The sequence below is a fragment of the Aquarana catesbeiana genome, linkage group LG03 (genome assembly GCF_042186555.1).
Source record: "Aquarana catesbeiana isolate 2022-GZ linkage group LG03, ASM4218655v1, whole genome shotgun sequence".
Classification (NCBI taxonomy): Eukaryota; Metazoa; Chordata; class Amphibia; order Anura; family Ranidae; genus Aquarana; species Aquarana catesbeiana.
The window spans coordinates 161,259,536-161,331,624 of NC_133326.1; positions in this window are offsets into that span (position 1 = coordinate 161,259,536).

A 72,089-nucleotide genomic window follows, 5' to 3' on the forward strand; every position below is an offset into this window, starting at 1 on the left:
AATGTATTTTATCAGCTCCATAGTAGTGCTTTACCCCAAACACCCCCTAAAATGTTTAGAAATGTGATTTGTGCTTTAAATTCAGGCAGAGTGCCAGAGGCTTTTTTTTTGCGGTGTCCCCAAATCATTTTTATTAACCCTCCCTTCCCCCAACTGCTAAGTCAGCTGATACCAATTCTCTATCTATCCTCAATCATCTATCTGCTGACTTTGCCAAACCCATACACACTATACCCATCTCTTTTGTGCTCAGATTTATGGATGAATTACCCAAAGCATGTAGTGCAAGGGCCTGCCTGTATACTTTCAAATGGTACTGTTTAAAGTTTTTGTATCCTATTATTATCTTGACAGGTAATAGCAGAATGTCCAAATGTCCTCAAATGTGTACAGTGTGTATTTATATCTTTGTATTATGACACTTCTTACCTGTCCAGTGGGCTTCCAATAGTGTAACTAAGGAGGGGCTGTTCCAAGTAATAGCCTGTATTTAGGCATTCATCTCTCAATGAAGTGGAGAGGGTTACCTGTCCAAGATTCCCCCCCCCATAATGTTAGAAATGGCCCATGGGAGGGGGGGATATGATAGGTGTAACTTATACTTTGGTGTTGTTAAATTCCGCTATCTGGAGGTTGGCCAAGAATGTTTGTGTCTAATCTGCTTTCCATGTTTATGTGCAAAAATAGTAATTTATTTTTGTTTTCCTCAACAGTTTCCTTCCACGCCACAGGAATGGCAGACTGTGGCCTCCCACTTTGCCCAGCGGTGGGACTTTCCTAACTGCGGAGGGGCAAATGACGGGAAACACGTCCACATCGTCCCACCACCCAACTCGGGGTCGTACTATTTCAACTATCAAGGGTTCAATAGTATTGTGATGTTGGCGGTGGTGTCGGCTAATTACGAATTCTTGTATGTGGACGTTGGGAAGAATGGCCGGATGTCCGATGGTGGAGTGATCGCCCAGACGGAGTTTTACAGGCGTCTCCAGAATGGCAGCTTGGTCTTGCCACCTCCAGAGGACAATGTGGAAGGACTCCCATTCGTCTTCATTGCTGATGAAGCGTTTGCGCTGGGGGACCATCTTATGTGGCCATTCCCTATGAGGACCCTCACCCCGGAACAGAGGGTTTTTAATTACCGGCTGGCCAGAGCCAGAAGAGTGGTGGAGAACACATTTGGAATCATGGTCAGCCGGTTCCGCCTATTTCTGACACCCATCCATATGGCGGAGTATAAATTTAATCATATAATCCTGACGTGCTGTATTCTCCATAACTTTTTACGCAAACATTCGGCCAACTATGCTGGCTCAGTTGGCCTGAGGCCGGAATGATACATGAAACAACACTGACGGCGCTTGAAAGTGGCCATCCTGGCAATATGCCAGCAAATTTGTGAAGCCTTTATCAATAAAAAAAAACAAAAAAAAGAAAATCTTTGTTGACATTTACTGCTTGTGTTTGTTTTAGTTGACCCTGACAGAAATGTGTTGAGTCCAGAAAATGGTGTGATTGTGTAACCTTATACAAAGCACTGTTAGATGTTATTTACTAAAGGCAAAGACACTTTGCACTACAAGTGCACTTGAAACTGCACTGAAACTGCACTTGTAGTGCAAAGAGGATTTGCCCTTAGGAAAAAACCCTCATTTTCACAGAAAACACCAATTACATCACCACCAAAGTGTTTTAGCGTTGACACAATAATCCACACATTCTTGCTAAACAATCTTTTTAATAACTGCACAATCACATGTGCATTTAGAAAAGGTTTTTCAAACAAACCAACATGTTTGTTGTATAACAATTTTTGGGGTAGCATTATAAAAAATAGAAATGTCCATTTAAGATAAAACAGGCATGTGTAAAACCAACAAGAAAGACACAAATCTTGAACTTACAAAGTTCACATTTGGTAGAATTTGAAGGCAATATCAGACATGAGTTTTTAGGAACTGTGATTGATATTGCGTTCAGATGAGGTGAAGTCACCCCTGGAAAAGCCAAATTTGGAAGATGCACACAAATTTCCCAATGTCAACATGTGCTAGCTGCCATCACAGGGGATCAAGGGACGTGTTTAGGGGGAGAAACCCCTTCCTCTCAGCTACTTTATTATTGAGGAAGGGGTTGCACCCCCAAAACACATCCATTGATCTCCCGTGATGGCAGATAGCAATAACATGTTGATAACATGTTGGCACACTGTGTGCATCCTCCAAATTAGGCTTTTCTAAAAATCGCTAAAACATTTTTCACATTGTAGCACACAAAAAAACAAAGGGATTGGGAGGGGTTTTGAACTCGCCCCAAAACATCAATGATGTTTTTATTTTTTTGAATAACATCATTGATGTTTTCCTTGAGGTTTTCCAATTGTAAATTACACCCCATGATCTCCCCGATCAGGATCTGGGCACTTTCTGATGTGAAAGGATCTGGATCCACAACATCACGATCACCTAAAAAGAGAGAAACCCAAAAAAAAAGGTATCAAAAATCTGCCGGCATCCATCTCTTACCTGAGCCTGTGGTCGCAGACACTCACCTGTTGTGGTGACTAGTTCCACCACGTCTTCTTCCTCCTGCTCTTCTTGGGTTGGTGGGATTTCCCCTTCTTCCAGAGGTGGGGGGTCTGTGGTCTCCTCAGATGATGCTATACTTAGCACACAGAGATTTGATGGCAGAACTATAAATAGGAAACATTGCTTGGAAGTGGGGTACAATTGTCCGTTTTGGCAGAGTTCCAAAATGTAGCATTTTCTGTGTCCTTTGTCAGGCTTCAATACTTTACCTGTTTGATACAAGATTCACAGATGTAGCCCCCCCTATTGTATACACTGGAGCACCTGTGTGGCCCCCTAATAAAAATGGTGTTCTTGTGTCCCACACTAGTGCTCCAGTGTCCAGATGTGAAAACAGCTGCTGAGTGTCCTCTCCTTACACAGAATCTAGTTGGCATTTCATTCTAGTAACAAAGCCATCTACACAACCAAAATAGTTTCAGACAAGTAGGGCGTAAAAATTGTGGCCAAATGCATATGGCCTAAACAATGGTGTTTTATAGGCCGAAAGAAAAATGTTTGATATGAACGAATAATGTGCCCATGAACATGAAAGTTGCCATTTAAAAATGTACACTTGTAAGAAAAGCACATGGAGCAGCACGAACGTAAGAAACATAAAGAATAGGAACACAGGACAACTACTTACTTTTTTGCTGCACTCTCCGGATCTTTCTGTACTGCTCATGTTCTCGTAATTTCAGGTCCGACCACCGTTTCCTGAGCTGATCTTTCGATCGTCGTACCCCGAAATTCCAGTGCAGACTTTTGACCATTTTCGCCATGCTCTTGGCCTTTCTGACATTGGGGTTGGGGTAAGGTCCATACATTCCATCATCGTCGGCCTTCTTCAGGATGTCCACCATCTCCAACATCTCCCCAAAGGACATATTTGATGCCTTAAATCGTCTCCTTCTGGATCATGACGTTTCAGGCTTCGGGCTTTCCTCCCCCTCCTCCTCGTTGCTATAATTAGCACGCACCTGCTGTGTATCCGCCATGTTCTCTTCCCCCACTGCGCAGAATGAAAAGGGGCGGGGAATAGACTAGAAAGAACGTCAGGGGCGGGTGGAGTTACACGCATGCGCAGTGTGTATAAAGCGTAACACGCATGCGTATTACGTACGATGTGTGAGCGGAGGAAGGAGCATCGAATGCGCCGATCGTGATAACGAAGGTAAGATCAATACTTGGGCCTATACTGCTTCGAAATGGAAGCCTATATTGTAACCAGATTAGGGGAGTTTGGCCTGACCTTAGGGGTTGTCTTGTGTTGTGTCTTGCAGAGAAAATGGATGGCTTCAATGACCACAACTTCCTACACCTGTTCATAGACAAATACAGGGAGCTGCCCTGTCTGTGGCAGGTGAGACATCCCCATTATAATCATAAACAAAAGAGGAAGGCAGCGCTGGAGAAACTGCTGGAGTTGGTGAAGCCGGTGGTCCCCACAGCAACCATCCCCTATTTAAAAACCAAAATTGGTGGCCTGAGGAGCACTTATCTTAGGGAGCGCAAGAGAGTCACGGATTTCCAGAGGTCCGGAGCTGCAGCAGATGACGTTTATGTCCCCAGGCTGTGGTATAGGGATGAGCCGAACACCCCCCGGTTCGGTTCGCACCAGAACCTGCGAACGGACCGAAAGTTCGCACGAACGTTAGAACCCCATTGACATCTATGGGACTCGAACGTTCGAAATCAAAAGTGCTCATTTTAAAGGCTAATTTGCATGGTATTGTCCTAAAAAGGGTTTGGGGACCCGGGTCCTACCCCAGGGGACATGTATCAATGCAAAAAAAACTTTTAAAAACGGCCGTTTTTTCGGGAGCAGTGATTTTAATGATGCTTAAAGTAAAAAAAAAAAAAGTGAAATATTCCTTTAAATATCGTACCTGAGGGGTGTCTATAGTATGCCTGTAAAGTGACGCGTGTTTCCCGTGTTTAGAACAGTCCCTGCACCAAATGTCATTTTTAAAGGAAAAAATCTCATTTAAAACTGCTTGCGGGTTTAATGTAATGTCGGGTCCTGGCAATATGGATGAAAATCAGTGAGACAAACGGCATGGGTACCCCCCAGTCCATTACCAGGCCCTTTGGGTCTTGTATGGATATTAAGGGGAACCTCACACCCAAATTAAAATAAGGAAAGGTGTGGGGCCACCAGGCCCTATATACTCTGAACAGCAGTATACAGGCTGTAGGTTTGTTGTTAAGTAGAATCTCTTTGTAATTTTGAACGGGTACATTTTTAACGTGTTTAGCTCCAGCCAAAAAATCTTTTTTAAGCTTTTTGGAAAACATAGGGAAGGGTTATCACCCCTGTGACATTTGTTTTGCTGTCTTTCCTCCTCTTCAGAAGATTTCACCTCACTTTTTGTCCCAATGGATTGGAAAACATCAGTGGAAAGGAGAAATGTTTTTCCCATATTAACTCTTACAGGAGAGAATTTCCCTTCCTAGGGGTAGATTTATTCTCACTTCCTGTTGTCTCCTTCCGTTTGCAAGTAGGAGTCGTTTGTAAGTTAGTTGTTTGAAAGTAGGGTCCTGCCCTATATACTCAGCAGAAATTTGGGCCTTAGGTGTTGCTGTGGCCACAACACTGTAAGCCCTCACAGGGCTCTGCTGTGAAATATTAGATCAAGAATTGTAATTACATGCCCCTGTTGAACAGGAGCTGAAAAATTAGGCCTTAGGCACTGGTGCTGGTGCCACAACACTGCAACCCCTCACAGACACTCTAGTTGGAATGCAGGAACGAGCCCTGCTGCAAAGTATTGCATCAAGAATTGTAATTACACGCCCCTGTTAAACAAGGGCTGAAAAATTGGGCCTTAGGCACTGGTGCTGGTGCCACAACACTGCAACCCCTCACAGACACTCTAGTTGGAATGCAGGAACGAGCCCTGCTGCAAAGTATTACATCAAAAATCGTAATTACACGCCCCTGTTAAACAGGGGCTGAAAAATTGTGCCTTAGGCACTGGTGGTGGCACCCAGAACCAAAAATGTTCTTACAAGCTATCAGCGTGATGATTGAGGAGGAAGAGGATAATTACTCAGGGATAGTCACTCAGCATCAGCATAGGCAGTCTTTGAAGGGATCTGAGATTTCAAAAAAAATTATTCGGTTACATCAGCATCAGGTGCTTGGTAGCTGGTGGTGATCCAAGACTCATTCATTTTTATGAAGGTCAGTCGATCGACCGAGTCAGTGGACAGACGCACCCTGTGATCGGTTACCACGCCTCCAGCAGCACTGAATGTGCGTTCCGAAAGAACGCTGGATGCAGGACAGGCCAGTAGCTCAATTGCATACTGTGCAAGCTCTGGCCAGTGATCCATCCTCAAGACCCAGTAACCCAGAGGATTTTCGGTGGGAAAGGTGTCCAAGTCTGATCTTGCCCCTAGGTATTCCTGCACCATGTAAAACAGACGCTGGCGATGGTTGCTGGAACCGATCATACCTTGGGGCTGCGGACCAAAAAATTGTCTGAACGCATCGGTCAGACGGCCACCTTCTCCACCGCTCCTTCTTTGACTGACCGAAGCCTCAGCAACACGTTGTCCAGAAACAGGAGTTTGTAACCTCCCAGTCTCTGGGAACGCGTTGCACAGACCTTTCTGCAAGGCCTCCCGAAGATGTTTCATCCTCTGCTCCCTCTGCGATGGCAAGATAAGGTCCGCAACCTTACCCTTGTAACGTGGATCAAGGAGGGTTGCCAGCCAGTATTGGTCCTTCTCCTTGATACCACGAATACGAGGATCCTTACGCAGGCTTTGCAGGATCAGGGAGGCCATGCAGCGTAGGTTTGCTGAGGCATTCGGTCCGGAGTCCTCTGGGTCACTAAGGACGACATGGTCCGCAGCCACCTCCTCCCAGCCACGTACAAGTCCATGTGTTTCTTGGGACTGATCCCTTAAAGACTGCTGCTGATGCTGAGTGCCAGGCTCCACCTCCATACTGACACAATCTTCCTCCTCCTCCTCTTCCTCCTCGTCCTCTTCCTGTGTGATCGGCGGGCACGCAGGAACACTGTCTGGATAAAGGGGGCCTTGAGAGCTAAGGAAGTCCTCCTCTTCCTGCCTCTGTTCTGCCTCAAGTGCCCTGTCCATTATTCCACGCAGCGTGTGCTCCAACAGGTGGACAAGGGGGACAGTGTCACTGATGCATGCACTGTCACTGCTCACCATCCTCGTGGCCTCCTCAAATGGTGACAGGACAGTGCATGCATCCCTGATCATGGCCCACTGGTGTGGGGAAAAAAAACCAAGCTCCCCTGACCCTGTCCTGGTGCCATAGTCGCACAGGTACTCATTGATGGCCCTCTGCTGCGTGTGCAGCTGCTGCAGCATGGCCAACGTTGAGTTCTACCTGGTGGGCATGTCACAGATTAGGCGGTTCTTGGGCAGGTTAAACTCCTTTTGGAGGTCCGTCAGCCGAGCACTGGCATTATATGACCGGTAGGGATGAGCTTCGAGTTCGAGTCGAACTCATGTTCGACTCGAACATTGGCTGTTCGCAAGTTCACCGAACAGCGAACAATTTGGGGTGTTCGCGGCAAATTCGAATGCCGCGGAACACCCTTTAAAAGTCTATGGGAGAAATCAAAAGTGCTAATTTTAAAGGCTAATATGCAAGTTATTGTCATAAAAAGTGTTTGGGGACCTGGGTCCTGCCCCAGTGGACATGGATCAATGCAAAAAAAGTTTTAAAAACGGCCGTTTTTTCAGGAGCAGTGATTTTAATAATGCTTAAAGTCAATCAATAAAAGTGTAATATCCCTTTAAATTTCGTACCTGGGGGGTGTCTATAGTGTGCCTGTAAAGGGGCGCATGTTTCCTGTGTTTAGAACAGTCTGACAGCAAAATGACATTTTGAAGGAAAAAACTCATTTAAAACTACTCGCGGCTATTGCATTGCCGACAATACACATAGAAGTTCATTGATAAAAACGGCATGGGAATTCCCCAAAGGGGAACCCCGAACCAAAATTAAAAAAAAAAAATGACGTGGGATTCCCCCTAAATTCCATACCAGGCCCTTCAGGTCTGGTATGGATATTAAGGGGAACCCCGGCCAAAATTAAAAAAAAAAAATGACGTGGGGTTCCCCCTAAATTCCATACCAGACCCTTCAGGTCTGGTATGGATTTTAAGGGGAACCCCGCGCCAAAAAAAAAAAAAAAAAACGGCGTGGGGTCCCCCCAAAAATCCATACCAGAACCTTATCCGAGCACGCAACCTGGCAGGCCGCAGGAAAAGAGGGGGGGACGAGAGTGCGGCCCCCCCTCCCTCCTGAACCGTACCAGGCCACATGCCCTCAACATTGGGAGGGTGCTTTGGGATAGCCCCCCAAAACACCTTGTCCCCATGTTGATGAGGACAAGGGCCTCATCCCCACAACCCTGGCCGGTGGTTGTGGGGGTCTGCGGGCAGAGGGCTTATCGGAATCTGGAAGCCCCCTTTAACAAGGTGACCCCCAGATCCCGGCCCCCCCCTGTGTGAAATGGTAAGGGGGTACATAAGTACCCCTACCATTTCACGAAAAAAGTGTCAAAAATGTTAAAAATGACAAGAGACAGTTTTTGACAATTCCTTTATTTAAATGCTTCTTCTTTCTTCTATCTTCCTTCATCTTCTGGTTCTTCTGGTTCTTCTGGCTCTTCTGGTTCTTCCTCCGGCGTTCTCGTCCAGCATCTCCTCCGCGGCGTCTTCTATCTTCTTCTCCTCGGGCCGCTCCGCACCCATGGCATGGGGGGGAGGCTCCCGCTCTTCTCTTCTTCTTTTCTTCTCTTCTTCTCTTCTTCTTTTCTTCTTTTCTTCTCCGGGCCGCTCCGCAATCCATGCTGGCATGGAGGGAGGCTCCCGCTGTGTGACGGCGCTCCTCGTCTGACAGTTCTTAAATAACGGGGGGCCGGGGCCACCCGGTGACCCCGCCCCCCTCTGACGCACGGTGACTTGACGGGACTTCCCTGTGACGTCACGGGGAATGCCACAGGGAAGTCCCGTCAAGTCACCGTGCGTCAGAGGGGGGCGGGGTCACCGGGTGGCCCCGCCCCCCCCGTTATTTAAGAACTGTCAGACGAGGAGCGCCGTCACACAGCGGGAGCCTCCCTCCATGCCAGCATGGATTGCGGAGCGGCCCGGAGAAGAAAATGAAGAAGAGAAGAAGAGAAGAAAAGAAGAAGAGAAGAGCGGGAGCCTCCCCCCCATGCCATGGGTGCGGAGCGGCCCGAGGAGAAGAAGACAGAAGACGCCGCGGAGGAGATGCTGGACGAGAACGCCGGAGGAAGAACCAGAAGAGCCAGAAGAACCAGAAGAACCAGAAGATGAAGGAAGATAGAAGAAAGAAGAAGCATTTAAATAAAGGAATTGTCAAAAACTGTCTCTTGTCATTTTTAACATTTTTGACACTTTCTTCGTGAAATGGTAGGGGTACTTATGTACCCCCTTACCATTTCACACAGGGGGGGGGCCGGGATCTGGGGGTCACCTTGTTAAAGGGGGCTTCCAGATTCCGATAAGCCCCCCGCCCGCAGACCCCCACAACCACCGGCCAGGGTTGTGGGGATGAGGCCCTTGTCCTCATCAACATGGGGACAAGGTGTTTTGGAGGGCTACCCCAAAGCACCCTCCCAATGTTGAGGGCATGTGGCCTGGTACGGTTCAGGAGGGAGGGGGGGGCCGCACTCTCGTCCCCCCCTCTTTTCCTGCGGCCTGCCAGGTTGCGTGCTCGGATAAGGGTCTGGTATGGATTTTTGGGGGGACCCCACGCCGTTTTTTTTTTTTTTTTTGGCGCGGGGTTCCCCTTAAAATCCATACCAGACCTGAAGGGTCTGGTATGAAATTTAGGGGGAACCCCACGTCATTTTTTTTTTTAATTTTGGCCGGGGTTCCCCTTAATATCCATACCAGACCTGAAGGGCCTGGTATGGAATTTAGGAGGACTCCCACGTCATTTTTTTTTTTTAATTTTGGTTCGGGGTTCCCCTTTGGGGAATTCCCATGCCGTTTTTATCAATGAACTTCTATGTGTATTGTCGGCAATGCAATAGCCGCGAGTAGTTTTAAATGAGTTTTTTCCTTCAAAATGTCATTTTGCTGTCAGACTGTTCTAAACACAGGAAACATGCGCCCCTTTACAGGCATACTATAGACACCCCCCAGCTACGAAATTTAAAGGGATATTACACTTTTATTGTTTGACTTTAAGCATTATTAAAATCACTGCTCCTGAAAAAACGGCCGTTTTTAAAACTTTTTTTTGCATTGATCCATGTCCCCTGGGGCAGGACCCAGGTCCCCAAACACTTTTTATGACAATAACTTTCATATAAGCCTTTAAAATTAGCACTTTTGATTATTCATGTTCGTGTCCCATAGACTTTAACGGTGTTCGCATGTTCGAACAAACTTTTTTCCTGTTCGCATGTTCTGGTGCGAACCGAACAGGGGGGTGTTCGGCTCATCCCTAATGACCGGCGGAAATGCACACAGACTTTCCTGGCCTGCCTCAGGACATCCTGTAAGCCCGGGTACCTGCCCAAGAACCGCTGCACCACCAAGTTAAGGACGTGAGCCAAACAGGGCACATGGGTCATTTGTCCCTGTCGGAGGGCAGAGAGGAGGTTGGTGCTATTGTCGCAAACCACCATTCCTGCCTTAAGTTGGCGTGGCGTCAACCACCTCTGAACCTGCCCCTGCAGAGCTGACAGAACCTCTGCCTCAGTGTGGCTCCTGTCCCCCAAGCACACCAGCTCAAGCACCGCATGGCATCTTTTGGCCTGCGTACTTGCGTAGCCCCTTGAACGACTACGGAGCACCGTTGGTTCCGAGGAAGATGCCATGGAGGAAGAAGAAGAGGAGGGGGTGGAGGAGAGAGGTGTGTCACAATCATTAGCATTTTGGAGGCGTGGTGGCGGAACAACCTCCAACACTACTGCACCTTGTCCTGCATCCTTCCCAGCTGCCAGCAGAGTCACCCAATGCGCCGTGAAACTTAGGTAACGTCCCTGTCCATGCCTGCTGGACCATGAGTCAGCGGTAATATGCACCTTACCGCTGACCGCCCTGTCCAGCGAGGCATGGACATTGCCTTCCACATGCTGGTAGAGAGCCGGAATCGCCTTCCGTGAGAAAAAGTGGCGTTTGGGTACCTGCCACTGAGGAACCGCACATTCCACAAACTCACGGAAGGGGGCAGAGTCTACCAACTGAAAAGGCAGCAGTTGAAGTGCTAGCAATTTTGCCAAGCTAGCATTCAACCGTTGGGCATGTGGATGGCTGGGAGCAAACTTCTTTCGGCGGTGCAGCAGCTGGGGCAGGGAAATTTGCCTGGTACAATCTGACGTCGGTGTACCAAAATCAGATTGCCCACAAGTACGTGGCTGTGACACACCTAATTCTACACCTTCATTCCTCTCAGTGCAGGTCTCAGAGAGGACTGAAGGTCTAGTGGGGTTGGAAATCTCAGCTGATGAGGAGCAAGCAGAGGTCCTCTTTGTTCTTTGGTGTGGGTCTTTTAGATACGCTTGCCAACGAACTGCATGGCAGGTCAACATATGTCTGGTCAAGCATGTGGTACCCAAGCGGGAGATGTTTTGGCCACGCGAGATACGCTTGAGACATATGTTAAGGGAAAGCGCCTATGGTCAAAAGGTTAGGTTGTCAAATGTAGAGTACCATCATCCCGAAAAATCTACTACAGAGGGAGGCAGGGAGTAGGGCAGGCCGCAGTTCGCTACTTCTGTCGGCAACTGTCCCTACCCCCCACATGCAAGAAAACAACACAGGGGACTATTTCGGTACTGAGGATAATTAAATAATAGTACAAAGGAATGAAGAGAAGGTGGTAGGATAAAAGCTATATTTTTAATAGAAAACCATTTTAAAAGAAGATATATACATATATCTAAATATTAGAGTAATAATAGCATATACAGTTGTAATACAGGACAAAGTAATGTATACAACCACATAAATTGTATCTAGCAATGACAGAGGTTCCAAGAGTGACTTAGGTTCTCGACCGGTTTCGCGGTATTCACCGCTTCCTCAGGAGAATAAAGTCCGTTCAGGTATTCTCTGTAGGTATATAGGACCCCAAACAAATCTCCCTGCGACGAACACAGGGGTAACAAAACAGCCTCCCTACGACATAGATCAACGAGAAGGATGGAATGAGGTAAGGGGGGAGCATATAGTAAAAGGGATCGTGGCATTAAATGGGTTAAACGATCCGGGCGCTCAGGGGTTAATGATTAACACTCCACAGGCTGGGGTCAGTGGTATGCGCAGGGACAAAAAATCACCACAGCAGCCGAGATACTGCTCCTCATGAGGCACGCCATCAGAGGCTGTAGGCTTTGTTTTGTTACCCCTGTGTTCGTCGCAGGGAGATTTGTTTGGGGTCCTATATACCTACAGAGAATACCTGAACGGACTTTATTCTCCTGAGGAAGCGGTGAATACCGCGAAACCGGTCGAGAACCTAAGTCACTCTTGGAACCTCTGTCATTGCTAGATACAATTTATGTGGTTGTATACATTACTTTGTCCTGTATTACAACTGTATATGCTATTATTACTCTAATATTTAGATATATGTATATATCTTCTTTTAAAATGGTTTTCTATTAAAAATATAGCTTTTATCCTACCACCTTCTCTTCATTCCTTTGTACTATTATTTAATTATCCTCAGTACCGAAATAGTCCCCTGTGTTGTTTTCTTGCATGTGGGGGGTAGGGACAGTTGCCGACAGAAGTAGCGAACTGCGGCCTGCCCTACTCCCTGCCTCCCTCTGTTGAGACATATGTTGCAAATAGCAGCGGTGTGATCTGATGCACTCGTCTCAAAAAAGGCCCACACCAAAGAACTTTTTGAATAATGCGCAGAGACTGCAGCGCCCTGCACATGTGGAGCTTTGGGGTGTGATGCAGTCAATGTGCTGCCCTTAGGCTGGCCCCTGGAGGGCATCCTGCCTCGTTGGTGATGTGCCGCCTCCTTCTCCTCCTCCTCCTCCTCTCTCCTATCAGGCACCCACGTTGAGTCAGTGACCTCATCATCCCCTCCCTCCTCATCACTGGAGCAAACCTGGCAGTATGCTGCAGCAGGGGGCGCATGACTGCCAGATTGCTGTCCTTCTTGGGCACCCCCTCTGTCCGTGCTCGTGTTACTGCCTTCATCGAGCTCAGTATCATCATCAGAGCCTTCCAAACGCTGGGCATCCTCCTGGAGCATGTACCCAACACTGTGGTCAAACAGTTCGAGGGACTCCTCAGGAGGACATGGTGGGGCTAGGGAAGGAGTCACTGATGACATTGAGCCGAGGGAAGAGGCCGCTGCTTTGCCAGACAAAGTACCCTGGGCATGGGTGAGAGAGGATGAGGAGGATGAGGACGGCTTGGTCATCCACTCGACCAAGTCTTCCGCATGTTGCGGCTCAACATGGCCAGCTGCCGAAAAAAAGGCCAAGCGTGTCCCATGGCCACGTGCTGATGAGGATGCACCGTCTCCACGACCAGCACTAGACACAGAGCCTGCTTGCCCTCTCTTATTGGCTTGTGACTGTCTGCCTCTCCTTCTTGGCCTTCCAGACATACTAATGGCCTGTAGCTGCACTAAGCTGGGATATATATATATATATATATATATATATATGTGTACTGATACTGCAGCTAGCAAAATCAACTGCCTGCCTGTAGTATGAGAACACCACCAACCTTCTACAGGTAGCTTTAGCTGAACACTGTGAGGTGGACGCACCCCACTAACTTGTAGGTTTAGCAGAACACTGTGAGCAGGACGCACTGCACTAACTGTAAATAGTCTAGCTGCCTGACCGTGGTACTAACAGGATCAAAAGAACACCAGCAATTTTCTTGAGGTAGCTGTATTTACTGTAACAAGACAAGCCTGCCTGTCAGTAAGAAGATAACAGAAACGGATCTAGCTGAACACTGTGAGCAGGACGCACCACACTAGCTTGTAGGTTTAGCTGAACACTGTGAGGTGGACGCACCCCACTAACTTGTAGGTTTAGCTGAACACTGTGAGCAGGACGCACCCCACTAACTTGTAGGTTTAGCAGAACACTGTGAGCAGGACGCACTGCACTAACTGTAAATAGTCTAGCTGCCTGACTGTGGTACTAATAGGATCAAAAGAACACCAGCAATTTTCTTCAGGTAGCTGTATTTACTGTAACAAGACAAGACTGCCTGTCAGTAAGAAGATAACAGAAACGGATCTAGCTGAACACTGTGAGCAGGACGCACCCCACTAGCTTGTAGGTTTAGCTGAACACTGTGAGGTGGACGCACCCCACTAACTTGTAGGTTTAGCTGAACACTGTGAGCAGGACGCACCCCACTAACTTGTAGGTTTAGCAGAACACTGTGAGCAGGACGCACTGCACTAACTGTAAATAGTCTAGCTGCCTGACTGTGGTACTAATAGGATCAAAAGAACACCAGCAATTTTCTTCAGGTAGCTGTATTTACTGTAACAAGACAAGCCTGCCTGTCAGTAAGAAGATAACAGAAACGGATCTAGCTGAACACTGTGAGCAGGACGCACCCCACTAGCTTGTAGGTTTAGCTGAACACTGTGAGGTGGACGCACCCCACTAACTTGTAGGTTTAGCTGAACACTGTGAGCAGGACGCACCCCACTTACTTGTAGGTTTAGCAGAACACTGTGGGCAGAACGCACTGCACTAACTGTAAATAGTCTAGCTGCCTGACTGTGGTACTAATAGGATCAAAAGAACACCAGTAATTTTCTTCAAAATACTGTAACAAGACAAGCCTGCCTGTCAGTAGGAATATAACAGGAACGGATCTAGCTGAACACTGTGAGCAGGACGCACTGCACTAAATGTAAATAGTCTAGAAGATAACAGGAACGGATCTAGCTAAACTGAATACAGTGTATATATATATATATATATGCAACACCTGGGATGCATATATATACACAATACACTTTAAGTGCAGCTAACTGACTGACTGTCCTGCCTAATCTAGCTAACTCAAATGAAATGACACTGTCTCTCTCTCTCTCTAAGCACACCGGAACACACTGCACAGGGCCGCCGTGCAGGCGGCCTTATATAGTGTGGGGCGTGTACTAAATCCCCTGAGCCATAATTGGCCAAAGCCTCCTTGGCTTTGGCCAATTATGGCTCTCTGTTAAGGCGGCGCTGTGATTGGCCAAGCATGCGGGTCATAGTGCATGCTTGGCCAATCATCAGCAAGCAATGCACTGCGATGCCGCAGTGAATTATGGGCCGTGACGCGCCACACGAATTTGGCGCGAACGGCCCATATCGTTCGCAATTCGGCGAACGATCGAACAGCCGATGTTCGAGTCGAACATGGGTTCGACTCGAACACGAAGCTCATCCCTACTGTGGTACTATGAGAGACTGCGATTTCTGTCAGACCACACTGAAGTCAAGGAATCCCTCTCCACTCTTCCTTCCACTCTTCCTTCCACCCCAGCTGAGGCTTTCGATGTCCAACCTGGGTCTTCCAGCCAGGAAGAAGTGGAGGACCCCAGCTGGAGTCAGGTATAGCATTGTTCTCCAGATTTCTGGTCAATAAATAAATGATGTTTATTAGATGTTATTATTGATCACTAATTCCTGATTGAAAAAAGTGTTTTACGTATCAATAGACAGTAGTGGGCACCCAAAATTGGGACAAGAAAGAAAAATGCTGGGCTCAGAGTGATAGTCAGTTATATTTGTTAACATTCAATTTGCAACAGTCATGAGGTGAAAATTGTGTGTGATTGATGAATAATAAACTAAAATTATGTCCCTTTTTCATACACAGGAAGACCTCAGCCAGGAGGAGGTTGTGGAATGTGGCAGTCAGGAGGAGGCTGGGATTAGTGGCAGCCAGGAGGAGGCGGGGCTAAGTGTCAGCCAGGAGAAGCCTGGGACCAGTCACAGCCTGACTGAATTGCAGGTTCCTCCCCTCCGCCTTCCATATAAAAGAGCGAGGAAGGCGACTCCCATGCAGGATTCAGCGCTCAGGCAAATTCAGGAGGCTTCGGCATCCCTCCGAGCCTTACCCACTCCGAGCCATTGCCTGCATGGCTGCCACCAAACTGCAGGGCATGCAGGAGGGTCAACGCCTCCTGTGTGAGCAACTTATTTATAAAGTCCTAACTAAGGGGGTGAGTGGGAAACTAACACCGAAGACCGACGTGATTGAGTTGGACCATCCTCCTCCTCCTCCTCCTGCTGCCACAACTCCACCATCAGAGCCACTTCGTGGAAGGAAGCGTGGAAGGAAGACCAGAGAGTGATGACCCTGGGTTCAGTCTGGTCTGACAAAAGCTGCAGTCTCTCGTATGACCACAGCCTGGGGACACAGATGTCATCTGCTGCTTTCCGGATCTCTGGGACTTCTGGACCAGACTGCACTCCCTTAGATAAGGACTCCTCAGGCCACCAATTTTGCTTGAAAATAATTGATGTCTGCCCTGGGGGTCCAAGGCTTCACCTATTTCTGCAGTTTCTCCAGCATTGCCTCCCTCTTTGTTTAGTTGTGAGCCCTTAATAAAAGTTTTATTTTGGGAAATTATACTTTCCTGTGTGTTTTCATCCAAAAAGGACAGTTTGTTGGTGACGATTCAGGTACATTTCTAACATAAAATGTGAAATTAACAAGGGACAACACCAAAGAATCTCCTACAGATTAAATAGAACAACATATCAATGGTGTTGTGGTAACTTGACTCAAAAAACACACACAAAAATTTTATGGAGTACAAATAAAAATCCCCCCCAAAAAAATCAGCCTTGAAAAAATACAAACCAAAAAAAAATAATCGGCCTTAAAACCAAAAAAACAAAACAAAAAACAACACCAAAATAATGTTGTCAGATGTGACAAATCAAAATATATTGAGGGAATCTGGATAAATAGTAAAGAAATACGTTTGTGAGAAGTCTGTGTGAATATGAGCAGCAAAAATACTTAATTCTTCTCACATTATAAAGAAGAAGAGAGTGCGCTGTATTAAACCATTTTTAACATTGCACCGTGACGAAAGTGCTGTATCCATTGCGAACGCTAATTTTACCAGACCGAGCTGTTCTGTGTCGGAATTTCTTCTGAGCATGCGTGGCACTTTGTGCGTCGGAACAGGCCACACACGGTCGGAATTGACGCAATCAGATTTTGTTGTGGGAAAATTTTATAGCCTGCTCTCAAACTTTGTGTGTCGGAAAATCTGATGGAAAATGTCCAATGGAGCCCACACACGGTCGAAATGTCCGACAACACGCTCCGATCGGACATTTTCCATCGGAAAATCCAACCATGTGTACGGGGCATTAGTGTAGTGCATCCTCTGCACAGTGTGCACCTAAAGCTACATGAAGAAAATTGGTGGTGTTCTTCTGATCCTATTAGTACCGCAGGCAGCTACAGTATTTACAGTTAGTGTACTGTGTCCTCTGCACAGTGTGCACCTAAAGCTACCTGAATAAAATTGGTGGCGTTCTTCTGATCCTATTAATACTACAGGCAGGCATCTACAGTATTTACAGTTCATGTACTGTGTCCTCTGCACAGTGTGCACCTAAAGCTACCTGAATAAAATTGGTGGTGTTCTTCTGATCCTATTAATACCACAGGCAGGCAGCTACAGTATTTACAGTTTGTGTACTGTGTCCCCTGCACAGTGTGCACCTAAAGCTACCTGAATTAAATTGGTGGTGTTCTTCTGATCCTATATTAATACCACAGGCAGTCAGCTACAGTATTTACAGTTAGTGTACTGTGTCCTCTGCACAGTGTGCACCTAAAGCTACCTGAAGAAAATTGGTGGTGTTCTTCTGATCCTATTAGTACCACAGGCAGCTGTACTATTTACAAGTTAGTGTAGTGCATCCTCTGCACAGTGTGCACCTAAAGCTACCTGAAGACAATTGCTGTTGTTCTGCTCCTATTAATACCACAGGCAGGCAGCTACAGTATTTACAGTTAGTGTACTGTGTCCTCTGCACAGTGTGCACCTAAAGCTACCTGAATAAAATTGGTGGTGTTCTTCTGATCCTATTAATACCACAGGCAGGCAGCTACAGGATTTACATTTAGTGTACTGTGTCCTCTGCACAATGTGCACCTAAAGCTACCTGAATTAAATTGGTGGTGTTCTTCTGATCCTATATTAATACCACAGGCAGTCAGCTACAGTATTTACAGTTAGTGTACTGTGTCATCTGCACAGTGTGCACCTAAAGCTACCTGAAGAAAATTGGTGGTGTTCTTCTGATCCTATTAATACCATAGACAGGCAGCTACAGTATTTACAGTTAGTGTACTGTGTCCTCTGCACAGTGTGCACCTAAAGCTACCTGAACACAATTGCTGTTGTTCTGCTCCTATTAATACCACAGGCAGGCAGCTACAGTATTTACAGTTAGTGTACTGTGTCCTCTGCACAGTGTGCACCTAAAGCTACCTGAATTAAATTGGTGGTGTTCTTCTGATCCTATATTAACACCACAGGCAGTCAGCTACAGTATTTACAGTTAGTGTACTGTGTCATCTGCACAGTGTGCACCTAAAGCTACCTGAATAAAATTGGTGGTGTTCTTCTGATCCTATTAATACCACAGGCAGGCAGCTACAGTATTTACAGTTAGTGTACTGTGTCCTCTGCACAGTGTGCACCTATAGCTACCTGAAGACAATTGCTGGTGTTCTCATACTAATAATACTACAGGCAGGCAGTTGCTTCTGCTAGCTGCAGTGTCGGTATATATATATATATATATATATATATATATATATATATATATATATCCCAGCTTTGTGCAGCTACATCTCACTGCAGGCCATTAGTATGTCTGGAAGGCCAACAAGGAGAGGCAGACAGTCACAAGCCAATAAAATAGGGCAAGCAATCTCTGTGTCTAAAGGCAACAGTGCTAGTCGCGGAGGCAGTGCATCCTCATCAGCACGTGGCTGTGGGACACGCTTGTCCTTTTTTTTGGCAACTGGCCATGTTGAGCCACAACATGTGGAAGACTTGGTAGAGTGGATGACCAAGCCGTCCTCATCCTCCTCATCTTCTCTCACCCAGGCTCAGGGTACTTTGTCTGGCAAAGCAGCTGCCAACGCGACCTCTTCACTCGGCTCAATGGCATCAGTCACTCCTTCCCTAGCCCCACCATGTCCTCCTGAGGAGTCCCCCGAACTGTTTGACCACAGTGTTGGGTACCCTCTCCAGGAGGATGCCCAGAGTTTTGAAGGCTTCGATTATGGTACCCAGCTAGAGGAAGGCAGTAACGTGAGCCCAGAGAGAGGGGGTGCCCAAGAAGGACAGCAATCTTGCAGTCATGTTCCCCCAGCTCCAGCATAGTGCCAGCTTTGCTCCAGTGATGAGGAGGGAGGGGATGATGAGATCACTGACTCCATATGGGTGCCTGATAGGAGAGAGGAGGAGGAGGAGGCACATCACCAATGTGGCAGGATGCCCTCCAGGGGTCAGCTTAAGGGCAGCACACCGACTGCATCACACCACAGAGCTCTGCATGTGCAGGGCGCTGCTGTCTCTGCACATTATTCCAAAAATTCTTTGGTGTGGGCCTTTTTTGTGACAAGTGCATCAGATCCCACTGCTGCTATTTGCAACATATGTCTCAAGTGTATCTCGTGTGGCCAAAACATCTCCTGCTTAGGCACCACATGCTTGACTAGACATATGTTGACCTGCCATGCAGTTCGTTGGCAAGCGTACCTAAAAGACCCACACCAAAGAACAAAGAGGACCTCTCCTTGCTCCTCATCAGCTGGGATCTCCAACCCCACTATACCTTCAGTCCTCTATGACACCTGCACTGAGAGGAATGAAGGTGTAGAATTAGGTGTGTCACAGCCAAGTACTTGGGGGAAATCTGCTATCGGTACACCAACATCAGATTGTACCAGGCAAATTCCCCTGCCCCAGCTGCTGCACCACTGAAAGAAGTTCACTCCCAGCCATCCACATGCCCAGCGGTTGAATGCTAGCTTGGCTAAATTTCTAGCACTTCAGCTGCTGCCTTTTCAGTTTGTAGACTTCGTCCCCTTCCGTGAGTTTGTGGAATGTGCGGTTCCTCAGTGGCAGGTTCCCAAAATGCCACTTTTTCTCATGGAAGGTGATTCTGGTTCTTGGGCAGGTTAAATTCCTTTTGGAGGTCAGCCAGCTGAGCACTGGCATTATATGACCTGCAGAAATGCCGGCATGTGGAAGGCAATGTCTTGGCCTCGCTGGACAGGGCGGTCAGTGGTAAGGTGCATATTACCGCTGACTCATGGTCCAGCAGGCATGGACAGGGACGTTACCTATCTTTCACCATGCACTGGGTGACTCTTCTGGCAGCTGGGAAGGATGCAGGACATGATGCAGTAGTGTTGGAGGTTGTTCCGCCACCACGCCTCCAAAATTCTACTAGTGGTGATTCTGCCACACCTCTCTCCTCCACCCCTCCTCTTCTTCTTCCTCCATGGCCTCTTCCTGTGCTAATTTGTCTTCAGAACCATAGGCATTCAAGGGGCTACGCAAGCACGCAGGCAAAAAGATGCCATGCGGTGCTTGAGCTGGTGTGCTTGGGGGACAGGAACCACACTGGGGCAGAGATTCTGTCAGCTCTGCAGGGGCAGGTTCAGAGTGGTTGATGCCATGCCAGCTTAAGGCAGGTATAGTGGTTTGTGACAATGGCACCAACCTCCTCTCCGCCCTCCGACAGGGACAACTGACCCATGTGCCCTGTTTGGCTCATGTCCTTAACTTGGTGCAGCAGTTCTTGGGCAGGTACCCGGGCTTACAGGATGTTCTGAGGCAGGCCAGGAAAGTCTATGTGCATTTCTGCAGGTCATATAATGCCAGTGCTCAGCTGGCTGACCTCCAAAAGGAATTTAACCTGCCCAAGAACCGCCTAATCTGATGACATGCCCACCAGGTGGAACTCAACATTGGCCATGCTGCACACGCCTCAGAGGGCCATCAATGAGTATCTGTGCAACTATGGCACCAGGACAGGGTCAGGGGAGCTTGTCTTTTTTGGCCCACGCCAGTGGGCCATGATCGGGGATGCATGCAGTGTCCTGTCACTATTTGAGGAGGCCATGAGGATGGTGAGCAGTGACAGTGCATGCGTTAGTGACACTGTCCCCATTGTCCACCTGTTGGAGCACACGCTGCGTGGAATAATGGACAGGGCACTTGAGGCAGAACAGAGGCAGGAAGAGGAGGACTTCCTTAGCTCTCAAGGCCTCCTTTATTCAGACAGTGTTCCTGCTTGCCTCTGCTCACACATGAAGAGGATGAGGAGGAGGAGGAGGAGTTTTGTGACAGCATGGAGGTGGAGCCTGGCACTCAGCATCAGCAGCAGTCTTTAAGGGATTATTTACAGCCCCAAGAAACCCATGGACTTGTACGTGGCTGGGAGGAGGTGGCTGCGGATCATGTCGTCCTTAGTGACCCAGAGGACTCGGGACCGAATGCCTCAGCAAACCTACGCTGCATGGCCTCCCTGATCCTGCAAAGCCTGCAAAAGGATCCTTGTATTCATGGTATCAAGGAGAGGGATCAATACTGGCTGGCAACCCTCCTTGATCCACGTTACAAGGATAAGGTTGCAGACCTTATCTTACCGTAGCAGAGGGAGCAGAGGATGAAACATCTTCAAAGGGCCTTGCAGAAAGATCTGTGCAACGCGTTCCCAGAGACTTTGAGGTTACAAACTCCTGTTCCTGGACGTGTTGCTAAGGCTTCGGTCAGTCAAAGAAGGAGCGGTGGAGAAGGTGGCCATCTGACTGATGCGTTCAGACAATTTTTTTTTCCGCAGCCCCAAGGTATGATCGGTTCCAGCAACCATCGCCAGCATCTGTTTTACATGGTGCAGGAATACCTAGGGGCAAGATCTGACTTGGACACCTTTGCCACCGAAAATCCTCTGGGTTACTGGGTCTTGAGGATGGATCAATGGCCAGAGCTTGCACAGTATGCAATTGAGCTACTGGCCTGTCCTGCATCCAGCGTTCTTTCGGAACGCACATTCAGTGCTGCTGTAGGCTTTGTAAACGATCACAGGGTGCGCCTGTCCACCGACTCGGTCGATTGACTGACCTTCATTAAAATGAATCAGTCTTGGATCACCACCAGCTACCAAGCACCTGATGCTGATGTAACCGAATCATTTTTTTTGAAATGTCAGATCCCTTCAAGACTGCCTATGCTGATGCTGAGTGACTATCCTCTTCCTCCTCAATGATCAGGCTGATAGCTTGTAAGAATATTTTTGGTTCTGGGCACCGCCACTAGTGGCTAAGGCCCAATTTTTCTGCCCCTGTTCAACAGGGACATGTAATTACAATTCTTGATCTAATATTTCACAGCAGGGCCCGTTTTTGCATCCACCAAGAGTAACTGTGAGGACTTACAGTGTTGTGGCACCAGCACCACCACCACCAAAGGCCCAATTTTTCTGCCCCTGTTCAACATGTGCATGTAATTACAATTCTTGATCTAACATTTCACAGCAGGGCTTGTTTCTTGCACCCACAAAGAGTAACTGTGAGGACTTACAGTGTTGTGGCAACACCACCACCACCACCAAAGGCCAAATTTATCTGCTCCTGTTCAACAGGTGCATGTAATTACAATTCTTGATCTAATATTTCACAGCAGGGCCCGTTTCTGCACCCACCAAGAGTAACTGTGAGGACTTACAGTGTTGTGGCACCAGCACCACCACCACCACCAAAGGCCCAATTTTTCTGCCCCTGTTCAACATGTGCATGTAATTACAATTCTTGATCTAATATTTCACAGCAGGGCCTGTTTCTGCACCCACCAAGAATAACTGTGAGGGCTTACAGTGTTGTGGCAACACCAACACCTAAGGCCCCAATTTCTGCAGAGTATATAGGGCAGGCCCCTACTTTCAAACATCCAACTTACAAACGACTCCTACTTGCAAACGGAAGGAGACAACAGGAAGTGAGATGAAATCTCTCCTGTAAGAGTTAATATGGGAAAAACATGTCTCCTCTTCACTGATGCTTTATCACCAATCCTTGTTTCACAAAAAACCCCAAATTTTCAAAAAACATTTGTCATTGGGACAGAAAGTGAGGTAAAATCTTCTGAAGAGGTGCACAGACAGCAAATCAAATGTCACAGGGGTGATAACCCTTCCCTATGTTTTCCAAAACGCTTAAAATAGTGGAGCTACACTTTAAAAATGTACCAGTTCAAAATTACAAACAGATTCTACTTAACAACAAACCTACAGTCCCTGTCTTGTTTGCACTGCCTGTATACTGCTGTTCAGAGTATATAGGACCTGGGGGCCCACGCCTTTCCTTTTTTTAATTTGGGTGTGGGGTTCCCCTTAATATCCATACAAGACCCAAAGGGCCTGGTAATGGACTGGGGGGGTACCCATGACGATGTCTCACTGATTTTCAATCCATATTGCCAGAACCTGACATTACATTAAAGCCGCAAGCAATTTTCCTTGTCAAAAGAAGTTTATTGAGTATACAATGTTATAAAGATACATAAAGTAAGTTTACAAGGATCTATAAAGTAAGGTCATTGTTTTACAGTAGGGTTTATATAGGTAAATATCATGAAATTTCAAATATTAAACATTGGGTTTACATAAACCTAAATTAAAGATATATATCATTTCCTTAGTTACTTTTGTAGGTATTTAAATGATTTATACCTACTATACATATTGTTTACAAGTAGAGTGTATATAGGTCAAATAAATTCTGATAATGAGCTTTAATCGTAAGGTGGAGAAAAGGAAAGAAAAAGAAGAAAAAGGGTTGAAAGGTAGAGGTATGGTCCACAAGGTTGTCCCGCTCGTCAGTTTATTATTCTTTTTAGTTCTCTTTGAAGCCTTAGAATGGGTGTCTCTGTAAGTCATTTAATCTGTTACCATGGCAACAGGACAGAGTCATTGAAGTTTGACAGGAACTGTTGTTTTATCCAAGGATGCCAAAGTTTTTCAAATTTTGGAATTTGATTTTGATCGATGGCTACCATCTTAGCATGGGACATTGTATTATTTATTCTGTGAATTGTTTCTTCTAGTACCAATGTAGGAGATTTCCATGCCTTGGCCACTGTTTGTTTTGCAGCCGTTATTAGTTGGATCATAAGTTTGAATTGAGAGAGTGTTAACCATTCCGGTTTTAGATTAAGTAAAGTTAAATATGGATCTGGTTGTATTATTTTTTTAAATATTTTAGATGCAATCACGAAGACTTCCTTCCAGAAGGTTTGGATTACTGGGCACGTCCACCATATGTGTAAATATGTGCCTATTTCTGGGCATCCTCGAAAACAAAGAGCTGAGGTATTAGGTGAATATTTTGCCACTCTAGCGGGTACAAGGTACCAGCGAGTTAGGACTTTATAATTTGTCTCCAGTGCTAAGATGTTGGGTGAAGATGACTTAGATGTGAGCCATATGTTAGACCAGTCCGTGTCTTCTAAAGTTCGTCCCAGGTCCTCCTCCCACCTCTGAACGTAAGAGGGTCTATTAAGATTTGTTACTCCATATAATTGATTATAAAGTGATGAAATTGTACCTTTAGCAAATGGATCTTTTGTACAGATTGATTCAAAAATGGATAATTGGGATAATGGTGTATCCCCCTTTAGGAATGGTGTATAGAAATTTTTGATTTGGAGATATCTAAATATCTCAGAGTTTGGTAGATCATATTTTTCTCTAAGTGATGGGAATGAAAGGAATGATTTAGATGCTATGAAGTCATTTAGTGTCTGAATGCCTGATGTTGTCCAAGCTTTAAAAGAATTTGGGTAGATCCATGCCGGATAAAAGGCCGGATTTCTGATAAAAGAAAGGAGAGGATTGTGTGGAGATTGTAACTGATATTTGGTTTTTAGTTTATCCCAGAGAGATAAGAAGTGTTTAGTTATGGGATTATGAATTTTAAAGCGGTCTTTAGGATCAAGCCATAATAAATTTGATATTAATAGAGGGTCATTTTCTGAAGCCTCTGTAAATACCCATAATGGGATTTCCTGTTTTGCATGGTATTTGGACAGACTGGCCAAATGTGCTGCTCTGTAGTAGTTAGTAAAATTAGGGTATCCCAGGCCTCCTTTATTTTTGGGAAGATGTAGTGTGTGTATAGGTATACGTGGTTTAGAAGAGCCCCATATAAACGAAGTTGCTCTTTTTTGTACTATTCTCAAAAAATAGGAAGGAATTGGAAAAGGGAGGACTCTGAATAAATAAAGCAATTTGGGTAGAATAGTCATTTTGATTGCATTAATCTTCCCTATCCAGGATAAAGGAAGTTGCGACCATTGTTTTATTAGATTTGTGATCTGTCTTAATACAGGAGGATAATTGGTTGAGAATAAGTCAGAATGAGATGCTGTTAAATGAATTCCAAGATATGGGATTGATTTTTCTGCCCATGTGAATGGGAGTGCAGCCCTAGCCGGGATCAATTCCATGTTTGTGAGCGAAATATTAAGCATTAGGCATTTCTTAGGATTAATCATAAGGCCGGATAGGGCTGCAAATCCATCAAGAGCTGGTATTAAGTTAGGACCAGAGACCTGTGGTGATGATAGAAAAAGTAATATATCGTCTGCAAATATACATGATTTGTGTGTAATACCTCCTACTTCAATGCCAGTTATAGTTTGGTTTGTTCTGATGTATTGGGCCATGGGTTCGAGTATAAGGGCAAATAATAAGGGAGATAATGGGCAACCCTGTCGGGTACCTCTTTCGATATTAAAGGCTTCAGATTTGTATCCAGCATATTTTATATAGGCTTTGGGTTTATTATATAATGCTTTGATCCATGTTAAAAAGTGGGGTCCAAAACCCCATTTTTGTAATGAATATTGCATATATTGCCAGGATACTGTGTCAAATGCCCTCTTAATATCGAGAGATAGAAAACATAAAGGGATTTTCCGTTTTTTAGCAATATGTGCCAATAACGCTGCCCTGCGTATATTATCGCCTGCCTGTCTATTTGGCATGAAGCCTACTTGATCTCTATGTATTAATTTTCCTATAATGCTATTAAGGCGTTTTGCTATTATTTTTGCTAATAATAAATATCGAGGTTTAACAGAGAGATAGGCCCATAATTCACACAGGAAGTATCATCAGAAAGGGGTTTTGGGATCATACAAACAATTGCCATTAGTGTTTCTTGCCAAAAAGAATGTCCATCTAGAAGTTTGTTAAAAGTTTCAGTGAGAATGGGAGACAGTATTTCTGAGAATGTTTTATAGTATAAAGCCGAGTAGCCGTCTGGGCCTGGTCTTTTGTTAAGTTTTAGGTCTTTTATGGCGTTAGCAACTTCATCTATAGTTATAGGCTCATCCAAACTGCTTTTTTGATTCTGAGATAACTCAGGTAAGGTTATTTTTGAGAAGAAGGATGCAGCCTCTGTAGGATTAAATACATTGTTTGTCTTGTATAAAGTTGCGAGATGTGAGTGGAATTTATGGACTATTTTAACTGGATTACAAGTGTAAACATTTTTTGATAATTTCAAACGTATTGGTTTGAAAGATTTGTTAGTTGAATTTAATGCCCGAGCCAAATATGTACCTGGTTTGTTTGTATTCATGTAGAAATTGTGTTTGGAGCGTTTGAGGGATTTATCAACTGACTCAGTGAGAAATAGATCGTATTCCAATCTAGATTTTTCCAGATGAGATTTTGTACTCTGAGATGGATTATCTTGAAATGATATGTAGGCTGCATTAAAATTGAGTTCTAGTTTTTTTGCTAGATTTTTGCGTTCCCGTTTAAATAGTGCCATTTGTCTTTGTATTGTACCACGCAAGACAGGCTTATGAGCTTCCCACAGTGTTATTGGGGAGATGTCTGTTGTATTATTAATTGATATGTATTCCTTTAAAGCTTGTTCAATGGCCATCTGATGTAGTGGATGTTTGAGCATTATGTCCGGTAAGTACCACGTTGGGTCATGCGCTTTTGGTATGGCTGAGGCTATAGTAGTGTATACTGCATTATGGTCAGACCACGGAATCGGAATTATATCTGATGATAATTTCTGGTATTTCCTATTGTTAGAAAAATATGATCTATTCTGGTGAAGGTTTGATGAGGGTGCGAGAAATAAGTGAATTTCTTTTTCATTGGGTTACTTTCTCTCCACGAATCTACCAGATTGTATTTGGAAAGAAGTTGAGAAAAAGGTAATCTAGAGGTTATTTTGGATGGTGTAAAAGGTGATTTATCTAGAAATGGAAGGAGGACCTGGTTCGAATCCCCACACATTATCACTGTTCCTATTTTGTGTGTATTAATCACTTGTAATATATGTGAGAGGAATGGTGTAGGTTGTTTGTTAGGAGCGTAGTAGGAAATCACTGTGATTGCTGTATCCATTATATAACCCATGAGTATCAGGTATCTACCTTCTGGGTCTTTAATTTCTGATGATAAGGTGAATGGTGTGGATCGGTGAAATGCAATTAGAGTTCCCCTTTGCTTGGTACAGGCAGAAGCCGTGTAAATTTGTTGATAAAAAGGAGAAATATATTTTGGAGTAGAATCTTTGGTGAAGTGTGTTTCTTGGAGGCATACTATGTGAGCCTTCTTGTTATGGAAAGTACGGAAGGCTTTGGTCCTTTTTTGAGGGACATTTATTCCCTGAACATTCAGGGAAAGTATATTCAGTGGTGCCATGGTAATAGATCAAATAGTTTTGACTTACTTTTTGTTATGCAGAGCTGACTGCGCAGATCAACCTGTGTGGACTGAAGAGATGAATAGATAGAAAAGAAACCAGTGAATTCTGGAGTAAAGAGTAAACAAAAAACATATGAGATTAGATGATACATTGTATAAATTATTTTTTGCAAGTAATCACAATTTACCCGTGAAAGAGAATAAATATCTCTCTCAGGGGAATAAGTGCCTTCGTCACACTCCCACATAATATGGTTGGGAGAATGAGGAGGGCTAATGGGGGTACACGGATCTTCCGCTTACAGGAGAGAAGTGCTATGTCAAAAGACATCAAAATGATGTTTCATTAATCGGAGTGCAGAATATAGTTTTTGTTGAAATTATTTATTCCAGGGTGGTTGTATATGGTTAGTCTTGCCCTAGGCTAAATAATTCAGTTAGAAAGGTACTGTTACTTTGGTATTGATGAAGATAGTTTGAATTATTTTGGGATTTTAACCCTTTTAGAGTAAACAATTACATATTTTATTCATATGTAACTGTTTAGATATGTTAACTCATAAAATTGAGGTTGTATTGCTTCAGATTAGAATAAACAAAAACATAATTCTAGGAACTAGTTAGGTAATAATATATTTGTTTTAAGAAAAGAAAGAAAAAGCTTCTATTACTTCTGGATTATTGAACATATTTGTCCTAAAAAGTAATAAATCTATTGTTATTACCTGATAATATATAACTGAACAAGAATTTCCTTATTTCATTTATATATTCTAAGGCTATATGAATCAGAAGTAATAAGAAATATAACTGGAATGTAACATGATCCCACACAGTGTGTGACTATCAGAATGCAGTTACATTCAGTTATAAATATAGGTTTTTTATAGAGAACCATCTCTTAGTATAATAAATGAAGAGATATCAGGAATTAGGATGTCAGTCCATTGAATCTTCTTGGTCCATGGATGATGTGGCATAACGGCCTCTTTTGTGAGAATGATGATTCCCATTTTGTTCTGAAATTTTCTGGGTGCTGCCTGAAGGTGAAGATGATGCCATTCTTCTGCGTGTGGGAGTGTTGCTGCTTGTGGGTTCTGTCAGATTTAATTTTAAAAGGGTTTGTTGTAGTTCATCTGCTGATCTGCTTCTGTAAATTGTACCTTGGTAGTTAAATCTGACTGAAAAGGGGAAGCCCCATTGATTCATAATGTTGTGGCGTTGCAGTTCCATTAGTTGGGGTTTCATGGATCGTCTTTTAGTAATAGTAAGTTGGGATAGGTCAGCAAAAATTTGATAATTGTGTCCTTGAAAATTAAGTTCCTTTTTTTCTCTTGCAGCAATTAGTATTTGTTCTTTCGTTCTGTAATAATGAAATTTTGTGATTATATCACGTGGGGGTCCATCTTTCTTTTTGGCTGTGAGGGCTCTGTGTACTCTGTCCAGTTCTAAACGTCCAATAGGGATATCTGGCTTTAGTTCTTGTAATAGAGCAGTAATAGTAGATTGCAGGTCTGTCACAGTTTCAGGTATTCCCCTTATTCGCAAGTTTGAACGTCTGGCTCTATTTTCGTAATCTTCGAGCTTAGTTTGAAGTATTAAATTCTCTTCTTTTAATTGTTCCAATTCTGTTATATTTTCTTGGGTTGTAATTTCAATTTCATCCATTTTTATTTCTAGGGCTGCGGTGTGGTTTCCCAGCTCTCTTATTTCTTTGGTTAGGCTTTTTGTTATTTGGTCTGAGGTTTGTTTTAAAGCCTTATGAAGCATCTTTTCAAATTGTAATAATATTACTGGGGATGCTGAGGAGGCTTGTGGAGAAGTTTGTGAGAGGATTTGTTCTGTATCTGACTCAAATGGAGAGTCTTGCTGTGACATTTTCTGTCTGTGAGAGCGCCCTGATGCTGTATCTTGTGAGGTGACTGGGGCTGCTTCAGCTGCAGTGAGGGCCTGTGAGCTCTTTGTGAGGTGATTTTTATTTCTGCCACGGTTTCCTCCCAGTACCATATTTCCTGCCCAAACTTTCTCAGTTTGTTCCCAGGGGCAAAAAGGTTCAAATGGATACCTTTTGAGCCTGCAGGCTCCGCTTTGTCCTTCTCTTCTCTCCTCAGCGGTGTGGAGCTCTAACAATGCATGTCTGCTCCGCTAGGCTCCGCCTCCTGCCCCCGCCGCAAGCAATTTTAAATGACTTTTATTACTTTAAAAATGTCATTTTGCGCAGGGACTGTTCTAAGCACGGGAAACATGCGCCACTTTACAGGCATACTATAGACACCCTCCAAACGTTCAAGTCCCATAGACTTCAATGGGGTTCTAAAGTTTGCGCAAATTTTCGGTCCGTTCGCAGGTTCTGGTGCGAAACGAACCGGGGGGTGTTCGGCTCATCACTAGTTGGCACATCCTGATCCTACGTTGCCTTTTATCCTAGCTTCTGAGACTGGAGTTGGCACCCTTCTGTCTCAACGTCCTAACTCTGAGAGCTCTATGCATCCTTTTCCAAGAAATTGTTACCTGCTGAGTGCAATTACGAGATTGGTGACAGAGAGCTGTTGGCGATCATTTTAGCCCTGAAAGAATGGAGATATCTCCTTGAAGGTACCACTGTGCCAGTTCTTATTCTTACTGACCATAAGAATCTCACATTCTTGTCTAAGACTAAGCGCCTTTCTCCCAGAAGGGTGCGATGGGCTCTTTTCTTGTCGAGTTTTAATTACATTGTCTCATTCTTACCCGGTAGTAAGAATGTAAGGGCTGGCGTCTTGTCACAACAATTTTTCCTCCACTTCCAAGTTGCAGTTGGTTCCGGTTCCTGTGATTCCTCCTGATCGTATTCTGGCTACGGTTCGCACCAGTCTTACTTCTCCTTTGAGTGACAAAATTCTTTCTGCTCAGGTCATGCTCCTCCTGAGAAACCTTGTGACCACTGCTTTGTCCCAGAGAGTCTCCGTACTGCCGTGCTCCAGACTTACCATTCTCCCAAGGCAGCTGGCCACCCTGGGAAGAATCAACTAATTTGGGCCATTTCCCAACAATTCTGGTGGCCTAGTCTACGGGCTGATGTAACTGCCTTCATAGCTGCCTGTTCCGTGTGTGCTCAGAGTAAGACTCCACGCAGTGGGCCTCCTACAACCCATACCCAATGGAGAGAGGCCCTGGACCCACCTGTCTATGGATTTCATTGTGGAGTTACCCAACTTCCAAGGCAACACAGTTATCCTTATGGTGGTTGACCGGTTCTCAAAGATGTGTCATTGTATTCCACTTAAGAAGCTGCCCACTTCTAAGGAACAGGCTTCCGTTTTTGCTCTGGAGATCTTTTGCTTACATGGGCTACCCAAGGTGATTGTCTCGGACAGGGGTAGTCAGTTTGTCTCCCGGTTCTGGCGAGCCTTTTGTGCACAGTTGGGAATTCAGCTTTCTTTCTCCTCTGCATATCAACCACAGTCTAATGGGGCCGCAGAACGAGCCAATCAGTCCTTGGAGCAATTCTTACGTTGCTATATTTCTGACCATCATAACAACTGGTCAGACCTATTAGCGTGGGCAGAGTTTGCTCACAACAGTGCCTTGAATTCGGCTTCCCGATTGTCCCCGTTTATGGCGAATTGTGGCTTCCAACCTTCCATGTTGCCTGACTCGTTTGTTCCGCAGAGTATTCCTGCGTTAGAGGAGCATCTCCGTGGTCTTCGTTCCACTTGGGCACAAGTTCAGGAGGCTTTGCAACATGCTAACGATAGGTACAGACTCCATGCTGACCGCTATGGATGAGCTTCGCGTTCGAGTCGAACTCATGTTCGACTTGAACATTGGCTGTTCGCAAGTTCGCCGAACAGCAAACAATTTGGGGTGTTCGCGGCAAATTTGAATGCCGCGGAACACCCTTTGAAAGTCTATGGGAGAAATCAAAAGTGTTAATTTTAAAGGCTTATATGCAATTTATTGTCATAAAAAGTGTTTGGGGACCCGGGTCCTGCCCCAGGGGAAATGGATCAATGCAAAAAAAAGTTTTAAAAACGGCCGTTTTTCAGGCGCAGTGATTTTAATAATGCTTAAAGTCAAACAATAAAAGTGTAATATCCCTTTAAATTTCGTAGCTGGGGGGTGTCTATAGTATGCCTGTAAAGGGGCGCATGTTTCCCGTGTTTAGAACAGTCTGTCAGCAAAATGACATTTCGAAGGAAAAAAGCCATTTAAAACTACTTGCGGCTATTGCATTGCCGGTCCGACAATACACATAGAAGTTCATTGATAAAAACGGCATGGGAATTCCCCACAGGGGAACCCCGACCCAAAATAAAAAAAAAATGACGTGGGGGTCCCCCTAAATTCCATACCAGGCCCTTCAGGTCTGGTATGGATATTAAGGGGAACCCCTGCCAAAATAAAAAAAAATGACGTGGGGGTCCCCCTAAATTCCATACCAGACCCTTCAGGTCTGGTATGGATTTTAAGGGGAACCCCGCGCCAAAAAAAAAAAAAACAGCGTGGGGTCCCCCCAAGAATCCATACCAGACCCTTATCCGAGCACACAACCTGGCAGGCCGCAGGAAAAGAGTAGGGGACGAGAGTGCGGCCCCCCCTCCTGAACCGTACCAGGCCACATGCCCTCAACATTGGGAGGGTGCTTTGGGGTAGCCCCCCAAAACACCTTGTCCCCATGTTGATGAGGACAAGGGCCTCATCCCCACAACCCTGGCCGGTAGTTGTGGGGGTCTGCGGGCAGGGGGCTTATCGGAATCTGGAACCCCCCTTTAACAAGGGGACCCCCAGATCCCGCCCCCCCTGTGTGAAATGGTAAGGGGGTACAAAAGTACCTCTACCATTTCACTATAAAACTGTCAAAAATGTTAAAAATGACAAGAGACAGTTTTTGACAATTCCTTTATTTAAATGCTTCTTCTTTCTTCTATCTTCCTTCATCTTCTTCTTCTTCTTCTGGTTCTTCTGGCTCTTCTGGTTCTTCCTCCGGCGTTCTCGTCCAGCATCTTCTCCATGGCGTCTTCTATCTTCTTCTCTTCGGGCCACTCCGCGCCCATGGCATGGGGGGAGCCTCCCGCTCTTCTCTTCATCTTCTTCATCTTCTTCTTTTCTTCTCTTCTTCTCCGTGGTCTTCGTTCCACTTGGGCACAAGTTCAGGAGGCTTTGCAACATGCTAACGATAGATACAGACTCCATGCTAACCGCTAGGGATGAGCTTCGAGTTCGAGTCGAACTCATGTTCGACTCGAACATTGGCTGTTCGCAAGTTCTCCGAACAGCGAACAATTTGGGGTGTTCGCGGCAAATTCGAATGCCGCGGAACACCCTTTAAAAGTCTATGGGAGAAATCAAAAGTGCTAATTTTAAAGGCTTATATGCAAGTTATTGTCATAAAAAGTGTTTGGGGACCCGAGTCCTGCCCCAGGGGAAATGGATCAATGCAAAAAAAAAGTTTTAAAAACGGCCGTTTTTTCAGGAGCAGTGATTTTAATAATGCTTAAAGTCAAACAATAAAAGTGTAATATCCCTTTAAATTTTGTAGCTGGGGGTTGTCTATAGTATGCCTGTAAAGGGGCGCATGTTTCCCGTGTTTAGAACAGTCTGTCAGCAAAATGACATTTCGAAGGAAAAAAGCCATTTAAAACTACTTGCGGCTATTGCATTGCCGGTCCGACAATACACATAAAAGTTCATTGATAAAAACGGCATGGGAATTCCCCACAGGGGGAACCCCGAACCAGAATAAAAAAAAAAAAATGACGTGGGGGTCCCCCTAAATTCCATACCAGGCCCTTCAGGTCTGGTATGGATATTAAGGGGAACCCCTGCTAAAATAAAAAAAAATGAAGTGGGGGTCCCCCTAAATTTCATACCAGACCCTTGAGGTCTGGTATGGATTTTAATGGGAACCCCGCACCAAAAAAAAAAAAAACGGCGTGGGGTCCCCCGAAAATCCATACCAGACCCTTATCCGACCACGCAACCTGGCAGGCCGCAGGAAAAGAGGGGGGGACGAGAGAGCGCCCCCCTCCTGAACCATACCAGGCCACATGCCCTCAACATTGGGAGGGTGCTTTGGGGTAGCCCCCCAAAACACCTTGTCCCCATGTTGATAAGGACAAGGGCCTCATCCCCACAACCCTGGCCGGTGGTTGTGGGGGTCTGCGGGCGGGGGGCTTATCGGAATCTGGAAGCCCCCTTTAACAAGGGGACCCCCAGATCCTGCCCCCCTGTGTGAAATGGTAAGGGGGTACGTACCCCTACCATTTCACTAAAAAACTGTCATAAATGTTAAAAATGACAAGAGACAGTTTTTGACAATTCCTTTATTTAAATGCTTCTTCTTTCTTCTATCTTCCTTCATCTTCTTCTTCTTCTTCTTCTGGTTCTTCTGGCTCTTCTGGTTCTTCCTCCGGCGTTCTCGTCCAGCATCTCCTCCGTGGTGTCTTCTATCTTCTTCTCCTCGGGCCGCTCCGCACCCATGGCATGGGGGGAGGCTCCCGCTCTTCTCTTCATCTTCTTCATCTTCTTCTTCATCTTCTTCTTTTCTTCTCTTCTTCTCTTCTTCATTTTCTTCTCCGGGCCGCTCCGCATCCATGCTGGCATGGAGGGAGGCTCCCGCTGTGTGACGGCGTCTCCTCGTCTGACGGCTCTTAAATAACATAAATCTCCTCCGTGGCGTCTTCTATCTTCTTCTCCTCGGGCCGCTCTGCACCCATGTCATGGGGGAGGCTCCCGCTCTTCTCTTCATCTTCTTCTCTTCTTCATCTTCTTCTTCATCTTCCTCTTTTTTTCTTCTCTTCCTCTCTTCTTCATTTTCTTCTCCGGGCCGCTCCGCATCCATGCTGGCATGGAGGGAGGCTCCCGCTGTGTGATGGCGTCTCCTCGTCTGACGGCTCTTAAATAACAGGGGGCGGGGTCACCGGGTGGCCATGGGACATGACGGGACTTCCCTGTGGCATTCCCTGTGACATCACAGGGAAGTCCCGTCAAGTCACCGTGCGTCAGAGGGGGCGGGGTCACCGGGTGGCCCGCCCTCCGTTATTTAAGAACCGTCAGACGAGGAGACGCCGTCACACAGCGGGAGCATCCCTCCATGCCAGCATGGATGCGGAGCGGCTGGAGAAGAAAATGAAGAAGAGAAGAAAAGAAGAAGATGAAGAAGAAGATGAAGAAGAGAAGAAGATGAAGAGAAGAGCGGGAGGCTCCCCCATGCCATGGGTGCGGAGCGGCCCGAGGAGAAGAAGATAGAAGACGCCGCGGAGGAGATGCTGGACGAGAATGCCGGAGGAAGAACCAGAAGAGCCAGAAGAACCAGAAGAAGAAGAAGAAGATGAAGGTAGATAGAAGAAAGAAGAAGCATTTAAATAAAGGAATTGTCAAAAACTGTCTCTTGTCATTTTTAACATTTATGACAGTTTTTTAGTGAAATGGTAGGGGTACTTTTGTACCCCCTTACCATTTCACACAGGGGGGGGCAGGATCTGGGGGTCCCCTTGTTAAAGGGGGCTTCCAGATTCCGATAAGCCCCCCACCCGCAGACCCCCACAACCACCGGCCAGGGTTGTGGGGATGAGGCCCTTGTCCTCATCAACATGTGGACAAGGTGTTTTGGGGGCTACCCCAAAGCACCCTCCCAATGTTGAGGGCATGTGGCCTGGTACGGTTCAGGAGGGGGGGCTTTTTTCCTTCGAAATGTCTTTTTGCTGTCAGACTGTTTTAAACACAGGAAACATGTGCCCCTTTACAGGCATACTATAGACACCCCCTAGCTACGAAATTTAAAGGGATATTAAACTTCTATTGTTTGATTTTAAGCATTATTAAAATCACTGCTCCTGAAAAAACGGACGTTTTTAAAACTTTTTTTTGCATTGATCCATGTCCCCTGGGGCAGGACCCGGGTCCCCATACACTTTTTATGACAATAACTTGCATATAAGCCTTTAAAATTAGCACTTTTGATTATTCATGTTCGTGTCCCATAGACTTTAACGGTGTTCGTGTGTTCGAACAAACTTTTTTCCTGTTCGCATGTTCTGGTGCGAACCAAATAGGGGGGTGTTCGGCTCATCCCTACTGACCGCAGACGCCCGCACGCACCTTCCTACTAGGTTGGGGACAGAGTCTGGCTGTCGTCTCGCAACCTCTGACTTTGTGTTCCTTCTTTGAAGTTTGCACCTCATTTTATTGGGCCTTTCTGTATCCTTCACAGGATTAACCCAGTGGCTTACGCCTTGGACCTTCCTCCTAGTATGCGCATCTCAAATGTGTTTCATGTCTCCTTTTTGAAACCTTTGGTCTGCAATCGCTTTACCACCTCAGTGCCATGTCCTCACCCTATACAGGTTGAGAACCATGAGGAGTATGAAGTACAATCCATTGTTGACCCCCGTAGGTTCCGTGGGCGCATACAGTACCTGGTGCATTGGAAGGGGTACGGTCCGGAGGAACACTCTTGGGTCTCATCCTCAGACGTACATGCCCCTGTTCTCCTCCGTTATTTCCATAGATGTTTTCCCCTCAAGCCCGGTGGTCCTCCGAGGGGGAGGGGTCTTCGAGGAGGGGGTACTGTCAGGGCTGGTCTCAGCTCTTCCTTCTCTGAGCTGGTCGCTCTGCTGTCGGCTAATTGTCAGCTCCCATTTCTCTCCACAGTTACCCAGCTGTTGTTGATTCTGCTCGTCATTCCTGCCTACTTAAAGTCATCCATGCTCACTTGATCTCTGCCATGTTTCAGAGACAGTAAGTTTGTGTACTTGCCTGTATTCTTCAAGGATTTTCTCATTGTCATCAAATATTTTAGACCATATTTAGAATGGTTTGAGATGATATGTGTCCGTTTGATGTGTAATGAGGTGAGAGTATAGGCTGGAGCTGGAGTAGTCAACCCTGTGCAGGAAGGTATCGATAAAGGACTTTTGGAGGGGATCCGACCTAGGACCACAGCAGGATCGTAAATAGTTGACCAATTGGTGGTAGAAGAAATCGTGTGTTGATGGTAAGGAGGATTCTCATGATAAGGTTTGGAAGGGTTTAAACTCACCATGGTTATTAGGATACCATGAGGTAACTTTAGTAAGACCCTTAGTGCTCCATTGTTCAAAGGCTATGTGTACAGTGGACGGGAGAAACATAGGCTTGCCTTGAATTGGCAGATGGCATGAAATACTGGAGGGTAGCCCCAGTAGTCTCCGTACTTCTCTCCAGGCTGTAATTGTGTCTGTGATGTGTACACTTGACTTGAGGTGGGGTGGTACTTTGTTGGTATTCGAGTGGAGGATGGCTGATAGGGCATGTGGAAGGTCGAGGCACCCTCAAGTATGGTATTGGAGTATCTGGATCTGCCAGATATCCAATCAAGGCCATGTCTAAGTAGGCAGGAGAGATTGTGTTGTGATATGTTGCGTTGCTATGGCAAAAAGGGACAAATGTCGCCATTTAACAGACATCCTGGGGTGAAGTGAAAGAACTTCACTTTTGTCTAAGTTAATTTGAAAGCCTGAGCACAGTCGAAAGGTTTTGAAGAGTCCTCAGAGTCTGTCAAAGTCTGAGAGGGGGTCGGTGGAGAACAGAAATATGTCATCCGCAAATAGGACGGACTGGAGAGTTTGGTTACCTATAGTGATGCCACTAACTCTGTCTGGTGAGTTGAGTATCATGGATAAAGGCTCGATAGCAATGTTAAAAAGTAGGGGGGACAGGGGGCATCCCTGTCTCGTTTCCTGGTCAAGGGGATCACATCAGAGATAAAGTCGGGGTGACCAGGCGCGCAGTTGGGGATTCGTACATTTGCTGTAAAAAACGCACGATTGGGCCTGAAAAAACAAAGTCTGCCATCATTCTGAATAGCCAGGACAAACTGATGTTGTCGAAAGCATTTTCAGCATCAAGTGACACTATGGCGACGTCTTGGTCAGGGTGTGATCGAGCGTATTCTAGTGCCATCAAAACCTTACATATGTTTAGAGTGGCCAAATGTCCCAGGACAAAGCCAGATTGGGCTGGGTGTAAAAAAGAGGGGAGTAGAGGGGCCAAGTGCGATGCAATTATTTTGGATAGGATTTTGACGTCCACCTTGATTAGTGAGATTGGCGGTAGGATCCTGAGAGTGAGAGATCTTTATCTTTTTTGGAGATTAATCTAATATGTGCATGTGTTCCTGTAGGGAGATAGGGGCCATCGTCCCACATAGCTGCATAGACATGTTAATGTTTCAGGGTGTCGGGGAGAAAGTCTTTTGTTAACTTATAGAATTCGGCCATATAGCCATCTTGGCCTGGGACTTTGGCAGACACCAGAGATTTGATTGTCAGTTGGATGTCTTCAATGGTGATGGGAGCATTAAGAGCCTCCAGATGTATATCCCAAAGCTTGGGCAAACGTATATAATAGCTAGGAGGGCTTTGAGAGTCGTTTGGTCATTCGAGTCCACAGAGTATATAGTTGTGTAGTAGTCTACTAGTAGTTTACTCATTTTGGTAGGTGAGGTAACTAGGGTGCCGGCCGCATTTTTTAAGGCAGAGATATGGGTGGGTATTCTTGGCCCTAAGCAGAGCTTTGCCAGCAGTTTGCCCACCTTGTTCATCCTAGGGATGAAGTGTGAGCTTCGGGGGGGAGGGTGGGAGGGGGGAAGGTTAGGGAGGAAGGCGGGGAGGGGGGATTGCTACGTGAGTGGGGGTTAGGTGGGTATCGAGGCAGAGCAGAGTGGAGAGATAGGTTCTGGGGAGTTGTAGCCCAGTGCAAGGGTCACCTCTAAGAGGAAGCAGGAGAGTTGGCTAACGGCTGGCACCCTAAAGGTGACCGTGTGTGCGTAGGTTACTGTCACGGAACATCCCACACTCCGCTTGAGTGCTTCCGTCATATACCACTTCCTCCCAGTCTGTATACAGATATCAGATATTCCAACCTCTCTGAGCACAAAACAAGGCGACACTTGCTTGTTGCTACCATGAACTCTTTATCATGAATCAAAGTTACAAGACTTTATATGCCGTTGGAACCTCCTCTAACAATACAACTGTAACCTAATTAACATAATTAACATGAGCTAATTAACTAAAAAATTTACCCAGACCAGATGACAGACTTGTGGGCACCGAGCTTCACACAGTATTATAAACACAATAGCTGCAGCTGCAATAGGAGTCGTCCCGTCTCCTACATTGTATAGAGGACAATGTGATCAGCTCATTCAATTAACATAAACACAGGTAGTTGGAGTTGATGACACCAGCATCTCCTCACAGGATGTGTCCCAACAGAATGAATCAGTCTTATCAGCAGGGGGCTGCTGGAGGAATCCCCCCCTCCCTCTTCAGGGACACACATCTACAGCAAGGAGTCCCCAACAGAATCAAACAACATACAATATATACATATATACACGACGGAGTCTGATTAGTACAGTTCAGACTGGATTTCTCATTCACCTCACAAAGAGTATTGTTCCATTGAAAATCCAGGGCCCATAATCAAAAGGCAACAGGATTGCATTCAGTCCTCTCCAACAGCCTCTGTCCCGGCTAGGTCTGTCACATTTCTCCCCTTTCGGCAGGAGACTAACACAGGAGGAGACCCCAGACGGGTTGACTCTGAAGTTAGTCCATAGTTCCAGTCCTCTAATGCCTGTACCCACACAGTACCCCAAACAAATTGTTCCAAACAGAGTATTACTCACCCAGCCAACCTCTGCCTCTTTCAGAGAACATATCTGCCGCTGGGGAGAGGCCTGGACTGGCCCTTCTCCCTGGAGTCCTTTCTGCCGCTGGAGAGAAGACAGGGGGACTGGGCTCACTCTGTCATGCTGTTGGGGATCTGGGCCGACTGCCCAGCATCCCTGGAGTATACAGGTGGAGACTGAAGTCCCATCCACCTTCACAGGAAATCCATCTCCTGTTAGTTGAGGGCAGAGGCCAGCAGTACTCGGCCCTGTTGCCAGCCCTTCTGCTGGAAACCCCACGCCATCTGCTCCGGCTACCTGTTGGGGAGGGAGGCCGACTGCCCCACCTCCCTGGAACTCTGTAGTTGTTGCTGGTGATGGCCAGAGGTTGGTAGCACTCTGCCCGGTTGCCGGTGCTTCAACTGGGGAAGTTCCCTGTAACTCCACAGATACTGCTGTTGGTGCGGGGCGGAGCACAGTGAAGTTTGGCCCCAATAGCAGCTCTTCTGCTGGAGGCTCATCAGGTTGTTCTTCCTCAGCAGAAAAGTCTATTAAATCCCCTACCTCTATAACTGGTGTCTGTGGATAGAGGTTCACCATCTCCTGTCCATGGAACTCAGAAGATGCCATCAGTGCTGAGCAGAGCGCAATGAAGTTTGGCCCTAATCCCAACTCTTCTGCTGGGAGCTCACCCGATGGTTCTTCCTCAGCAGAAAAGTCTATCAAATCCCCTGTCTCTGCAACTGGTGTCTGGGGATGGAGGTTCACCATCTCCTGTCCATGGAATCCAGACGATGCTATCAGTGCTGGGCAGAAGTTAGCAGAGCTCTGCCCTGTTGTCAGCACTTCAGGTTTGGGGATGGCAATCTCCAGATTTTCCACTGCAGATTCTCTGGCATGCTGCTGGACAGGCACATTCCTCCATCCAAGATCATCCAATGCAGAAACAGGATCATCAAGGTCAGTCAGCACTTGCTGCATCCGCCATAAGACCTCCGCCTCCCTAGCTGTGGGGGCAGGTTGGCAAAGCACACTATTGCTCTGCCACATTGCCGACTCTTTAGCCAGGATTTCAGGGTTGTCAGCTGGTATTTCCTGATAGTCCCAGGCAAAGGGAGCCCAGCCCTGGCACTGAGAAATGTCTAGCAGCCGTCTGTAGGCGATCTCTAGCTCCCATTCCTGAACGGCCAGAAACTCCAAATTTTCCTGCGCCCAGTGCACTTCCGAAATGTTTAGTAGCCCTTCTCTGAAATCCATGATTTCGTCCAACCGCCACTCCAAATCACTCCCAAAGTTAGAGTCCCCTGTCAGCTTCACATACAACAGTCCCAAGCCGCCGTAGCTTAAGCCTTCCGTTGGGCTGTCATCCGCTATCCAGGGACATGCTTGGGATACATGCCACCGGAGGGCTCTGTAGCTCTCATCCAGCTTTATCTCTGCCCAGACCAGCCTGCTTAATTCAGCTGTCTGCTTCTTGTGTGTTTTTTCTCCCAAAAACCGCACCTGCAGTCCGTACTGCGACCAGTACCTTTCCTCGATGGAGGGGAGAACTTTTCCCTGGTGTCGCTGCTCACGGGCTAGCGCTTCCTTCCAGAGTTTGCAGCGAATAGAATCACACCATCCCAGCAGGACCTGCTCTGACACTGGTCCTCTGTGCTGTATCTGCATCTCTCGCAACCTCCTTCTGAATTCCTCATCCATGGCGGCTGGTATCTGTACCTCTCCTCTCCTGCTATCTGGACCTTGGATCCAGATGGAAGTTTGGATGTCCCAGACTGCAGGAAGCTTTCCCGCTGCTTGCCACCAATGTCACGGAACGTCCCACACTCCGCTTGAGTGCTTCCGTCATATACCACTTCCTCCCAGTCTGTATACAGATATCAGATATTCCAACCTCTCTGAGCACAAAACAAGGCAACACTTGCTTGTTGCTACCATGAACTCTTTATCATGAATCAAAGTTACAAGACTTTATATGCCGTTGGAACCTCCTCTAACAATACAACTGTAACCTAATTAACATAATTAACATGAGCTAATTAACTAAAAAATTTACCCAGACCAGATGACAGACTTGTGGGCACCGAGCTTCACACAGTATTATAAACACAATAGCTGCAGCTGCAATAGGAGTCGTCCCGTCTCCTACATTGTATAGAGGACAATGTGATCAGCTCATTCAATTAACATAAACACAGGTAGTTGGAGTTGATGACACCAGCATCTCCTCACAGGATGTGTCCCAACAGAATGAATCAGTCTTATCAGCAGGGGGCTGCTGGAGGAATCCCCCCCTCCCTCTTCAGGGACACACATCTACAGCAAGGAGTCCCCAACAGAATCAAACAACATACAATATATACATATATACACGACGGAGTCTGATTAGTACAGTTCAGACTGGATTTCTCATTCACCTCACAAAGAGTATTGTTCCATTGAAAATCCAGGGCCCATAATCAAAAGGCAACAGGCTTGCATTCAGTCCTCTCCAACAGCCTCTGTCCCGGATAGGTTTGTCACAGTTACCTAGAAGGTTAACCTAGAAGGAGAAAAAAAAAAGAAAAAAAAACCTAGCACTTATATATAGGTAGTGCAGTGGGTTAGCCCAGTAGTTGTAGCAGAGAGTTCAAACAATGTATTTATGGCTGCTTAGTCGAGCTGCATTGTTAGTTGTGGGATGCGGAGGGGGAAGTAGCCGATGATGAGGAGGAACCTTCTGCAGAGTTGGTGTGTTCCATTTCTGTGCCAGATGTAGTAAGATATTGATCTGCTTCATCTGGTGAGGTAAAAGTGAGGTGTTCTCCTGAGTGGGTTTGGATCCATAGGATAGCCGGATATGCCAGGGAGAATTTCACTTGGTTGTTGTATAAAAATGAGCAGATTGTGGAGAACACTTTACATTGTTTCATCACCTAGGTCAGCCGTGGAACGCACGCCGCTAACACTGCACTGTCTGCGGCTTCTGGCGTGGAGCCAGCCGGCAGAGAGTTGTCTGATTTTAGTTCACCATTTTTTAGTTTTAATGTAAGCTTGAGCTAAATAAAGTTATATTTGGAATCACACTATGAGGCTCTTCTCTTCTCCCTGTACATGGTATTCTGTCCTGGTGGATGCCTTCTGAGAGCGATCTGGTGACACAAGTGGAGAGCAGGTGGTGAGGGGGACACTGACCGCCTGGATCATCGGACTCACGTCTACATGCCTATTACCCCTGCAGGGGTTAGGCGTTCCGGTGAGTGGGGACACTAGAGGGGGCTCCACACAGGACGGTATATATTTAATGGGACGGACATACCTGGAACCATTTGAAGATATACTAGTCTGCTGCACAAGAACTTTTTACGTACACTGGACATTTCTTTAATTTGGCGCAGAGAATATTCGTTAAAAAAAGAACATCAGGGACAGGCAATGCAGACGGAGTTTCACGCATGCACAGCAAGTATAAAGCTATCACGCATGTGTCGTACGTAACTTCTGTGCATGGAGGATAGAGGAACTGAATTTATGAGCGTCCGAAATGAAGGTAAATTTTTATAACTTTGTATCAGCCTACACTGCTTCAAAATTGAGGCCTATGTTGGGATAAGTAAGATTATGAGAGTTTAGCCTAACATTAGTGTTTTTGTCTTGTGCATTATCTTTGACAGAAAACATGAATACTAAGTTTAAGGACCCTGAATTTCTGACTCAATTTATTGAGAAGTACAGGGAGATGAGGAATCTATGGGAGGTCAAACACCCTGCATATTATATTAAAACAATAAGGAAGTCAACGCTGGAGAAACTTCTCGCATTTGTGCAGACTTTCATCCCAGAAGCAACCTTTAAGTTTGTGGAAAATAAAATTGGGATCTTGCGAAATATGTATAGGAGGGAGCATAACAAAATCCATATTTCCCTGAGATCAGGAGCATCAGCAGATGATGTGTATGTGCCCAGGCTGTGGTACTACGATAAACTACGTTTTCTTGATGACTAGACTGAAGCCAGAGCATCACTTTCAACCCTTCCCTCCACCCTTCCCTCCACCCCAGCAGAGGCTGATGAGGAGCAAGCTGGACCTTCCATCCTGGAAGAACCGGATGTGACCATCTGGAGCCAGGTATATTATTTTTAGACATATTTAGTGTTCTAATATTAATGATGTTAACAACATGTTTATAATTGATTACCTATTAATTTTTATTTAATGAAAAAAATGATGTATACATATCAATTGACAGTAGTGGCCAAAAATGTTTGTCACCAGCTTTAAAAAATGCTGGTGTCAGATTGATACTCTTTTATATGTATTAACATTGAATTTGCAAGTCATGAGCTGAAAATTGTGTGTCATTGATGAAACAACAACTCAAACTATGTCCTTTTTTCAGCCAGGAGGAACTTGTGGAAAGTGTCATCCAGGAGGAGGACGGGCCCAGTGTCATCCAGGAGGAGGCCGGGCCCAGTGTCATCCAGGAGGAGGCCAGGCCCAGTGTCATCCAAGAAGAGGCAGGGGCTAGTGTCAGCCAGTAGGTGGCCGGGCCCAGTAGGAGCCTCACACAATCACAGGTTCCTCCCCTTCGCCTTCATACAAAAAGGCCCAGAAAGGGGATGGTGACAGAGCAGGCATCACCTGCGCCTCATGAGAGAAGCAACTAATTTCCTCAAGCGCCGCCCCCCCCAAAGCTGAAGAGGCCTATTGCTCCTATATAGCCAGCAGGTTGCTGGAAATGGAGAAGGGACAACGCCTCCTGTGTGAAAAACTTTTTTCTGATGTCTTTCACAAGGGGCTGAAGGGAGAGTTAACTATCAACACACAAATAAATGAGCAAGCCCCTCCTCCTCCTCCTCCTGCCACAAGTCAACCACCAGAGCCCCAGCCTACAAGGAAGGCTGCAGGGAAGGATGCAGGCCAGCGTGGAGGGAAGGCTGGAACGAAGAGAAGAAAGTGATGACCTGGCTTCAGTCTGGTCTGACAGAAGACACAGGCTGGTGTAGTATCACAGCCTGGGGACATATATGTCATCTGCTGCTGCTCTTGATCTCTGTGATTCCTGGACCAGATTGTGCTCCTTATTATATGGACTCCTCAAGTTCCCAGTTTTCTTTTCCACAGACTTGATGTGTGCCCTGGGGCCAAAAGTCTCCAGAAATTCCAAAAATTTCTCCAGCGTTGACTTCATCTTTGTTAACATAATAAATGGATATTTTATTTTATGAAAATACTTGCCTATGTGTTTTTATTATTAACATCATTTTTTATAGACAATGTAAAATTAACAAGGGACAACAACCTCCTTGAGCTTCAAAAAAAAAATTATATAATGTTCTTGTGGTAACTTTAAAAAAAAAATATATACTAAAATAAGTTTCTTTGTGGTAACTTTACACCAAAAATAAAAAGATATATGGAGATAAATATAAAATAATTTTGTAACAATCCTAAAAATGATCTTGATGAAATAAAAAATAATAAAAGATGACTCCAAAAAACAATTGTGTAAACATTAGTATGGAGATATGGCTTTAAAAAAAAACAATATCATTCATGAAATCAAAATAAATAATCTAGGAGAAATAATCTGTGAGAACTCTGTGTGAATATGAACAGCAAAACAACTTTGTTCTTCTAGCATTATACAGAAGACAATAACGTGCTGCATTAAACAAACACAGAATTTGCAGCGTGAGGAATGTGCTACCTACAATACGAACACTAGTTTTACCAGACCAAGCACTTCCGTTTCGTACTTGCTTCAGAGCATGCGTTGTTTTTTTGTCCGTCGGACTAGCATACAGACGAGCAGATTTCTCGATAGGAACTGGGTCCGGCGGAGTTACGACGTAAAGATTTGAAGTGTAGAGGCATTACTTCAAAGTGGGTACACCTGTTAAGGATGTCCTTAAATTACTAACCCAAAAAATACACTCTGAGCATGCCCAGAAAAATCTAAGTGCTGTTCACACACAAAAAGCACCCTGAGGGATGTATATCAATGTCACCAATTTGGACAACCCCAAAAACGAAACAAGGAGAAGTGCCTTTAAAAAGTCAGAATTTCTTAAAAGCTAGTAACTTGGGGGGGCTTACTCTGCCTGTAAAGCGGTGCATGTGTACCATGTATCCATATGCCTCTTTCAAGATGTACGGCTTTAGAGAAAACTTACAAAGCTACATTGCAGCTGCAAGATTTTAACCCAAGATTTTAAGGCTTAAATTGAGAACCCCCACCCCCTCCCACACACTAACAAACCCCTAGCGAAACACACAGCAAGCCAGCCCATGAAAGGGGGGTGGATGCTTGGACAGCAGGAGGAGCTCGGGCACCCCAAAAGTCAACCACCTTGTTCCCATATTCAGGGGGACAAGAGCCTCTTTCACACAACCCTAGGCTGGGGTTGTGGGGGGCTTCAGACAGGGGGCTTTATGGAAAATGGAAAGCCCCTTTAAACTAGTGGGTACAAGGTGCTTTGTGGTTGGTCTTGGGCTGAACCCAACATGCCCCAAAGGCAGCCAGCTATATTGAGTGCATGTGGCCTTGTATGGTTCAGGAGGGGATTGGGCACTCTCTCCTCCCGCCCCTTTCCTAGCTGGCCCTGTTGTATGCTCTGAAAAAGGATGTGGTTTGGATTAGTGAAGGCAGCTCACAGCCTTTTGAGAATGGGGTGGAGTTCCCCTTTAAAAGCAAAAGTTAGCCCATGGAAATCCAAGGGATTAGAGAGGGAGACAAGAGCATTGGAGAATGGAGTGTGGAGTTCCCCTTTAAAAGCAAAAGCTAGCCCATAGAAATCCAAGGGATTAGAGGGGGGAGACAAGAGCATTAAAGAACAGAGTGTGGAGTTCCCCTTTAAAAGCAAAACCTAGCCCAAGGAAATCATATGCATTAGAGGGGGAAGGTTAAATGCCCTTTTAGGAGGTGCTAGAGAAGCGAGAGGCTTTTTACATAATTTTGGAAAAGTGATGGTGCAGCGCTAATAACAATTTGAAATATAAATGGGTGATCTAAAGTGCATAGATAACCTGATACACATCTAAATGTATCAAAGTTAGAATAATTGTGAAGATAACAAACTAACAATATACATGTGCAGTATTGAAATAGTGATATCAGGTGAATAAACCAATGTATACCATACACATAAAATACAGTGATCACAAGTGCGCATGCGCGGGAATTCCAAAATGGCCACGTAAGCTGGGAGCTCTGCTCTGCTCGAGCCAGCAAGCCACTCTACACCTGGATCCGTGCTAGCAGGACACCCACAGACAATGGGGATCGATCGGCGAACACCCCCGCAGCACTTTCATGCCTGGCAGCTCAGTCTGCCGTGACCTGGGACCGCAGTTTACAGCCGAGGGATCCCGGGCCATTCCAAGATGGCGGCCACATCTCAGCCACAAGACAAGCACGTAGTAGGACAGGCAGAACACAGGCAAGTTATTGCTCCAGCCACTCTAGCCTACATACCCCAGGCAAATCCCCATACCTCCCACAATGTGACCCCATTGCCTGCATCCACAAAATCGCTCATAGAGCGATTGATAGACAATTACATGCTTTCCCCTCTGGGTAACACACCAGAACATCAAGATGCCATGATCTCACCAGGAGGCCCAGACCCAGATACACCCCTGAATGCAGGAGACCTGTTTCTCAAACTATCTGAGCTCCTGGAAAGGGGCCTGTCTAATACTGGCAACAAAATCACCAATGATATACGCTACGATTTCCAAAACCTGGGCTCCAGGATGGAAGTGATCGAACATAAGCTTGATATAACTGTGTCCAGGGCCAAGCAGAACACTGACCACATCCACGTCGTCCAAGAGCAACTGGAGGTGGCCCTGAACAGGATCAACGACCTTGAAAACCGGTCAAGAGGGGACAATTTCAGGGTCAGAGTTATTCCGGAATAAACCACAGATGTCCCCAAAGCGGTCCAAGACTTCATTAAAACCCTCATACCAGAGATACCCCCACACATGCTGGAGTTGGATAGAGTGCATAAGTCTCTGGGACCCCCCAGAAAAGACGGGTCACCCAGGGATGTGGTAGTGAAACCGCACTACTACAGCATGAAAGAGGAGATTATGAAAATCTCATGCCAACAATCCCACATCTCCTTCCAAGGTCAGGAGATCCAGGTTTTTGCAGACATCTCTCCCATGACCATTCAAAAGCACAGAGCGCTCAAACCATTGCTTCAGATACTCTCCAAGAGGGAAATTAAATATGGGTGGGATTTCCCCTTTGCTCTAAAATTTTCCTACAAAGGCAAAACCCACTCATATGCTACCTTCCCAGAGGGAGAACAAGTGCTCCTCTCCCTGAGATTCATTTTGCAAGACCCAGCAATGGACACATCTAATATACAAGGAGGATCCTCCAAACGTCCAACTTCTACAAGTCCGATTTCCCCCTCATGGAAATCAAACAAAAGCAGACGAGTGAAGGAATCCATGCCTACCTAAAGAGGGCCAAGAAGTGGAACTCTTCATCCCACTTCTCAGGGAATATCCCTGCGCAGCAAACTTGAATGGATCCTCCTATCTAAACGAGGAGATCCTACTGCCACCCTCACACCAACCCTCAAACTTTTCTTCACAGGAAATCATCTCAATCTCACCTGATGCAACGTATCCACCCTCCACCAACAATATGGTACAAGGAATACTTAACCTACCAACCAACTCGCCTGAGATGAATCATCCTATTTCCACAGGGGGAAACCTACCGGACATTCTTTAGATGATTGAGAGGATGATTTCCAGCATATCAGGAACAAGAGGGGTCAGACATAACCAATTTCCCCGTTGTAGGGGCCACGTTTGGCCAAAACCCTCAAGACTCTGTGAAATGTGATGATATTCCGATCCTCTCACCACCCTCCCCTCCCATTCCCCTTTCCTCTCCACCTTTTCCCCGGTCCCACTTCCTCATATTCCTTCCCTCCCCCCTCCCTTTCCCCACCAGTTCACAAAAAGCTAAGTTCTAGTTGTCCTGTTGGCTTTGATCCAATGTTGAAACAATGTTATAGTTTGTATTATTGTTCCAGTTGATACTTACTAATAGACATGTGCACGCTGAAATATTTAGTTTACGGAATTTCGTTTTCGTCCGAAAAATAAATTTTTTTAGTTACTCCCAAAATTCTTTTTATTTATTTAGTTTTTCATTAAAAATTGCATTAGTCTGAAAATCCAAATTAATTAAGGTCAAATCTGTCATTGAAGGCTTATGGTGTCTGTCTAATGTTCAAAGAAGATTTGACGGAGCAGCTAAACTGTACGTGTACATTTCCGGTCAAATTTTCTGCCTACAAGCTAGCTGTAGTAGAATTCTAATGTTGTATGACTAGTAATAATTATATTTATTAATTATTTTACTAGTCAACCAACATTAGAATTTTTCTATAGCCTATGGGCAGATGCATTTGACTGAAAATATACGATTGCAGCATTGTACAGTTTAGCTGCTCCGTCAAATCTTCTTAGAACTTTCCACAGACTCCATAAGCCAAAGATTCAATGTTTGTATGTTTTTCGTTGCTTTGTCAAATCTTTGTTATTCATGTTGAATGGTCTACTGTACCCCAACAGTCAGCCAACTTTCACATTCTTTTCTCAATCTCCAAGTGCAATGGCGGGCGCGGCATCCGATGTTGTGTCAGATATTGATATGGCATTATAATATAGAATCTATAGTATTAAATCCCTCTCCCAAAACACGGGCAGCCTCTGAGGCTATCACAACACTATCAACACTAGTATCACTATCAAGTTCACAACACTAACACAATAGCAGCAGATTATTATGAAAAAGTTAAGTTGAACTGTAGTTTGCTTCACTATTGTTCTGCTGCTGTGCTTATGCTTAATTGGTAAATAATTCAGGTTCTCTGACAAACGGACCAGCTAAGATTTATTGTCTTCTGAAATGATTCAGTGTGTGTGTCTCTCTCTGCTAACAAATCGTAAGTGAAAGTAAGTCGGCTGTACGTGTGTACTAGTTCTAGCTATTTTACTGCCCCTCCTTTGGTTACAATCAGCCAATAACATTCATCATCATCATTATTTTTATTTTACTTCCCCCACCCAATTCCAGCAGCGATATTTTCTCTCTATGTCAAAACTTTTCTCTCTATGTCGAATATTTTCTCTCTATGTAGAATAATCTTGGACTAATAGAGTTAAGGTTAGGCACATTCAACCATAGGTTCGATAGACACAGATTGTTATTGTCAGCGTCATGTCGAATCTCCTATCTATATTGAATTGTTGTCGCAACGAAAATGAAAATAAAGCATTTGTTTATGTTGGATCTTTCGGTTTTTGTAGTCTGCACTTTCGTTGTCGTTTGTTAAAACGATAACGAAAATTCCTGAAATTCGGACGAAAATGCATTTGGACAAAAACAAATGCACATGTCTATTTACTAATTGCTTTTACACTGTTCCAGGGTAGGCTTTAGCTGGGGCAGCAGTCATGCACCTCCACCCATCTCTCAACCATGGTGTTACCATTTCCGAGTGATGGAACAATAGTCTGACTCAAGGACTACCACTGTTTTTTGTACGGCAACGAGGGAAGGGACCTATCTCCCTCTCCTTGCCGCAGGCCATTGTTAGGCCAATTTGCACTTTGTCTCCCCTTCTTTCTTTTCTTCCCCACTAACCTTCTCTCTCTGTTTGCCAGCTCGCAGTTGTTGCTATTCCATGAAACCACTCCAGATCCCAGGTACAGCTCCAAGTCCTACTCGAGATTGCTCTGTCTTCCTCAAGGAGGGGTAAGTGACATATATACTGAGACACTCCTTCTCTCCAATGGTCATGCCTAATAACAACACGCTCTCCCCCTCCTCAGAACAGGGTCTTAAATCGGCAACCAAGAGAATAAAAATAGTTCTGCTATAGGAGACACATTTTCCAATATGATACACCCCATCTTTTCTCCATGCTCACTACCCCCAATTCTTTTTGGCTAATGCCAAAGAAAAGACAAAGGGGGCGGCGATCATGTTTGCAAAAACATGTAAATTTAAAGCCCTTCAGGTTCACAAGGACCCGGGGGGTAGATTTATTCTGGTGAAGGGATTGATAGAAAATCATTTATATTCATTCATCTCTTACTACACTCCCAACAAAGGACAGAAAAACAATTTTCAATCCATATTCCAAGCCCTAGGTCCATTATTGGAAGGGACTGTGATATTTGGAGGAGACTCCAATATTGCATTCGACCAAAGCCTTGATAAATCAAAGCCACCTGCAGCACAACTCACATGCCCCACGAAAATCAGTTCCAAAATAGCAAAATTAATTTACTAACAGGGTCTTGCAGACATCTGGTGAGAACTTAACCCGATCACCAGGGACTACACACATTTCTCAAAAACTCACCAATCCTATTCAAGAATTGGTTACATTTTTATTTGCTCAATACATATCCCAGCAGCAATCAAAGCCTACATTAAGGACACCACTTTATCGGACCATTCTATGGTAATTCTCACATTTCAGGGACACCTCACCAGACCTCCTCTCCTTCACTGGAGACTCAAGGAATATATTCTTAAGGACCCAATTCAGGCTATAGTTCTAGACAAAGCATTAAAAGAATACTTCCTCCTGAACGACGTAGAAGGAATCTCGTCTGAGACATTATGGGAGGCCCACAAAGTTATGATCCATGGCAAGCTAATCCAAATAGCCTCACAACTTAAAAAAGAAAGAGCCTCGGACGTAAAGAAGCTAGAAAAAAAATTCTATGCTTTATGCAAACAGCACAAAAAAGACCTATCCAAGGTCCAAAACGCTCAGCTACAGCTGCACGAATAGCGTTGAACCTTGCGCTCACAGTCAAGGCTGAGAATTCCCTACGTTGGAGTGGAGCTAGGTTCTATCAGCAAAAGGATAAAATGAGCACGATGTTAGCAACAAAGCTCTCTCCCAAAATCCATACATTCACTCAGACTACATGACGGCTCAACGACCCAAAATCCCCAGCGCATGCTTCAAGTGTTTCAAGCTTTCTACTCCTATTTATATCTAAAAAGCAACACGGCAGATGACCCCAACACATCTCCTTCCTAGAGAACCGGTCTATACCCACCATGAATAAAACCCATATAGATTTGATGGGAGCCCCTATCTCAATAGAAGAAACCCTAGAAGTAATCAAAAATCTAAAGAGCGGCTCGGCCCCTGGTCCAGATGGGTTCTCCAATCTCTACTATAAGACCTTTGCTAATACCCTGGCCCCTCGCTTAACTAAATTTTTTAACTCCAAAAGGACGGGAGACCCCATGGACTCCCAAATTAACACGGCTTTCATTTCTGTAATTCCCAAACCTGATAAAGACCCGGAACTAGTAGAAAACTATAGACCCATATCCCTAATTAACAACGATTTAAAAATAGGTACCAAAATACTAGCCAACAGAATGAACTCCTGTTTGAATTATTACATCCATAAGGATCGAGTGGGATTTTTTACAGGAAGACAGGGCCCGGACCAGGTAAAGAGGGCAATAGACATTATTTCAATCCTCCAATCTAGATGAGATGGATGACCCCCCAGGAGGGTCTTCTCTTATCGCTAGACCTACAGAAGGCCTTTGATTTACTCCCCTGGCCTTACCTGTTCTCAGCGCTTAAATGCTGGGGATTCGGTGAAAACTTTACGGGGCTTCTGAGATCCCTCTACTCTGATCCTGAAGCAAGGGTCAGACTACAGGGATACTTCTCCAACCCCATCAAAATCGCCAGAGGAACTAGACAGGGATGTTCACTGTCCCCTATAATCTTCGCTTTAGCGATTGAAATTCTTGCCATAGTGATTAGATCCAAACATAAAAGGCGCAAAGTGCGGACAAAATACTCACAAGTGCGCTCTTTTCGCGGACGACGTCCTTCTTTTTGTCACCTCCTCAATAATCTCTCTGCCCAACATAAACAAACTCCTCGAAACCTTTGGAAATATATCAGGCCTACAGGTTAACATGTTTAAATCCCAAGCAATGAATATTTTTCTTCACCCAACAGTGGTTGAACATCTAAAACCTGCATTCAAATTTAAGTGGAGCGACTCATCAATTCATTACTTAGGGATAAATCTCACTCCTGAGATAGAACACCTGTATCAAGCAAACTTTCCCCCTATGTACCGCAAATTGGAAAATGACCTTCAGACCTGGTCATCAAACAACATATCATGGTTAGGTAAAATTCACTCTATCAAAATGACTCTTCTCCCTAGACTCCTCTACCTATTTAGAGCTCTCCCGATAACAATTAAAAAAGATCATCTGAAGACTTTTCGGGGGAGGATAATAAAATTCATCTGGGGGAAAAAAGGATACAGATTGGCCAGATGCATCCTTTACAGCCCAAAAACAAGGGGAAGATTAAGTCTGCCTGATCTTCATAAATGCTACCAAGCTGCTAGACTTGCCCAACTCTCGACGGTCTACTTCAGAGGAGAAAAACCTGACTGGATCAGTATAGAAAGACAGGCGGTTCCAACATATACCCTAGACTTTTTACTGTGGTGTCCCTGCAAATCCAGAACTCCAATTATGTCCCCCACGCTTTCAAATTCCATTAAGTTATGGGATGACATGATAGAGTTATCCTCTCAGATACACATCCACTAGCTCATATTTTCCACAACCCTCTATTCAAGCCAGGTACAGATATCAAATCATTCCAATGGTGGCTAGATAAAGGGATGTACCGTATTGGACACTACTTCTCCATGTCCGGACCGATCTCCTTGAAACATTGTGTTGAAAACCTAGAGCTTTCAGACTCAGAAAAATATAGATACTTCCAGATATCGCATTTTCTACACTCTATATGGAAAAACAAACCCACTCCCCCAGAACTCACACAGTATGAACATTGGTGTGGCCAGGCAGTGGATCAGAGGGGGGGGTATATCCATAAAATACATGTCTCTATCAGAACCCACCTCCAAATTTCCGTACATGGAAGCGTGGGAAAGTGACCTGCAGGAAACCTGGGACCTGGAGGAATGGCATAAAATGGCATCGAGAACTTCTAAAGGTATTGTGAATATTTCTCTGATAGAAGCAAACCTGAAAGTATTTACGAGATGGTACCTGGTACCAGCCAGATTAGCATTGATGTTTCCATCCTCATCACCATTATGCTTTAGAGACTGTCAAGCTCAGGGTTCCATGATCCACATATGGTGGGAGTGTCCGAGAATCAGAGGATTCTGGAACAAATTGTTTAATCTCATCAGAAGAATCACAGACCTCTCTATACCAAAATCCCCCCAAATAGCATTACTAAATGGCCGCATCCCTAAGATACCTAAAAATTCTAGGAAATGAATTTCTTTCATGCTAATGGGTGCAAAAATCACTATTGCCAAGGCCTGGAAACAACCATCGGCCTCGCTCTCGGCCGCCAAAAGGAAGATCTCTTGGATCATGTCCCAAGAAAAAATGGTCAGTACTTTAACAGACACAACTAAATCATTTGAGGTTACTTGGGAACCCTTGGCTAGGCACATAGGTATATCCCTTATGCCTGGAGTTATGGTATAATGAACAGGCACTCAACTGTTGAGTAATGGCAACCCCCCTACACTCGCTATCTTTTATCTCTTTCCTCTCCCCCTTCTTTTTCCTTCTCTTTTACTATTATTTTGAAGCCTAAGTTAGCCTGTATTTGTTCTCCAGCACCCGTTAATTAGAGTGCATGTACATTCCAACATTATATTCGCAGGAACTCTCAAACATTAGTTACAGTTGCTCTGAATACATCCTGCTTCACACGAGTTGGTTACAGAAATGAACAGGATACTCACCTTTGGACGCTCTCGCTCCTTGGGAAATGGCTGTTATTCCCAGGAGGTGAGACATGTCCTGGTCACAAAAGAGCACGTATTCTAAATCCAGTTTTAGCCACCACCAGATATGTAACAGAGAGCCTGTGTCCGCGTTACAGCTCCAGCATGTTGGGGGGATTGTTAGGTTGAATTGATGTAGTAGAAGTGGTGTCCTATACCACCTGGAGAATAATTTATAGGCATTTTCTTGGACTTGCACTTTCATCGAACCTTTATGGATTAAAGTGTATATGTTAGCCCAGTCTTGGTTATTCAACTGTATGGAGAGATCCCGTTCCCATTGTCGGTTGGACCAATGTTTTGTTGGAGTTTGATCGTTGAATAGGAGGTTGTATGTTTGCGAAATCAGATGTGTTAGCGTGCCCTCACTTAAACATAAGTTTTCGAATGGTGTTGTGGGTCTGGACCATTCCGGTGTAGGAGTAGGTTTTTTGAACAAACTTCGTAGTTGGACATATGTCCAGAAGGGAAAGTTGTCTATTTTCAGTCTTGAGGCCAAAGCGGTTTGAGATAAGAGGCGACCTCTCTCAAAGAATTGATTGGCTCTGATATTCTGATGAGGCCATATATCTGTTAAAAAAGGTGGTGTGCATACCCGGAGTGAATTCGGGGTTTAGGCGTAAAGGTGTCATTGGGCCTTTAATTGATGAGATATTATGTTTATTGCATGTATTGCGGAATGAGATTATTGCAAGGTTGATCAGTGGGTGTTGGGAGTAAGCAGGGGGTAGAAAGGAGGAGTCGATCCACGGGAGGTGTTGGATGGGCACTATCAATAATGATTGTTCTAATTGGACCCAGTCTTTATGTTTGGCGTTTACATTCCAGTTGATGATCCTAGCCAGGTGGCAAGCTTGTTGGTATTTACGTATGTCTGGGAGTCCTATGCCTCCTAAGAGTTTGGGCGTTGTCAGTCTCTTAAAGCTAAGTCTTGGACATGTCTTACCCCATATGAAGGTCGTGCATGCTTTCTGGTATATAGAGAAGAATGTGGGTGGTATTTTAATTGGGATTGTTTGTAGAAGATATAAAATTCTGGGTAGGATGTTCATATTGATGATTGCGGCCCTGCCGAACCAGGAGAATTGTCCCGATGACCATTTTGTCAAATCTACTTGTATTTTTTGGAGGAGTGGGGCATGGTTCCGGGCGTATGGGTCCGATAGGGAAGTTGGCACCTGAATGCCTAAGTACGGAATTGCATGTTTATTCCAGGTGAATGGAAAGGTACTTTGGCATTGTTGACAAATTTCTGGGGGTAGGGAGATGTTAAGAGCAGTTGATTTTGAAAAATTTATTTGGAGATTTGAAAGGGTATGAAAGGTTTGGAAGTCTTTAAGTAGGTTTGGAATTGTGGTAAGTGGGTCTGTAAGAAATAGGAGAATGTTGTCAGCGAATGCAGCCAATTTATATGTGCGATGTTTGATTTGTATCCCTTTAATGTCTGGGTTAGCATTGATGCGTCTGAGGAGAGGTTCAAGGGTAAGAATAAAGATTAACGGGGAAAGTGGGCATCCTTGGCGAGTTCCATTCGTCACGGAGAAGGCATCCAACAGGTGGCCCTTTACTTGAACTTTTGCAGTGGGGTTAGAGTATAGAGCTGACATATCATTTGGGGAAGGCCTATGGCTTTGAGGGCCTCCCTCATGTAGTCCCATGCCACCCTGATAAAATGCCTTCTCCGCGTCGAGCGAAAGCATGAAACCCTTGTTTTTGGTGGACGTGAGCCAATGGTGTATGTTAATCCCCTTCAGAGTATTGTCTCTCGCTTCCCTTCCTGGGACAAAGCCCACTTGGTCAAGATCAATAAGATGGGGGATCAGCGGTAGGAGTCTGTTAGCTAAAGTTTTTGCATACCATTTAAGGTCAACATTAAGCAATGAGATAGGTCTGTAGTTGGTGACTAGGGATAGGTCTTTGTCTGGTTTGGGAATTACTGCTATGTGGGCTGTGAGGAGGTCTCGTGGGGGGTTGACTGGTTGTGTGAAAGAGTTGAAGTCTTTCAAAAAGGAGGGTGTAAGTATTTCTGTGTGAGTTTTGTAGTAACCGGCGGTGAGGCCGTCAGGTCTGGGGCTTTTGCCTGCTTTCATTTGTTTTAGAGCATTATCGACTTCAGTGCGCATAAGTGGGGCATTTAACTTGTGGGCTATGGATTCTGATATGGGATTTGGGCTGTATTGTTTTAAAAAGTCAGATATCATTTGAGTGCGTGTGGTGCTGTCTGTGGAGGGAGGGGGGTGGCAAGGTTGTACAATTTACTATAGTATTGTACGAATTGTCGAGCGATGTCTGGGGTTTTGGTTATTTTACGTCTTGAGGGATCAGTGTTATAGTGTATCGTCTTATTGGATCGGGATACTTGTAGGGCTCTGGCTAACATTTTACTTGCTTTATTACCAAATTCGTCAATTTTTTTTTTAGAAAGTATGTATTTGCGTTGTATCTGTTTATCTAATAGGTCTAGTAAGTCTTTTCTAGCCTGTATTAGGTCATTGAGGGCTGTAAGTGCTTGGGATTGTTTATGTATCCCTTCCAGTTTACGGATCTTTTCTATCAGGTCTGAATGTTGTTTCCTTTTTTCTTTGTTCCTTTTGGCCGCCGCCGCAAGGAAAGTGCCCCTGATTAAATTTTTGTGGGTTTCCCAATTATTTAGAGGGGATGTGTCTTCTGGGTTGTTTTCGAGGAAGAAGTTTTGTAGGGTGGATTCCACTTCAGCCGTGATGGTGGGGTCAGAGAGTAATGAAGAGTCTAACCTCCATATTTGGGAGCGGGGCGTGGAGTCGGGAAGCTGTAGCGACATGGAGATGGGATGATGGTTTGAGATATTCATGGGCTTGATGGAAGTTCGGTGTAGTAGGGGCAAGTCATTTTCTGTAAAGAAAGAAATCTATCCTAGAGTATCGGTCGTGTGGCGCTGAGTAGAAGGTATAGTCTTTAGTGTCTGGATTTAGTGCGCGCCAAGTATCATGGAGTAGTAGCCGTTGGAGTAGGGATTTGATTTCCTTGAGAGCTTTATATGGCAGTGTTGTGGTGCTCGTGGATGTGTCTTGGATGGGGTTTAGGGGAACATTGAAGTCTCCTCCCAGTATGAGGGTACCTTCCTGGAAAGTCGTGAGGGCTTCAGTGATAGATCTAAAGAATGGAACTTGGTGTTTGTTTGAGGCGTAAATGTTTGCCAGTGTTATAGTTCTGTTGAGGATTGAACCTTTTAAGAAGAGGTATCTGCCTTTTGGGTCTGTAAGAGAGTCAGTGATACTGAAAGGGCAGTTTTTCGCAATAACGATCGACACCCCTTTAGTTTTGTGTCTGGGGTTGGTTGCATGTAGCGCGGTTGGGTATTGGGCATTGAATAATTTTGGGGTACTGTCGGTACGGAAATGTGTTTCCTGTAAGATTACGATGCTAGCATTAAGTCTGTGCATGGTAAGGAGGAGTTTAGAACGTTTTTCTGGTGTATTGACTCCCTTTACGTTGAGTGAGACTATTTTGAGCATGGGTTTGCTTGTGTCTCTTGTTTTCGGTACCATGGTGAAGTGATTTGTAGGTGTCTTGTAATGTAATGTGGGTCGTGACAGGGAGCGTGTTAGGGAGGAGAAAAAAAAACATAAAAAAAAAAAAAGAAGGGGGGTATAGGTAAGGGCAGTGGGGTAAGGAGGGGTTGTCAAAGGGGAAGGTTAGAAGGAACCGGCACTATGTGGCGTTCAGATCACCTAATTTGGTGCTCTGTGCCACAAAATTATATTCGCCGGTAAAATTCAGTGGTCTTAAATTGGTTTTAGTGTAAAAAGGTTAGATGAAGTATATTTACCACTGTTTGGGGGTTGGCTTGTCTATTGAGATATCTGGGGGTATGAAGAAAAGGAGAGATAAATAAGAGAGACCCGTAAGGTCCATCTCACCAACAGCCTTAGAACGCAGGGTATGGGGTGGAAGAGTGGCAATAAGTTTTGAGAACTTAGGTATGGAGGGAACTTTAACAGAGGATTGGTGGAGAGTGCGTGGGAGACTAGGGGGATGGTTATTATGGGGTGGAGCCTTGTGCAGTCAGTTTCTACAAAGATGGTGTACAGTGAGGCTTTGTGTAAGTTGACTGAGGTTAGGTAGGCTAGTAGGGCGTGTAATGAGAAGAATACATTTTCACAGAGTAGCAATTGATTTCTGCCGTTAATGACCTTATTTGTAATATCGGTTAGGTGTCGTGTATATAACAGATAAGCATGTTTAACTTGGCACACAAAATGGACGTATGCTTACAACAATCTTAAAAAACAGGAATATATGCAAATTAAAACAAAATAACAGTAGTTATAACTAAAAGATTCATAACTTGTGAAACATCAATGCGTCTGCACACTGCTGTCTGTGGAGGGTGCTGGGGTGAGATCAATGTTAGAAGACCATAGGACACTTACGTGTCTGGTCTTTACTGCTAGTGGATGATGTTGTGGTGGGAGCTGAGTATGTATTTGATGGAGCATCTGAGTTTTAGATCTTAGCAGCCTGTAAAGGGTGAAGCAGTTTGATCATTGAATGGGTACATTAAGACCGCTACGTTTCTGTCTTGATCAGCTCTATTAGGATGCATTGTAGAGGGTATTGTAAGGGGATGAGAGAATATTCAAACTGCTATTCTTGGCTGCTTATGGGGGGTCTAGTGGTGTGGATAGTGTGGGGTTACGATAGGACCTCAGTGTCGTTATCTCCAGTTGTCTTTGGAGGGTGTTGTGGGTTGAGCAGCGTAGAGGTGTAATAGAAGATCTGCATCAGCGGTCTCGGTTGAACGTGTAGGGTGTCATGGCGTGAACAGTGCAGGAGCAGCGCAGCCTTTCTATGTTATAGTCTCGTTCTGTCTACTGAAGGTTTTGTTAAACGAGCGGTGTAGGTATACTTGTAAGGCAACTACGACTCTAAACCCAGCCGCCCACCGAAAGTGCTGATGTGAGAGGAAGCATTATGCCGGAAGAGTCGGCGAACATGAATCCTTATATTAAGACAATATGAAAATTCATGTCTATGAGCTCTGTATGAGGTACAAGGTCTAAAAATCTTCCCTTACTGGGAGGTAAAATATCTTATAAAGTATCACACATCGTGAAGGCATATCATATACTACAGTACCTATATCTCAGAAGTTTATTCCTGGCTGTTTTAAAGCTAATCTGTTGTCTGTCTGATGAGGTATAGGATAGAAACTTGAGGTGAGGATCGTTGAGTCAATGTCCTTCGGTGGTCCGGTGAGAGGGAGCATGATGTTTTGGTATGACAGTTTTTGGTCACAGGTATCCTTTTGCTGAGATTCGTTATCGTCAGGAGGCAATCAGACAAAATGTAATTGATCGGTGGTACAGTGTAGGGTAGTGTGTTCATAGCAGTAGGAATAGATTGTGATGAGAAAGTCAAATTGATCCGCGTGTGGTCAGGACCTGCAAGGGTGTCAGGAAACGGCTGTCATGAGATTGGGTGGTAGATATAAGTTACCTGCGCCTGTGTTCTTCGTGTCATTTGAGGAATCATCGAGGGTCTTCGACAATCACCAGGTGAGAGAGGCACTTGTAGGGGGGTCAAGAAGGAAGAGGGTCGATGGTATCATATGGACATCTCCTGTGGAGATCCGGATTGTCAGCGATCCCGGCGGGCCCTGCGAGGAAGGGGTGCCGTCATGGGGCTGGATGGATGGTAGTGTGTGCCAGGAGAAGAGCCGGGTCTAGCAATGGATGGTGAACGTCTTCTGCGAAAGCTGGTATTGTGAGCGTCCATCGGTTCTTCTCTATGCGGAGATCGATTGGGAGGCTGCAGGTTGAACTCTGCGTACCAGTTTGGAACTGGAGTGTATGGTATGTCCAGTGTATGGCAGAAATTATCCAGGTCCTCCGGGACTCTGAGGAGGGCTGAGCGGCTCTGGTATGTGGCTGATAAACCGAAGGGAAACTTCCAGCGGTACCTGAATCCCCTTGTCTTCAAGACATCCAATAGAGGGCGCAAGTCTTTGCGATGTCGTAATGTAATAGCAGAGAGGTCTTGATATATGTGGATGGGGTAGCCATTGTATTCCAGAATAGATTTTTCGCGGGCTTTTTGCAGTATTTCTTCTTTGATGGAGAAATCATTAATATAGCATATTATGTTCCTCGGGGGGTCTGTGTCTCTCCCTTTGGGGCGAAGAGCCCTGTGTATACGTTCCATATTAATCTGTGTGGGTTCCGGGCAGTCCAGGAGGTGGTTAAAGAGGCCTGTCACAACCGGGGAGATTCTGTCCTGTTCCACAGACTCGGGTATTCCTCTTATCCTTAGGTTATGTGTGCGACCCAGGTTATCGAGATCTTCAACATGGCGTTGAAGATCTCTAAGCTGCAGTGTGTGGTAATCAACTTTGTGTTGGACATTCTTCACGGTTGATTGTTGTTTTGCTGTGTTGTCTTCTACACGTTGTATGCGGCCTGTGATGGCCTGCAGTTCATGACGCAGGTCCGTAATGGCCGAGAATAAAGTATCCTTGATGTCAGCCGCCACTGTTTGTAGATCCTGTAAGCTGGGTTGACGGTGAGATGGTAGAGATGGGATTAGCGGAGTATTACTGAGATCGGTGGGGGTGAGAATGATCTCGGTGTGAGTCGGAGAGGAAGTTGAGGTGGGAGGAGAAGACGCCATTGTTGTCCGCTGTGTCCGGAAGATCTCCAGTATCGTTTGGCTAGTACGGCCGGCGGTTTCTCTCGGGGATCGGGATCTGCTTTGTGAAGCTCCGCGGGAGGATGTTCCCATTATTGAAGGGTGGATGGCAGCTATAAACCCCGTTCAAGGCTTAATTTAGGCTGAGGTGAGAGGGAGCCAGTGGATCAAGCGGCCATCTTCTCTCAAGGCAAGCCACGCCCTCAGTGCATTTATTTTATGTTCCCCTGTTCAGCTGAATCTCAGGAAGAACTCGTGATACTTTGTTGAATGAGCTTCACTTATTATGATGTATATATCTATTTTTTATAGGCTCTGCCTAATAGTGATTTGATTGTCTTAAATTGTACTGTGCTGCTTTTCAATAAAAAGTTTAAACCAAAAAAGAAAAATACAGTGAACAACTTATTATAAACTCAAAAGTAATAATAGAAAAAATATGAATAAAGGAAAAAAGTCCACTGAGTGAGAAAGAGTGTTTGATAGAATGGAAATCTCCAAAACGTATGTATCTTGACACTCCAAATGGTAATTTTGAAGCCATCGCTGAATGTGCATGAAAAGGGGAGATGGAGCACTGCCACCAGTAACACTGAGGCTTACTGGAAAATATGGATTCAGTAGGACATATGCCCTATGAATCAAACAGACTTGTTGGTGATTCTTCACCAAAAATAGTAGAGCCCGGATGGATATAGGCGTTGATACAATTGGATAAAATAATCTTCCCACAAGGACTACCAGTCAACAAGAAAGGAAGCTCCAAGATATATAAAATGTCATGTGGATTCAAACATATAGGGCCAAAAAGGAATAAAAAACGCACATAGCGTGAATCCGCATAAAAACAAAATTTTATTATTGAAAAGAAAGATTTACACTCACAATTTAGAAGAGGTAAAACAAGCACTTGTTAATCGATAAAATGACGCAATGGGAACAGCAGGCTCGACCCGATGCGTTTCATCCACGAAGATATTGTCTGGGGTCAAACACTCAAACACCCTTCCTCACTCAGTGGACTTTTTTTCCTTTATTCATTTTTTCTATTATTGCATTTGAGTTTATAATAAGTTGTTCACTGTATTTTATGTGTATGGTATACATTGGTTTAATCACCTGATATCACTGCATTTTATATGTATGGTATACATTGGTTTAATCACCTGATATCATTGCATTTATATGTATGGTATACATTGGCTTAATCAACTGATATCATTATTTCAATAGTGCACATGTATATTGTTAGTTTGTTATCTTCACAATTGTTCTAACTTTGATACATTTAGATGTGTATCAGGTTATCTATGCACTTTAGATCACCCATTTATATTTCAAATTGTTATTAGCACTACACCATCACTTTTCCACTTTACTCTTTGAAATTGTCATTTGCGATGCTGGCAGGTCCCCCCCACTTTTTTTTGGACAGCACAATATTTAGAACTTTTTTCACTTTTTACATAATATTAACAAGGTGCATGTCACATGTTGGCAAGGTAACATGCTAACATGACCTGTGTGCAAATCTCCTTAAAAAAATACATAAAGGTGAACCAGCGTAAAAAAAAAATTGGCAAGATGAGAGGTGCGCCAGTTCAACCCATGCAATTGCATGTACATTGCTTAACATTTACTAAGATTTTGGCCGCGCAATGAACTGCTCATGTGCACTGCTTACATTGTTCTCACGCAGTTCTAAACGTACTTGCAGGTGCAGCAGGCTTTCTCCGAAAAAGTTACTTTCTCATTCTATTTTGGGTATATTTGTTACTTGGGCAGTTGCTACTAAACTTCCTCACATCACCCCATAATATTGGCACCTCCATCTTCTACTAATATTGAATTGGAGATGCCGTGTGCCACATCCATAGTGGCGCACAGATTGCATTCTCCGGTGCGCAGAGATCGCTATAGTAAATGGAGGATTCGAGCTCTATTACCGGCGCACCATTTCGTAAATATGGAAATGTGCGTTGCGCCTCGCCGTGCGCCTCTACTGATGGCGCGCGGCTTTAGTAAATCACCCCATTACATCCTAAATCCTACTTACAGAGTGGGCTCCTTTCTTCTTTAAAAAATGTTAATTCTTACCCTAAGTTCACACCTATGTGGTTGCGGTGGATGCGGTTTTCCGGCACGTTTTGCACTGCATTTTGCATTTTGAACCCGCAATTTTGACTTATTTTTGCATGAAGTTTTCATGTGCGTTGTCTTTTTTTTTCTTTAACAAACTGTGAATAGCTAGTTGTTAAGGAGAGAACCCGGAAGCCGGCCATTGCTTCCTTAATTACCGATGTAAAAAAATAATTGGTAAAAAAAAGGCATGGGGTCCCCCCAATCCATACCAGGCTCTTCAGGTTTAGCATGAATTTTGGGAGGAACCCCCACACCAACATTTTTTTTTTAATGGTGTAGTCCCCCCCCCCCAAATCCATATCAGCCTGGAAGGGCTTGGTATGGTTCGGGGGGGAGGGGGGATCCCACATTGTTGTTTACCAATTTTTTTATTGGTAAATTATTTTTTTACATTCAGCTGTCAGTGGGGAACCTGACAGTTCTTAACCACTTGCCGATTACGCTATAGCAGAATGACAGCTACAGCGCAGCCAGATAGTTCTGGGAGGGTGTCTATTTATGTCCTCCCATGCTCGTGCTTACTGCATGCCCCCTGGGGTGCGCACCGAGAAGTGTCCACGGATCAGGGCAAAGGACCAATGAAAGTGGCCCTTTTACTATGTGATCGCTTCATCCAGTGATGGAGCAATCACTATGTAAACAAACCAGGGTCATACCCAGTTTAGCTCTCTCCTCACACTGATACAGCATGTGAGGAGAGGAGAGAGATTGAGGGTAGCAGTAGTCTCATTAATTTCTGTGTGCCCTACAGTGCCACATCAGTGCCACTAGAGTGCTTATCTGTGCCCTACAGTGCCATTGATGCCACTACAGTGCCATCAGTGCCACTATAGTACTCATCTGTGCCCTTCAGTACCATCAGTGCCACTACAGTGCTCTACAGTGCCATCAGTGCCACTAAAGTGCCAATCAGTGCCACTAAAGTGCTCTACAGTGCCATCGCTTCCACTACAGTGCTTATCAGTGCCACTACAGTGCCCTATTAGCGTTCACCAGTGCCCAATAGTGCACATCTGTGCCCATCAGTGGATCGGCATCAGTGCCAGCTAATCAGTGCAGCCTCAGTGCAGTGCATTAGTGCACATCAGTGCAACCTCATCAGTGAACATAAGTGCACCCTCATCAGCATCCTTCAGTGCACCCTCATCAGAACGCAGCAGTGCAGCCTCATTAGACCAGCCTCATCAGCACCCATCAGTGCAGCCACATCTGTCCCAGTGTCCCTATCATGGCAGTTTGTCACCACAGCCCACAATCACCAGTATGGTGAAAAAAAAATTTCCAGTGAGGAGGCATACCAACTTCTAAGCTTGATTGATAAGAGCAGCAGGGAGTTCTCTGTGTCTGGGCCTGATTCTGATTATGAACTGTTTTAAGCTGTGGGTCTGCTACAGAATCAGAGGGAGATGAAAGTGTACTCGCCAAAAGAAGTAAAAAGAGCAGGCTACCACAAGTAGAGCAGTGGCATCCATGAGAAATGAAGTAACACTGCAAGAAAGGCCAGGCACTCGTGGGGTGTCATCTCAGCCCCAAAGGGTTAGGACCCATGCCAGCCTTCCTTATGCCCTTCAAAACCCTCTATGGCTTCCTTCTAACTCAGGAGCAGTGAGCATACTCCCTTTTACTGCCCAGCCAGGTGTCCACGTGAATACAGAGAATTTTGCCCCATTGATATTTTTAATTTAATTTTTACAGCTGATCTATTGTCTTCAATCATGGCCCAGTGTAACCTCTATGCCTAACAATTCATATTGAGCAACCTAGATTCAAGTTACGCCTGTCCTTATGAGTGGAGGGATTGAACAGTGGAGGAATTTAGAATATTTTTGGGCCTCACTTTCAATATGGGACTCACAAAAAAATGAATTATACTTATACTGGTCCACCCACCCCATCCACCACATGCCAGTCTACTCACCCATTATGCCAAGATCAAGATCCCTAATGATTATGCGGTTCCTCCATTACAAGACCCAGCGCCCTCCCCCGAAATGACCCAGCATATGACAAATTGTATAAAATTTGGCCACTTCTAAATTTTTTTCTCTGAGAAATTTGCCCAGTTATTTACCCTGGCCCAAAATATCTGTGTGGATGAGTCACGTGTCCCCTTCACTGGCAGGCTGGGCTTCAAGCAGTTTATCCACAGCAAAAGGGCCCAAAATGGGGTTAAACTCTACAACAGAGTGACAGAGCCATGGGGTACACCTATGCCTTTCAGGTGTACAAAGGAAAGGACACCCAGCTGCATCCCGCTGAATGCCCAGAGTACATTGCATCAAGCAGAAAAGTTGTTTGGGAGATTATATATCCACTCCTTGAAAAGGGTTACCATCTATATGTGGATAATTACTACACAAGTTTGCTCTTCTTCTGCAATCTTCGCCGGAAGAAGACTTCAGCATGTGGCACCATGAGAGCTAGTAGGAAAGGCTTCCCACAAAGGCTTGTCAATGTAGGACTACAATGAAGGGAGTCTGCGACTTTGCGGAATGAGGAAATATTGGCTATCAAGCGGAGGGACAAATAAGACATTTACATGCTCTCATCAATTCACAATGACACCTACATACAAATCCCTGGAAGGAATGGCCCAATATAGAAACCAGCATGTGTCTCCTTGATTACAATGTTTATGGAGGGAGTCGACTTCAATGACCAAATGATCGAGCTCTACCTTGCTGTAAGAAAAACCCACAATTGGTATAAAAAAGTCTCAATTTATTTTTTCAAATTCACTATTTAGAATACAATGTGATTTTTCCTCTCCGTGTGATCTCCATTATCAAGAGCAAATTGTCAACACCCTTTTGTACCCTGAAGGCCCACCAGAAAGCATTCACTCAGATTCAGTGAGCAGACTCCACGAAAGCCATTTTCCAGAGAAAATCCCTCCATGTGAAACAGGATGTCAAAAGAAATGTCGGGTGTGCTCCAGAGGAGGAGTTAGAAGAGACACTACAAATTATTGTCCACAGTATCCTTCCAAACCAGGCCTCTGCATAGTTGACTGTTTCTGTCGTTACCATGCTTCTCTACATTATTAGTGAAGTATGGTAAATGTAATTCTCAATTCCTGCCATTAACCTTTACAGCCCTTATGCCACTGTATGCTCCTAAACTGACACTGGCCTGTTATTTGACAATACCTCTGCCTGCTTTCTAAACCAACCTTATTCAACCAGGGTGCCCAGGCACCCAAGGGTGTCTTGAGGTTTCTTCAGCGGTGCCTTGGCAAAATGACTCAACATTGCCCAAAAATTGATTACAAGTCAGCAGGTGGATCAAGCTTGCCTTCTAACCACCGGCGTTCTAACAAGCAAAAAAATTTGCGTGGGGTTTCCCTCCAAAATACATGCCTAATAAGCAGGGCCCTCTGATTCCTCCTGTATTGAATTGTATTGTAATTGTACTGTTTGCACTCATGTTGTAAAACTCAAACTATTGGTGCTATATAAATCCTGCATAGTAATAATAATAATAATAATAATAATACAAGAGAAGAGGGGGCTGGTATTGATTGGGGAGGGGACCCCATGCCGTTTCTTTTTTGTTTACCAATTTTTTTTGTTTTTATTGCTTGTTTTTACCTTCAGCTCTCAGCAGGGAACCCCGCTGACAGCTGATAACTCATTGTTAAGGATATGGCAGCCAGCTTTCCAGCCTGCTCCTTAACAACCAGATATACACAGTTTGTTATGGAGAGAAAAAAAAAACGCAAAACGCATGTTAAAACACACAAAAAATGCAACAGTTGGTTTTTGGGACAGATCCATTGAAGTATATTACACATAAAACGCAATCTGCAGTGGAAACAAAAGTCCCTGACCCTTTCCAAAATTGCACCAACTGAAAAACACATAGATGTGAACGTATACCATAAGAAACCATGTTAAATGGACTGTAGTGCATTTCTGCAAACTGCAAAATGCACTAAAAACACATAGGTGTGAACTTAGGGTTAAAGCTAATCTCCATGTTTCCTATCACTTTAAATAGTTAGTTTGAACCAAGCTGGTCCAAAAGAACTATTTCCTTCACTAATTGCTACATACTATAAATACTACTATAAATAATACTTAAATACTATATGTACTGCATGTAGCTTCATTTACATACAGTACACAGAGCTGGGTTCCGGTTGTGAGATAGAGACCTGTCGGCTCACACCCGGAACAAAATAAGAGTAGGTCTGAGCTGTGCTCAGCCATTCATAGGCAGCTTTGTATTCTGCAAATTAATACAAAGGTTCCTTTGATTGGCCAAGTCAGAGAGCATGACATCATCAGCCCACCTCTCTGCCTATCAGAGGTAACTTTGTATTTATTCACAGTATACAAATTTGCCTTTGAATAGCTGAGTGCCACTCAGACCGACTCTTATTTTGTTTTGATGTGAGACGGAAAGTCTTTGTCTCATGGAGCTGGAACCCAGCACTGTGTACTGTATGCAGTTGAAGCTATATGCAGTAGATTCAGTACATAGAACCAGTGCAGCACTTAGTGAAAGAAAATGTTAATTTGTTCATTGTTAATTTGGACCAGCTTGGTCCAAACAAGCTATTTAATGTTAAAGGAAACATGGAGATCAGCTTTAAATTCAGAAGCATTATGAGTTTAATGCTTAAGATTGTCTCAGATTCCTGGGCATACCGTTCACAGTCACACTTTCTCGCACATCCCTCACCACCCAGGCAGACACAAGACTGGAGAGACACAAGACAGTAAGAACAGGGCCAAATTTTGAGACAGAAGGCACAGAGAGTTATCGTCCAAAAATTAGTCTGTCTTTTTTAGATTTGAGGGGTATTTTTTTGGCTGAGGGAATGGGGAGAAGGAGATTCATTTTAATAAAATTCAGATTCTCAGTTACAAATTATTTCACTGGATAGAAGGCTATACCTAACAGGACACTTGCAGCAGGGTAGATTGTGACCTCCAGCTCATATTGGACCACCTCTAACTAGTAGTACATCCTTGACACCCAGTAGTCCATTTTTTTTATTTACAGCCTTGCTGTTCCTGCCTGAGTTTACTTAACCAGGGAAGGGACAATATTACAAAGCAAATAAAATAATAACAATAAAAGAATAAAAAAGGAAACCAGTAAATAATGTTTAACAATAATAAGAAAATATGTTAATGTGAGATCTCTCAGGCCATTACCTGAAGGAACTGTAGCCTGTTGCAAATTTTCAAAACCCTTACTGTCTCTTCATTTGCAGAGATTAAACCTCTTTTTGTCAAATTGCTGTGCCCCTTTGTTCTTTGCAATGACCTTAAAGTGAATAACTTTGCACCAAATTCACTTTATGGACCATTATGTAATTACACATGGTGATCATAGAACCCCTTAATCGTCTATTCTCAAAAAATAATACATTTGGTTCAGTTACTCTTTCCTAATAGCTGAGGTTCTCCATTCCTCTTACCAATTTAGTTGCCCTTCTTCGTACTCTCTCCCAACTCCATATGATATCTTACTAATGATTTGTTTGATTTTTAATAAAATAAAGTATTTCCTCATTGCTTTAGAAACTGCAGATTGGTATTGCATGCTGTTATTATGTATATGAGCTAGCAGAAGTCACAGATAATTTTTTAATATTGACTCACGTCCTAGATTGTACTCCCCCTAGAGTGTATGATGCATGAATGTACATTTATCAACATTAAACCTCATTTGCCACATAGTTTCCCAAATAGTGCATTAAGGTCTGCTTGTACATTGGAGACATTATGTAAAGGCTTTATTCCACTTCATAGGTTGGTGTCATCTGCAAACAGTTTCACTTTTAATCCCCAAATCTATATGTCATTATGTATCATATGTCAATCTCTGTCACCTTGCCTGACTTGGGCAACATTATTAATGTTGTAGTATAGGAAAGTGTAGTGTAGGAAAGACGCTAGCCAAGGTCTGCATATACACTGAGCAAAATAAAAAAAACGCAACACTTTTGTGTTTGCCCCTATTTATCATGAGCTGAACTCAAAGATCTATGACTTTTTCTATGTACACAAAAGGCCTATTTCTCTCAAATTTTGTTCACAAATCTGTCTAAATCTGTGTTAGTGAGCACTTCTCCTTTGCCTAGATAACCCATCCACCTCACAGGTGTGGCATATCAAGATGCTGATTAGACAGCATGATTATTGCACAGGTGTGCCTTAGGCTGGCCACAATAAAAGGCCACTCTAAAATGTGCAGTTTTATCACACAGTACAATGCCACAGATGTCTCAAGTTGTGAGGGAGCATGCATGCTGACTGCAGTAATGTCCACCAGAACTGTTGCCCTTGAATTGAATGTTCTTTTCTTTACCATAAGCCGTAAATAGTAAAACTGTACATTTTAGAGTAGCCTTTTATTGTGGCCAGCCTAAGGCACACCTGTGCAATAATTATGCTGTCTAATCAGCATCTTGATATGCCACACCTGTGAGGTGGATGAATTATCTTGGCAAAGGAGAAGTGCTCACTAACACAGATTTAGACAGATTTGTGAACAAAATTTGAGAGAAATAGGCCTTTTGTGTATATAGAAAAAGTCATAGATCTTTGAGTTCAGCTCATGATAAATAGGGGCTGTAACGAGCCCCTTGCTCACTCGGTTCCACTCTCCCGACACTCCTCTGCAACTATAACATCAGATTGCAGATCGCAACATCTGATTGTTCGGTCATCCAAGGTTCTGGGATTAGAACTACGGCTCTGTGCCATTCTAACCCAGTTGTGATAGCTCAGAACAAACACCAGGCAGGCTGTATGTAAGTTCAAACAGCAATCTATCTTTATTGACAAAATACAGACTTTTATACACTCAAAGTGTAGGTGCAGACCTCCTGCTCATATTACTCTAACAATACAGCTGTAACCTAATTAACCTAATTAACATGAGCTAATTAACTAATCCCTTTAGACAGCCTAGATGACTCAGACATGACCGTTAGGCCAGACTGGCCGTCTTGTAGTTCAGAAAATCCAATCAACATTATCACAATCAACATAGACTCTTCTTCTCACAATAGCAGAGTTAATTAACACAAATAACAATGGGGATCTAATGACTCTTAGATCCCATAGTAGACTTATTTACAATACACATTTTAGCAGACAATAGACAGACAGGTGTTGGAATTTACATCAGCATCTTCTAACAGTATCTGTCCCAGCATTATGAATCAGCCACTATTCCAATATGGCAAATCCAGGGTCCCCAGACATACAGCTCACAAAGAGCACCGTTCCCCCAAATGCAAGGGCCCCCGATCGATCGGCAAGAGGCTAGCATACAGTCCCCTCCAAAAGTCTCTCTCCCGGCTAGGTCTGTCACATTTCTCCCCTTTCGGCAGGAGACTAACACAGGAGGAGACCCCAGACGGGTTGACTCCGAAGTTAGTCAGTAGTTCCAGTCCTCTAATGCCTGTACCCACACAGTACCCCAAATAAATTGTTCCAAACAAAGCATTACTCACCCAGCCAACCTCTGCCTCTCTCAGAGAACATATCTGCCACTGGGGAGAGGCCTGGCCTGGCCCTTCTCCCTGGAGTCCTTTCTGCCACTGGAGAGAAGACAGGGTGTCTGGGCTCACTCCGTCATGCTGTTGGGGATCTTGGCCGACTGCCCAGCATCCCTGGGGTATACAGGTGGAGACTGAAGTCCCATCCACCTTCACAGGACATCCATCCTCTGTTAGTTGAGGGCAGAGTCCAGCAGTACTCGGCCCTGTTGCCAGCCCTTCTGCTGGAAACCCCACACCATCTGCTCCGGCTAATTGTTGGGGAGGGATGACGAACACCTCCTCTCCCTTCTCCCCCTGTATCCTGATCTGCTGCTGGGAAGTGATTGCCACCTTCTCACCCTGAGCCTCCGGAACCGCCGCAGGTGTAGGGCAGAGATCTTGGATCCTCTGGCCGGTTGCCAGAGCTTCAGCTGGGGAAGTTCCTTGTAACTCCACAGATACTTCTGTTGGTGCTGGGCAGAGCACAGTGAAGTTTGGCCCTAATAACAGCTCTTCTTCTGCTGGAGGCTCACCAGGTTGTTCTTCCTCAGCAGAAAAGTCTATCAAATCCCCTGTCTCTGCAACTGGTGTCTGGGGATAAAGGTTCACCATCTCCTCTCCGTGGAACCCAGAAGATGCTATCAGTGCTGGGCAGAGGTTAGCAGAGCTCTGCCCTGTTGTCAGCACTTCAGGTTTGGGGATGGCAATCTTCAGATTTTCCACTGACGATTCTCTGGCATTCTGCTGGACAGGCACATTCCTCCATCCAAGATCATCCAATGCAGAAACAGGTTCATCAAGGTCAGTCAGCACTTGCTGCATCCGCCATAAGACCTCCCCCTCCATAGCTGCGGGGGCAGGTTGGCAAAGTACACCGTTACTCTGCCACATTGTCAACTCTTCAGCCAGGATTTCAGAGTTGTCAACTGGTATTTCCTGGTAGTCCCAGGCAAAGGGAGCACCACCCTGCTGCTGAGCAGAGTCTAACAGCTGTTTGTAGGCGATCTCCAACTCCCATTCCTGAACGGCCAGAAACTCCAAATCTTCCAGTGCCCAGTGCATTTCTGAGACATTCAGTCTCCGCTCTCTGTGCTCCATTATTTCCTCCAAACGCCACTCCCGATCACTTCCAAAGTCAGGGTCCCTGGACAGCCTCCAGTATAACAATCCCAGGCCATCGTAGTCAAAGCCTTCCGTGGGGCTGTCATCCGCTGTCCATGGGCACACTTGGGCTACATACCACTGGAGGGCTCTGTAGCTCTCGTCCAACCGCATTTCTGCCCGGATCAGCCTGCTTAACTCGGCTGTCCACTCCTGGTTCGGCTGTTCCCCCAAAAACAGCATTCGCACTTCATACTGCAACCAGTACCTCACATGGACGGAGGGGAGAACTTTTCCCTGGTGTCGCTACTCACGGGCTAGAGCTTCCTTCCAGAGCTCACAGCGGACAGAATCAAACCATCCTAGCAGGACCTGCTCTGATACTGGTCCTCTGTGCTGTATCTCCTCTCGCAACCTCCTTCTGAATTCCTCATCCATGGTGGCTGGTATTTCTCTTCTCCTGCTATCCTGCTACCTTGGATCTGGGTGATGGTTTGGATGTGTTCATGGCAAGGAAGCACAATCCCACCATTCCCTCCACGGCTCTCAAGTAAGTGTTTCAGTGTGGCTCTCCTGCAGGCTGGTTTGGAGTGTCCCAGTAACTGGAGAGCAAATCCCATGGCTGCCAACCAATGTAACGAGCCCCTTGCTCGCTCGGTTTCACTCTCCCAACACTCCTCTGCAGCTATAGCATCAGACTGCAGATCGCAACATCTGATTGTTCGGTCATCCAAGGTTTCGGGATTAGAACTACAGCTCTGTGCTGTTCTAACCCAGTTGTTATAGCTCAGAACAAACACCAGGCAGGTGTAAGTTCAAACAGGAATCTATCTTTATTGACAAAATACAG